The sequence below is a fragment of the Juglans regia genome, chromosome 15, assembly GCF_001411555.2.
Source record: "Juglans regia cultivar Chandler chromosome 15, Walnut 2.0, whole genome shotgun sequence".
Classification (NCBI taxonomy): domain Eukaryota; kingdom Viridiplantae; phylum Streptophyta; class Magnoliopsida; order Fagales; family Juglandaceae; genus Juglans; species Juglans regia.
Genome location: NC_049915.1, coordinates 4285416 through 4357504, shown reverse-complemented (window position 1 = coordinate 4357504; position 72089 = coordinate 4285416). Strand labels below are relative to the sequence as shown.

Below are 72089 nucleotides of genomic sequence, written 5' to 3'. Positions count from 1 at the left end.
TGCACGTAAATGAAGTTGCAAAAATATTTTTTACTTGTATGTATGCGAGTATGGAAGAGTCTTAGGGAAGGTTTGGATAGTGAGTTGAGTTGCAATGAGAGTTAAAAATTGAATAAATATTATCAGAATATAATTTTTGTTTTAAGATTTGAAAAAATTGAACTGTTTATCATATTTTGTTTGAATGTTAAGGAAAAATTATAATAATAAGATGAGATGAGTTTTGATTCTTTGAATCCAAACATGGCTTAGTAGAACTTGCTACAAAAGGATAATGATAGGCTTACTACCCTCTTATTACTATTTTACTACTCTAGAGTGTATTTAAAATTTTTATTTCTTTTATTATTATTTTTTAAATATTTTTTTAACATCCTTAATCATTAAGAAAAAAATAAAAAAATAAAAAAATTTACTATTAATCACTTCCTTAACCATTAAATTAAAATAAATTAAAATAAAATAAAAAGAATAATAAATAAATAATAAGAAAATAATAAATCTATCATTATCCGCTACAAAAAGCTACGTCAAGTTGAACCCATTCTTGACCCCGTTTTTCCATAATCTTTCCGAAATGACCTCGCAAATCAAACTTTGAGGCCCAGGCCCAGGGTGACAATACCTCACTGGCCTTTCTGTTTGATAAGTTTTCTTTGAATTGTGGGGCCCTTCAAATAATTGGGCCCATTAATAAAACAGAGGCACAGTTTATTGAGTTTCATTTTACTGTTTTCGGCTTTCAACTTTTATTTTCTCTTAAATAACTTTGAGAGAATCCATAGACGATGCCAAAAGCTGACAAACATGTCTGAAAAGCTCCCTCTCAAACATGGCTTTGATCTGTGGTTAAGCTTCATGTGCATGCCAAGAGGAAAAGAAAGAAAGAAAGCAAATCTATATTTTCCAAATCTTTTTAATTACACACCAAACGCTTCGCTGATGTGAAAGGCCACCACAACAATTTATATATAAAAAAGTGTTGGTATTTTATATCATTTTATGGATGAAAAAGTTTTCTCATCAGTCGCTATTTACAATCCCATATTTTATGAAAAATACTCTCACATTCTATGAAAAATTACACATTCACACCCTATGAAAAAGTTATAGGTGTGAGGTGTGAGAATGAATAGTAGCTGATACAGTATGCCCCACAAGAAATGATGTTGCACGCCAGACTTGTAAATAGCAGAAGTCAAGAAAAAATACACTTTGCATGCTCAAAAGTCAAATGGTTGGCAATTTCAACCTTTTTTTGTTTTTTATAGTAGCTAGTGACTTCCACTCATGATCACAAGCTGAAAACAGGCATTGTTGGGGTTCTAAGATTCGAACTGAACTGTGTGAAAGCAATTGCTTCCTTCCCACAGCAGTGAGTGGGGGTCTATGCAGCGTGCATGGTGCCAAGTTTACCTGTCAATAGGTTTATAATCGACAAAGGCGATCTCTAGCACTGTCCTGCAGCAGAGACTCACTCCCCACTTGCTTGAAAAAGGCAATAGGCCAGAGAAAAGAACGTTTCAAGCTAGCACAACTCAGAAATTGCCAATGTCTAATTTGTGTATTGATTAAGATTGGGGAGTCTGAGCCACCATTTTTACAGTGGAATGCACATGACATCTTTGTGACAAAAATATGGAACACAAGTTTTCCAAGTTAATTTATTTTCCTTTCCTGTGAATTGAACATAAGTCTGTATGCATGATGACATCAATTGTTTTCTAGGAAAATTTACAACATTTCACAAACATAATGGTCATCCTACTATTGTGAATAACATAGTTTTTGCATTTTAATAAATGCAACTCTTTTTTATCTTTTTACAAAAGTAAATTCATAAATTGATATGCTTGATATGGTACGTTAGATTGTAAAGTTATTTTTATTATAAAATCACTTCAATTTATAAATTTTCTTCTGTGAAATCTTTTTGTGATTACTGTAATACTTCTCATTATTTTTTATCTTATAAGTTTAAAAATTTATGAAAAGATGTGAATTTAATTCTATAATATTTTTAAACATCATCCTTATTTTTAGCCTCTCCTTTGACTTCAAAGGTATGGAATCATGAGCCCACGTACAAACAAAATAAAAATTACAGATGGTCCCTTACCACATGATCATGTACAGCCTTACTGGACCAAAATTTTAGGCACAACTAAATTTATGTTTTATTTTTTATTTTTTTTTATTCAGAGGAATTCTATGCACCCCAAGTCGTTTGCACTTAATTTGGAAAAGTGTACCATTAGGCTTGGAATGCACTAAGTCAGGCTAGAAAATACAACTAATGATCTCTAAATGCATATGTCTAATCCAAGTATCGATTGGTGCACTCACAGTTGATAGAACTCAACTAAAAGAAGTTCCGTGAAGTTCACAAAACTCAAAGAAGTGCCACGAAGTTCACAAATTTTTGATTTTATGGGCACAAGCTCATGAAATAGACTATCTTATTTGATGATCCTCGATGTTCAACACACCCAATATTTTTTTTAAAAAAATACTATGATCATAGAGAGATTTTATAAAAATAAATATACAAACTGATATAATTTCATATAATACGTCATATCTATTTTATAATAAAAATAAATTTATAATATAATGTATTATATCAAACTATGTCAGTTATGAATTTATTTTTGTGACTTATAATATATATATTTTCTTATTACTTATCGAAATTATAACCTTTTTATTCAGGACAAAAGGTGAAACAAAATCAAAGAAAATGAAAGAACAGTACTTTAAAATATTTTATTTTTATATTTTGTCCCCATGTATTAGCAAAAGAAAAATTGAATCTCTCTTCATAGATTTGATGTCCTTCATGTGGACTTTGGACAGATAACTTTAAGAGCCCAGCAGCTGCCATCCTTTGAAAAAGCCGAAACAAAAAAAAGGGGGGGAGGAATCTGTAGATTCTGTGAAAGACACAACACGTGATGCGAATCTTTGGGAGGCTACAACACAGAGTAGCTTTGTAATTGAGAGAGAGAGAGAGAATCTTTGAAGATTCCACGACATCTGTGGCTGATTCTGACGTATACCAATCTTTGTGCTGTGGTTTTGTTCAATGTCTTGGCCACTTGTTCGGCTAATTCGTACAGTACTGCCAAAACCTCAACTTGCATTGGTTTTAAATACAGATCGAACATCTTGGAAATGTAGTCTGGAATCTGCATACTCCTCTGCCTGTGCTAGCTGCTACTTTCATTTGTGTCATAAGTACTACTGATCAGGAAAAACAAGTGTTTATTGTTTTATGGTATCTCTTTTTTGGCATAGTTTTTGATGTTTTCTTATTTAATTATCTTCTTAAATGGCATACCCAATGAAGCTAATATAGAAAAGATATGTATAATGGTATCTAACAATATTGAATCTCCTAAGCTTCACCACCTTCCATTAATTGTGTTTGTCATATTCTATACCTGACTATCTATCTATCTATCTATCTTGTCAGGATGAATCTCAAGGGATTGAAGGTCGATGGAAAGGGAAGAACTAGGCTATGTTTGGATGTTGAGGTAATTTTAGATGATCTGAGTCGATTTATGAATAATAATATTTTTGTAGATCACATTGAGATGTGTTTGAATGTAAATAGATCATAATATATGTTTTAATATATGAAATATGTTGAGATTAGTTTAAATTTTTTATAAAAAATTAAAAAAATAGTGGGTCTCATCAATAATAGATTTAATATTTCAAACCACTTATCGATGGATCGAGAATTGTGTCTAATTTGTTGGCAAGGAGTAGTACTTTGTTTTTTCTCCTTTGTTTTGAGACTTGAAATGTCAAATTTATAGTACAATTACTTGTGTTGAATCAATATATACATATATAATCAATGTGCTTTTAGCTTGAATTAATGTCTGATACATCAATTGATATCTAATGAAAATGACATCTTATTTAATATCTAATGAACTCATATTAATATCGAACCACTTCTCACGTGCCACACAATTATTAGTTTGCATTATATATTAAGACTAGAAGTTGCTTAATTACGCATCTAAATACATAGCTACCTCTTTTTTTTTTTTTTTTCAAACCAATCATATATATAAATCAAAAGAGAGAACAACGCTATAGAGTTATAGAATAAATACAGTACATAAAGAAGATCTATGGGGGGTCAAATCCAATATGAGTCCAATAGAGAGAATCATGAGTGACAGGATCCTGGATACTACTTAATGAGTTAGCAACCCTTTGAGCAAGCTCATGTGCCTTATGGTTGGCACTTATGGGAACATGTAGAGATCTCCAGTCCATGAATTGACTGAGTTGGTGCTGACAATCCTCAATGATGTTTTGGATAGACCTATCAATGTCTTCGTGGTTATCACTGATGGCTTTGTGTACAAGTTGGGAGTCGCCTTCTAGGAAAATAAATTGAGCTTTGAGCGCCAAAGTTTCCTTGATTACCAGTAATGCTGCTTGAGCTTCACCATAGAGAGGGGTGGATGCTTGGATGTTTTTTGCCCATGATTTAAAAATTTCTCCATTTGAATTGCTGCATATGCCTGTAATAATGGTGAATTTTTTTCAGATAGCTGCATCATAATTAACCTTCATGAAACCAAGGGGAGGGGCTGACCAAGTTGCTTGATTGAAATTGTTTAGCTTTTGTTGCCAGCCTGTTGTATGTTCCAAAGAAAGGCAGTTGATTAGGTTGGAGATCTCTAAGGTTGAAGGGATTGTTTGTCTAATATTGGCTTTGTTGCGGTACATCCAAGTTTGGTCCATGGCTATGGAGGCAAATATTTGAAAGGGATGGGTTTGGTCAGGGGAGAGGTTTAGAGTGGGATTAAGAGAAATTATCAGATTGGTCCAATTTTGAATGGAATGGGTTGAGAAGGTTTCAATGTCGAGGGGCCAAGGGGATTGACGCCAAATAACACGGGATAAATGGCATTTAAGGAAGATGTGTTCAAGAGTGTCGGGGGTGGAGTGGCAAATTGGACAAGAGATATCTGTTGTGGTTGGAAGGTGAAGGCGAGAGGCAATAATGGTTTTTGTGGGGAGGGAATTCCAGATGATTTTCCAGAGAAGGAGTTTCAGAAACTCCTTTTTTTTTTGGACAAACAGGTCTTAACGTCAATTTTTTTTTTTTTTTTTGACAGTGTTTCAATAGAATGCGAAGAGTTCTTCAAAAAGGGGACGAATATTTAATAAAAAGGTCGAAAGAAACCATCAAACCATATATAGGTGGACAACCTGCAAAGACTTTCATCAGCTGTCCGTCCTATTAAAATCTTGATCATGAATATATATATGAAGAACATTATGATATCACACACACGTCTTAAAAAAAAAAAGCACTAAAATAAGCAACAAATGCTTCTTAATTTTTGAATGAACATGGATATCTGAAATGGCAGCTTTGAGGCTGTAATTTTCTGCAGAATCGAGTCCCCAAATCACTCAAACAATTAAGCTGCAAGCTGCACCAACAAAAAAATGAATCAAAAACAGCAAAAACAGATGGGAATCCCAGGCTCAGTACTGTTATTTTAGGACCCTAAACATGACGAACTTGATGATGATGATGAGTAAGGAGTATTGTGCAGGTCGCATCATGACGATCCACTACAAGAATCGAAAATCAGTTTTTTCCCGGCATTGGAAATTCGCTGCATTAAGTGCTTAAATCGCCCTAGTTGAGTATTTCCAGTGATTTATAAATCGCTGCACGTCGTTGCATTTCTTTCTTCCCTTCTGTTTTAATTCAGTGAATATCAAAAGTCACCATAAATAATAACTTTTTTCAACGTTTTTTTTTTTTTTCACTGCAAATATCAAATAAAATGTTGAAAATATACATTCGTTTGTAGGGGGCAAAGGAGCACGCACGCATGAATGCATGCATGCAGATCAAAAGTACCGAAGGTTTTGGAAGTGGAAGTGATCATACAATGTACACAGAAACCGGTCGTGTCGCTGACGGGGACATTGTATGAGTCATCATCATCCTCAACTAACCTCAATTTTGGGAGTGCTCTTAGTTTTACCCCCACAATAATTCTATGTTTGAATTACCTTTCCTTTCCGCTTTACCTTCTATTTTGTCCGCCGCCTACCCTACTTCCTGCCCATTTCACAAGCAGTTAGCTGCTGCGTAGAGCCCACCTGAGCCATGCAGCCAGGGTTTCTTCTTTTGCTTTTTTGGCCACCATTTCTGCATTTTTGTCTGTTCTCAACTTCTGCACAGCTTTTCGGATTGAGAAATGTTTGGATCCCGAATTCGGGAACTAAAAAATATCTCAAATAGATTTTTTTTAATTAAATAATTAAAAAAATATTTTTTAATGATATTATAAATTTTTTATTTTTTTAAAAACTGTTTATAATGATTAAAAAATTACATGAAAAAAAAAAAAGATGAAAAAAAAATATTGGTCGGAACAATTTTAGAATTCCGAATTCGAAACCCGTAACAGTACTCTTTCGAATTTGCTGGAGCCAATAAGCTTTTGATTTCAGATATATTCTCTCTATCTCTCTCTCACATTATAGTGTTTTTTCTTTATAATCTCACTGGCCTAAAGAGTTCTGACAAAAACATATATATATATATAATATATAGATATATATAAGACAATCTTGATTCTTATCTTCGATATACAATTGCTACATTCTTAGTTGGTTTGATAACTACGAGCCCACGTTCAATGAAAGCTTAATTAGCTAGATCCAGTCATGCAGATAAGTGAAAAACATAAAATAAATGTTAGTTTTGCACTCCTCAGTTTTCGTGATTATATATTTAAACGTTCAATTAAATATTAGATTCTGTCAGTGATCTGGAATAAAGTAATTACTTATCTTGTTCTAGACCAGAATTTGTCAATTCATGGATTTTTCACTTAAAGCAATCTTGTGTTGGATTTATGGAGCTTGATTTATTGTTGTGGCAGCTCGACAATGATTCATTACCATTTTTGAGTAGACTTTTAATGAGATTTGTGCCATGAAGCGTAGGCTTGGCACTGTTTTTTATTTAGGAAGCGCTAGACAGAAAGCTTGCCCCACTTTCACTCAACTTTCAGCTCGATCGAAGCTTAGACAAAATGTTCGCTCAAGTCTCGCTCGACAGTGGGCTCGAGCGAAGTCCAAGCAAAGAGTTTGCTCGACATTCGCTCAACTTGATGCTCGAGCGAAAACCAGATTGAGAGTTCGCTTGATATGAGCTCAACACTTTGATCGAGTGAATATTGCATAAAAGTAAAAATTAAGACTTCTACCGTGTAACCCTATAAATATATTTATTATGAACAGTAATATTTTTTTCAAAGTGTATTTTATGATTTTTCAATATAATAAAATCATCTGCAGTTCCGTAAATGTAGACATATTGCCGAACCACATAAATTTATAACGTGTGATTGATTGTTTGTTTATTTCTTGTTTAATTACTTTTGCTTCTTTGTCATCGTTTTTCACAACATCTTGTCCATTCATTTGATCTCAAACAAAGATGTAATAAATTTTTAACCGGATGTAAGCCAAATAAATTAATGGTTCTAGACCGGAATCTAATGATCTGTATTACCATAGAAAAGTAGTAAACTTGTTATATCTACACCTTTAATATGAAATAGGCTTGTAAAAAAAAGAGACATGGAAGTACTTATTATGGCAAGGAATCGTGGGAGGAGGAGGAGCTGAGTATTGATCTACTCAGCAAGGGAAGTATCTGTTTTTTGGATTTTAATGATGTCTTTTGTTGCATCGCTACGTAGGTCTATCAGCATCAGTACTATTAATACTGATCTCCAGACCAAAAAACAGCAGCACCTGTGTCGACTCATGTATCAGAGTACTACAATCATTCATGCTAGCTGTTGGTTCTTCGAATCTGCATCGTCGTCATCGTCGTCGTCGTCGTTGCTGATATATATATATATATTTATATTCCTAGTTAATTTCCTTTCCGGCCATCCCACGCGACGAATGCAAAAAACAATCGTCACAAAACAGATATATAAAAGAAGCTCATAATCTAGCTGTATAAATGTGATAGGCTGTTGCCCAAGAAACATGATCTGGTTCCATTATTTCTATGATAAGCTTCTATTTGTGAGAGAACAACACGTTTATCTGATTTGAGAATATTTAATGATTTGCTGCTTAAAATAAAATGTTAGGTGCATGCGTATATTTTGCAGCCAAATTTGATTGAATGAATGTGATAGTATTGGCATTAATTAGCTGCCGTTTAAGTTTAGATAGTGAATTGAGATAAAAATTAAAAATTGAATAAAATATTATTAGAATATTATTTTTTAATATTATTATTATTTTGAGATTTAAAAAAGTTGAATTGTTTATTGTATTTTATGTAGAAGTTTGTTAAAGTTGTAATAATGAAATGAAATAGGCTAAGATTGTGTCTCAATCCAAATTGAATCAAGTGGTTTAGTTCTTAGAGTATTGACATTAGCTATCTAAGTATTCATTTGAGTTTTCTAGTAAATTTAAAGTCTCAAGTTATGATTAAAATTGGAATTAAGGGAACACATACAGCTTTTAACCATCTAGATTCCTTCTGTTTGGTTCCCAATGGGTAGGTGCCACTATAGTTACATCTAGATAGAAATTAAAGCTACCTTTAAAAAAATGCAAGTATTCCTTGTTTCCTTTTTTAAAACTATATTTATTTTGTGTAATTAAAATGTTAATGGAAAATATGGCTCCCTAGCTAATATATCTTCCCTTGAAATAGTGCAAGGATGTAGGTATGCTATCCGCCCCAACAGGTTGGCAACAATCGGCTATCCTATCCGTTGCATTCGCATGGGTCGGGGAGGAGGAGAAGTGAGTTTGGTCTCTAGACCCCGACCCTCTCTAACATGGGTTGGTGACCCCACTTGAATGCTGGCCAAGTGGATTGACGTATGGACCATCCGCTCCACCCATGGTATCGAGTGGCAAAAGAAAGAGAGTTGATAAAAGAGAGTGAGAGGAGATGGAGAGAAAGCCAAGATACAGAGGTGAGATTAGTGAGTTTGGTGAGAGTTGATATTATTCTAAAATAAAACAACATTGTTTCATTTAATTTTTTTTTTAAATATATGTATTTATATATATAAATTTGGGCAGGTGGGTGAAACCCAGGCGGGGCAGGACTCCGCCCCACCCGGCACCTGCCCCGCTTTTACCATGGTTCTAGTGCTGGCCGTCCGCCCGCCCGATATGGGTAGACAACCCTGCCCGCCCCATGCATGTCCCAGGCGGGCCAGGTGGTGGTACCCGGCCCCCACCAGGGATGGATGCAAAAAGGAATCTAAATCACAATTAAACTCGATACACATAGAGCCTTGGAGTCCGCCCCAGCTGGCGGCAGCTCCTATTTAAACGCACCAACTTCCCCCAGTATCTTCTCGTAACTCAGTAACGTACTTTCGCAGCGACAGCGGGGGAGAGCGAGCGAGCGAGAGAGCCGGAGAGAAAACAATGGGAGGGTGGGCTATAGCGGTGCATGGTGGCGCTGGTGTGGACCCAAATCTCCCTCAACAGCGTCAAGAGGAGGCCAAACAACTCCTCACTCGCTGCCTCAATCTTGGTATCTCCGCTCTTCGCTCCAATCTCCCTGCCATCGATGTCGTCGAACTCGTTGTACGTCTCTCTCTCTCTCTTTCTCTGTGTGTGTGTGCGTGCGCTTTTCTTATCTGTCCCCTTCAGTTTCCCTTTCCTCTGTTATGTCGCCATGCAGTAACCTTCGGCATTTGAATCCCACAAAAGAAATAGGAAGAAAAAAGTTGGAATCTTGCGAGTACCGTCACTCCAGCCCCTTGTCTGTATTCCGTTTCGTGTATATTTTCTTGGAAATAAATAAACAAGTGCGAAGAAAAAGTCGTACATATCCCATTTCTTTTTATGATTGTTTAATTTGTTTGCATGGCCTCTGTGTCTTGTCTGCATGATGGAATGCCAAATGGGGCTGTGTGTTGGAGTTTATTACCGACAAAAACAACTTTAACATTCTGTGATTTGGTTTGCGCAATACAGGTTAGAGAACTGGAATCCGACCCCCTGTTCAACTCCGGCCGTGGATCTGCCCTGACGGCGAAAGGTACTGTGGAGATGGAAGCGAGCATCATGGACGGGTGTGGGAGGAGATGCGGTGCTGTTTCGGGCGTGACCACCGTCAAGAACCCCGTCTCTTTGGCCCGACTCGTCATGGAGAGATCTCCCCACTCCTACCTAGCTTTCTCCGGCGCCGAAGAATTTGCCAGGCAACAGGTCTAATTTTCACCATAAAAACTAAAAAGGTTCATTTGGCTTTTCGTTTCACGTGTAGAAGGATTGTACACTTGGTTCCGCGTGTTTGTTGTACTTGGTTCTGCTAATGCAGTTTGTCCTGTGGCTATACTGCTTTTTGTGTACCTGTATTTGGCCCTATTTTTAGGTTGATTTTCTGATTTAAGAACTAATCGTTGAAGTGGCCAGTGTTTAATCCTTTCATTCGAAAATAAAAATGCATGCCGTTAATAGTACAAGGGTACTGAATCTTTGCTCTGTTTTCATACATGGTGTGGATTTTAATTTCTGCAGGGTGTGGAGGTCGTGGACAATGAATATTTCATCACGGAAGAAAACGTGGGAATGCTGAAATTGGCAAAGGAAGCAAACACCATCGTGGTACTTATAATCTGTAATCTGTTTGATTATCTACGATCTTCAAAGAGAAAAATGATGAAACCAGGTGATGGGAGCTGGATACCCACTAACTTTCCTTAAAATGTCCGGATCTCAGTTTGACTACAGGATCCCAGCGCTTGGATTGGAGACATGCAGCGCCGTGGTGGAGAGTCCAATCCAGATGAACGGGCTGCCAATCAGCGTGTATGCGCCGGAGACGGTAGGGTGCGTGGTGGTGGACAGCCAGGGAAGGTGTGCGGCTGCAACATCAACCGGCGGGCTGATGAACAAGATGACCGGTCGCATTGGAGACTCTCCGCTGATCGGTGCCGGGACCTACGCATGTAATCTCTGCGGGGTGTCGTGCACGGGAGAGGGCGAGGCAATCATAAGGGGCACTCTGGCGCGGGAGGTGGCGGCAGTGATGGAATACAAGGGGCTGGGGCTTCAGGAGGCTGTGGATTTTGTTGTCAAGGAGCGGCTCGATGAAGGGAAGGCTGGCCTCATAGCAGTGTCGAGCAAAGGGGAAGTTGCATGTGGGTTCAATACAACTGGGATGTTCAGGGGCTGTGCTACTGAGGATGGATTCATGGAGGTTGGCATTTGGGACTGAGTGGGGGGAATTGGCTTCTTTTCTTGCTGGTTTGGTTGTGTTTGCTGCTGCATGCTCTCAGCTTTAATTTGGCTGCGTTTCTAGTGTTGTTTCATGATTTCATTACATTGGGGCTACCTTTCATGTAATCTATACGCCCAAGTATGTAAAAAATCTTGGAAATAAAAAAAAAATGCCGAGGCCAAGTTCCCTGTCTCTCTCTTTTTTGGTTTTCTAACCGAAGTCGGCTTGAGACTGGTGCATGTTGTGAGATTTGAGAACATTGGAATCAAAAGATGAGAAATAATATTTATAGTTGTAAATTTTGCACACTTCTTTAAAAAACGTTGAGATTTACATAAAAAATTATTTTTTTAATGGATTCAAAGGGAGTATGTCATACGGGACTCAGACACTCTAAGACTAAGATTGTATTTAATATTACTCATAAATGAATAATTGCTATATATAACCTCATTTCAATTCCACACGTTTGATTAGGTTAATAACAGGGAAACAAATAGAAACCTTTGCATTTGCGAATTGGTGTATTGTTGTTAAAAGTAGATACAATTATTAATTAATGTATGTTGCAAAGTAGAAGTTGGCTCCTGCTTTGGTCGTGGAGATGGAAGGAAAAGCAGTTTTGCTACGTACAACCGGCTTACGCAAACAGGATGCAACCGGCTGTACGTGGCAAAATTTACGTGGAAGAAAAAATAAGTAAAATAAAAAATAAAAAGTAAAAAGACAAAAACAGAAAAGGACAAAGTTTTTTTTTTTCTTCCTTCAGTAGCAGACTACACTTTGAATATTTTTTATTCTCTTCTTCCTCTTCTTCAGTGGAGTAGCAGACCACGGGCAACAAAGGTTAAGACAAATTTTTCTTCTTCCTTCGGTGTAGCAGACCACGCTCTGAAGCAAACAACATTATCTATTTTTCTTCTTCGATCGATAGCAGACCATTACGGCAACAAAGGTTCACACATATATTTTTTTCTTCCTTTGCAGACCACACTTTTCATTTCTTTTATTTCCCTTCTCCTTTTCCTTCTCCAGATAATTTCACTTTTTCTGAGTTACTGGTTCTCAGATAATTTCATCTTCATACAATTGCTCTAAATTGCGTGTGCTTCCATTTCAGATGGTTTTCGGTTGATTTTAAATTTGGGAGTTCGATTCTGAGTTCTATTTCTTCATGGCTCTGTTTTGATTTGTAATTAATTTTCAGTTGTGGAGCTTGGTTGGGTTTTCTTCTAGTTTGTAGATATGGGTTTTGGTCTATTTTAATTTTGGATTTTGATTTCGAATTTTTTCATCTTTGATTTTAATGGATTTTTATCAATTTGGTTTTTCTCCATGTTGATTCTAAACTTTGGTTATTGTTCTAACCCATTGAAATCCCACTAGTCCGAACCAGATGCTAGGAAGGTCATATCCTCTACTGCTTACAAGCTAGTGAGGAAAAAAACGAGGGCCTCGTTATTGAAACAATATGTAAAAAAAGGATACCAGAAGAGCATGAAACAGATCTCTACCAGCAGGAGAAATGCACCCACAGAGAAGCATCTGCTCGTTGACCATTGTTCTTCCATTTAAGATTTTTTTTTTCTTAAAACAACCGGCCACGTGGGATGCGGTGCCCCCGCAGTTCCCTGGCCGGTTGTAAATAGATTTTTTCATAGTCCAAAACATAATCTTTATGTTTATATTAAGTTACTGTCACTACAAGTCTACAACACAGTCAACTTATTGTGACGAGAAAAACTAACAAATTTTCGTTGCAAAAAATTATTTGCAATATTGATAATCGAATAAGATCCTACCTCCTTTTCTATTGGAATGTGTGTGTATATATATATATATATATATATATATATATATATCATTAAGGGGGATTATGGTCATATGTTATTGTTGGATGATAGGAAAAGATTAGAGCTAATTAATGGTTACTTCTCTTATAGGCCTCGTTTGTTTTCAGAAAACATATCATCTCATCATTATAAATTTTTCAATTTTCAATATAAAATAAAATAAACAATTCAATTTTTTCAAATTTCAAAATAAAAATGATATTAAAAAATATATTCTAATAATATTTTATTCAACTTTTTAACTTTAATTTCAATTAATCTAATCTCATTTACAAAAATAAACGAACCAAAAAAACCATTTACTTTGAGATTATATCAATAATTATGTAAGAGGATTCTATACAGCAGTCACTATTTATTTTCATGTCCCACACTTATAGGTTTTTTTTTTCTTAAAATGTAAGACGTGGAGTAGTGAATAGTAACTGATAAAAATAATTTTTTCCTATATAATCCATCAATTGCCAAAACACAAACTAATGATGACAGTAAATATAAGTAACTTAACAAAGCTGCATGCACGAAACTTGTAGCCCTTCCAAATCCCCCCACCTCATTAATTTGTGTTAATGATTGCATGTCTAATGATCCATCCTCACATGGATCCTTGTCACTTCCATCTCCTCATGTCCTCTATTAGGTGTATTTTTAGTTGGGTAATCGACTAAAAATCATGTACAAGTTGGACTAGTCCATCTTAATAAGTGAACTCAACGCATAAAGTGAAATAGGAATGAACTATATATGAAGTATAATGTCAAGATTCAAATTTAAAACTTCTATTATATAGTATTATCGTATTAAATCATTAAATGTATCCAAGTTTAGGATATGTAAGTTCCGTGAAAGCTAAATGTAAGAATTAATGATTAATGATTTGATTATTCCAAAAGGATTATACCTTCAAATCTCATTCTCCTGCATTGGAAAAAAAGAAAAAAAAAAATCTGATATCTAAGCCAACAAAGGCCCAACCGCATGCCGGAATTTTAGGCAGAAAATTGGGTCACAAGAGGGTCAAATAATGGGCCGATTATGGGCCTTGTTAAAAAATCACAACCATCAACAATAAACAATAGGCCCAAAATTGATCTGGGGAACAAAACAAACCCATTAACATATAAAACATTGGGCCAAGAAAGGGAAAACAAAATATGGGCCACGTGTAGGCCGTGGCCATTGCCCGTCGCCCCTGCCTATCTATTTTAACTAATTTTGCATATAACTCTTCAAATCCTATTCTAGGCATTATTTTTTTTAAGATAGAGAAAATTTAATCATTTGATTACAGTAATTAGTAAATTTTAAAAACTATAATAGTTGTAATTTGAAGTTCTATATCTAATCAATTAACTTGTCGGAGTAAGAATGCAAAACGGCAGTCAACTTAAAACTTTTGATTCATCAATAACTTTGTAGATAGCCATTTGAAAAGTGCTGCAACTACAAAAATAAACTTACAAATTGACATAATTTTATGTGATACGTTAAATCTACTTTACAATAAAAGTAACTTTACAATTTAACATATCATATCATGAAACACCCCGATCTTAAAGGTCTAGGGAGTTAGCTCATATCATCTAAAAATCATGTCTTCCAATATAGATATAATTTTCCAAAGGCTCCAAAACAAGAATATAAATTCATCTATTTTCACCAGCGGCATAATTTCCCTGAGAAGGTCATCAATGTAATTATCCAATAACATAAACCAACGATTCCACAATCTCCCAATAATCTCAACATAATGAACTACCAATTATACAACGTCTCAATAAACCAAATAAACATAATAAAATCCAAACTATGAAGCAAAAAAAAAATCCACTAGTAGCAATAGTACCCTTAGATACTCAACTCTCTATCCTCAGCTAATCCTACCCATGCTTCCTATTCCTGATCACCAGCCGAACTATCAAAATCATCTAAAAATATTGTGAAAATAAGAGGTTGAGTTATCAACAAATCAATAAGCAGAGAACATATACTAATATGTAAATAAAAACCATTTAGAGAGTCCAGAATGTAGAACAAAACATTTTAATTTTAGAATGCAGCGCAAAACATGTTATCAAAATATTAATGAGACTGCTTCAAAAACATTCATATATAAAAATCCTTTGACATAACATAATTATGAGAGATTTAGGGGAAGATAGAGTAATCAAATATTTGATTTTGAGAGAAACCCATTGTTCACTGTACACAATTCATCTGGGGAGCACCAAGATGTATCGAGATTTAAAACAATACTTTTGGTGGAATGGGATGAGCGAGAGATAGTGATATATGTAGCACAATGTCTAACATGTCAACAAGTCAAAGTAGAGGGTCAGAGACCCTCAAGTACACTACAGCCACTCCCTATACCAGTGTAGACTTGGGATGAGATCGAGATGGATTTTGTTTCAGGGTTTCCAAAGGCGCTAGGTGGTCAGGATGCGGCATGGGTGATTGTTGATCGACTCTCAAAATCAGCCCATTTTGTTCCTGTTCAGATGACGTACTCCTTGGATAGACTACCAAAGTTGTATGTTAGAGAGATTGTCAGATTACATGGAATACTATCTAAGATCATCTCTGACAGAGATACCCGGTTCACTTCAGTTTTTGGAGAAAGGTACAGAAGGAGTTGGAAACTCAACTGACTTACAACACGACATTTCATCCTCAGACAGATGGTCAGTCAGAAAGGACAATTCAGATCCTAGAAGATATGCTCAGAGCATGCGTGATGGAATTTAATGGTAGTTGGATTAAGTATCTACCCCTTATCGATTTCGCATATAATAACAGTTACCAGGAAAGTATTCAGGCAGCGCCGTATGAAGTTCTCTATGGACGTAAATATAGGTCGCCCCTCTACTGGGATGAAGTAGGAGAGCGGAGGATACTGGGATAAGAAATTATACAAGACATGTATGAGAAAATATTAATTGTCAGAAAGAAGCTCGCAATAGCACAAGAGCAACAGAAGAAATATGTGTTTTGATAAAAAAGGAAAGTTAGCCCGAGATACATAGGTCATTTCGAGATCTTAGAAAGAATAGGTGTTGCAGCTTACAGACTAGCACTTCCACCTCACTTGTCTGTAGTGCACAACGTGTTTCATATCTCTATGTTACGAAAGTATGCCCCGGATCCCACACATGTGTTGGAGTACGAGCCTATTCAGATTCGAGACAACCTCAGCTATGAAGAAGTTCCAGTGAGAATTTTAGCACAGAAGGCCCAAGTGCTATGAAACAGAACTATTCAAATGGTCAAAGTATTGGAATCACCACAGAGAAGAAAAGCCAATTGGGAACACGAGGAAGACATGAGAGAGAAATACCCCGGCTTATTTTAATCGAGGTACGTTCCATCTCGCAGACGAGATTTTCTTTTAAGGGGGATTTGTAACATACTAATCATAGATTTGGGGTATATAAATAAATCACTTAGTTATTATTATTATTATTATTAAGGTTTTATTTATTGATTATTATTGTAATTTTTTTTAACCCAAAATCTATATTAATTTTTATTGGATGTAAACACTGGACTGAGTCTCTAGTGATTTACCAGACTCTCTCTTCATGTGCAAAACATGAATAAGTCAGTTTTATCTACACCGAATTTCAATTCAAATAAACCACTCTACACTTCACGTCACCCATCTATTTTCAGTGTGATCACCGAGTATTTCTCCTGTAACTTTCTGAAGCACATTGAGTTGGACACAACAGTCTCCATCTATTTACTCCTTCCCCGTTTGTAGTTTCAATCACAAAAAAGCCTCAACAACTACTCTCACAAGACGTTCAGATCCCTCTCCATCTGCTCCTTTGTTTCTTGGTGGGCACTACATAAATTGATTTTTACTTCTTTCAACTTTTCACAAAAAACAGAGGCCTCTCTCACTGCCACTACACTCTATTTTTTATGGGTAAGCTATGCCCGATCTCTCTCTCTGATTGGCTTTCTCTGTCTCTTCTCCACTACTAGTAACAAAAATCTCTCAGGACCCCATCACCTCACACAGAAATTTTGCTGTTGATTTCTTTCCATCACCCCAAATCCACCATCACACGATTTCCGTCTCTTTCCGTGAGTTTTGAAACTCCCATGTGCCGCACGAGTCCATGACTCTCCTATTTCTTTTACTTGCTTTTACTTTCTAATGGGTAATGTCAGGTAGGTTCTTCTATTGCGTTCCGTAAAGTACTTTGATGCTTGTTGTTTTTACCAAATTGCCTCTTAAGACTCTTGACTAGGGCCGGTCCGGTCCGGTCCGGTCCAGTCGGTCCGTCATTTTTTTTTTAAATAATTAATAAAAAAATTTATTTAAAATACTAAATTAAATTAAGAGACTTATTAATGTGGATTATATAACAAACTCAGTAAAAAAATATTTTATATGATCAATGATAATAAATTAGATGAAAATTATATTATTAATTTATATAATTACTATATAATTAACTAATTGATATTATATATTTATTAATTCATAGAATATTAACAAGTGTTAATAGTATATTTAAAATTTTATATTGTTAATAGTGATAGGTTAAATGAAGATATATATAAAATATTGTTAATTTATAGAATATTAACAAGTATTAATAATCTATTTAAAAATTTATATTGTTAATTGTACAATTATTATATATAAAATATATATAAAAAAAATATATTTTTTTTAATTGTTCATTCGGTTTGGTCCGGTCCGGTCCGGTCCGAAAAAACTGTGGACCGTGGACCGGACCGAATGATTTCGGTCCTCTAAAATGTGGACCGGACCGGACCGGTCTAAGTCTCGGTCCGGTCCGGTCCGGACCGAAACGGTCGGTCCGTTCGGTCCGACCGGACAGTTAATCACCCCTACTCTTGACCGATTGACATGTAGCTTCCTTGTAGTGTATAATGATTGTTTATGTTGATATTATTACATATATACCCCTTAGTGTTTAAGACATGGCTGAATTGTTTTTGGACTGATTTTTTTTACGTGGGATTTGATCTTTTTGACGGGCTTTTAAGTCTTATTTGTTGCAAAGATTATCAAGTTATTTTTAAATTTGACTGTGACTCATATTTTAAGTTAGGCTTAATTTGAATTAAATAAGTATGTTAACCCATAAATCTATATTTTACAGAGAATATTAGAAATTATTTATATTATTAAATTTTAAATTTTTAACTAGAATTTAGTAGTAATTACTCAATAGTATAATTATATAATGAGTCTATTTTAGGACACCAGTTGTCATTATTATTTAATACATTTAAATACAATACGATTTCCTACTAAATTAAAATATGTTATTAGTATTTAAATAATTTAAGATATAAGCATTCATTGATTTTATATCAAGCAAAATTTTTATTCATTATTTTCTATAGTATGAATTTAAATTAAGTGGGATATTAGGACATGTTTTCCTAGATAGTTTTAGTGACGTATTAATAATTCATATCGGTGACAAGCTACGAAGTGAGACTCAGGAAGTAACGATGTAAGGTAAGTAATTTGATTACTAATTAGGATCATCACAGTTCAGTTTATATAGATTTTTATTAGCTCCAGTTCTTTGACAACGATTTTTATGTACCACTCATGTCATATGCAAACATGTCATCTAACATAGCATACGATCATGTCATTCCGTATCATGTTCAGATTCAAAAATTATAATTATATATGTATTATGTCATGCATCTCATGTGCATAAGACATGTAAGCTATCTTAAATTCAAGTGCAAGGTAAGATCAAATCAGTTAATCAGATGACCATTTAGATGCATGGTACCAATGTAGTTTAGATCAGGATAGATGTGCAAGCCACGAACTCAAGCATGGTCTAACATTGTATGCCAGAATACTATCAGCGGCTCCCCTTACGGTCGCGGGACATGGGGCCGGTGCACAACTTCGCACACAGGGTTAAGTGTGTTGGCCAATTAGATTAATCAGCTAAGTCAGATCAGTCAGTTAATTCAGATAAATCAGTCATGCATAGCATAAACATCAGTATGAACAATCATGAATTTAAGCTCTCAGTATGAAAACTTTAACTAAAACCTTATGTTTATTATGTTTGCGTTGTTATGGATTTCTTGTAGAGTTTTCAACTCATTTTAGTTTATTTCATATCTTTTAACCACTCAGGTGAGAATGATGAACACGAGCTGGCGCCCAGGATTAGAAAGAGCAGTTGATTTAGTTTCAGACTTTCTATAATAAAATTACTTTTATGACATAAATTTATTCAGTTTATTCATTTAAGTTTTTGGAAGACATTTTATCAGACAAATCTTTTCTGAAATAAATGCTAATTTCATGTTATTAAATATGATATCTCTTGTCGGGTTTATTTTATGAAAAAACAAGTGACACTCTTAGCCTACAGGAAGGGGGTGTTACAGTTTTCAAAGTAGATGCACTTAAAAACAGAGATGTTGGTACCAACCATATAACACGGGCCACAGTTTTACACCCATGGTAAGGTCAGAGCTGAGCATAAATAGAACTAGATACAAAATCAGAATGTCATGCCAAAGGTTTTCAGATGTCACATTTAATCAAAATAGAGTACAAAACAGATTCATATATTTTTCACATATTCAAAAACTGACTCAGAGCATCTTCATATAACTATGCACAACTTATTTGATTTCATAATCGCTTTTTTTGCTCAACAGAAAACCAGATGCCAAAAGTTGTTCATGTCTACACCAGTCATGACAGAAATATTTTTTTTCATACATATTTCATGAGTGATGCAGAACACATAACTGAAATTGTTTTCAAGTTTCTTTTCATAAGAAAACATGTCTATTTTTCATAAATCAACCTCCATCCATTTATTTTTATAGAGAGTCTAGCATAGGAATTTCGCTTACCTGACTTTTGTGTTTTATCTACATTTTGAGTCTGTGCTCTAACTAAATCCAAATAACCTAAATAAGAAATTTATTTGCTCACACGTTAAAATCAATACGAGGACGAAAACCTAACTAATAGAAATTCCATATTCATACTCTAGAATAGAACAAGCCTATAAGCAGTTAAATTTATAAACAGACCAACACCTGCCATATCTAACAATTAACCAGCCCCCATTTACTCCCTACATATTGGCCAATTAAACATTTCACAAACTAACATATCAAGCACTCAAAACTAGATTATAATTCTACAACAATCACTCCCTACATGTCATAAACAACCCAACCAGCCAATACTTCAATCTCGAGTATCCACACAACTCACAATATGTCATACACAATGAGCCCCCAACAATAGCCATAAAGCAAACTTGGACAGCTATGTAACTCAACCCAAACAACCATCATATCTAACTCCATGTCAAACATAACTGCCACAACTTCCAACACGTCCAATCTTACACCAAGAGAATTACCACAAACCAAGAGACCCTAAAAAACAACGACTCAACCATAAATAACCCATTCAACATACATTTACATAATTAATTAGTTCTAACATGCATACAACAACATTGTATATTTCTAACAAACACTATTGCACAAGTCAGAAACCTACACAATGGTTACAGGGCTAACACGCACGAATATCTTTCTCAGATCCGGAGTGGAGATCTGTTGGATTTTTTTAGGATGAATTAACTCGATGTTCTATGACAAAGAACACGTCAAACTGAGCTCTTATGGTGAGAATATTTACACGGCAGAGGGCACAGTATAAACCAGATTATGTGGAGAAATAATTATCATTGCCGGTGGCGTGAAATAATGACAGAGGCATCGACGTGCTCAGGGTGTAACGGCTTGGCAGCGGTAATGGGTGGTAGGGAGGGTTGTCAACACTCTTTGCACAACAATTAATTTTACACACGCGAGGCACAGGGTTGGACTCTGTACGAAACAATTAGGCCTCGTTTGATTACACAGATGAGATGAGACGAGACGAGATAAAAGTTGAAAATTGAATAAAATATTGTTAGAATATGATTTTTTAATATGATTTTTGTTTTGGGATTTGAAAAAGTTAAATTGTTTATTATATTTTGTGTGGGAGTTTGAGAAAGTTTTAATAATTATATGAGATGATATGAGTCTCATCTCATCTTGGTAACCAAACTCGGCCTTAAGAAAATCATAGAACTAAGACCCATAGTTTTTGAGTCATCAATCATTATACGACACTCAGAAAAATGACAGGGCTAAGACCATTGAAACATAGTTAATAGAAAGAGTATATGAGGCAGGTAATTGTAACAGAGAGAAGTAGAGGCAGAGAGCGCTTACCTGCGTGGTGAGGGGGGTGATTGTCGACAGCTCAACCAACGTTGATGCACAATGGGTAAGTCATGGCGCTGCTCAGCATGAGAGAGAGAATTCGTGAGGGTGCGGGTATAGACTTATAGATAGGAAAATAGAGTCAATCACAATGAGAGAGAGAGAGAGAGAGAGAGAGAGAGAGAGAGAGAGCGCCTTACCAACGTGAGGCAACCTGTGACGGTGCTGACAGTGGCAGCACTGCATGAAGAGGAGAAAGGGAACTACAAATGGGTGAAATTTTCTTTGAGAAATCGAAGGTGTGGGGAATTTGGGGAACACCATGAGAGGGGATTAGGGAGGAGGGAGGAAGAGAGACTTACAGCGGTGGAGTATGGCAACTAGCTGGACAGAGATGAGACAAATGAGAGTACCTATGGGAAGATGAGCACAACTAGAGAAAGAGAGAGCAGTTATGGGGATTAGGGTTTGAGTGGAGCGTTTGAATGGAATCGGGGTGGAAGTTAATTTGCAGAAACATGGGGGAAAGAAAATCGGAGGGAGTTAATGGGAGGGAAGGAAATGTTGGGGAAGAGGAGAGTTGAAAAGGGAAGAATCTAACTAGGGTTTGAGTGGAGCGTTTGAATGGAATCGGGGTAGAAGTTAATTTGCAGAAACATGGGGGAAAGAAAATCAGAGGGAGTTAACGGGAGGGAAGGAAATGTCGGGGAAGAGGAGAGTTGAAAAGAGAAGAATCCAACTTACCGAACGACGTCGTTTGGTGGGTGTGGGCTGCCTTTTCATGGGTTTGGGCCAGATATTAGACATCAAGTCATATTAGTATGTGAGTTTTTTTTTTTTTGTAAAATTCTGTAGTTGCTAAAGCAATTCTTTTGCCCATAATCTTATAATTATGAGTGTTTCATCACTGTTTTTCATAAGAGATGTGCCACAACCATAAAGAAATTTCACAAAAATAAATCCACAAGCTGACATAGCTTCATAGGATACATTTGATTTACTTTACAATAAAAGAAACTTTACCATTTATGTACCGTATCAAGTCATATAAGTTTGTGGGCTAACTTTTATGGGATCTATTTGTGTCTAAAGCATTTCCATTCTCAAAACTGCATAACCAAAGCCTTTATTCTCCTTTAGCTACTTTTGTTTCGTAAGATCGCATGCATGATAATAAAAAACAAAGGATCACAAAGATACAAAAAAGTATAACAATAAAAAATAAAGGCAGGAAAAAACATGGGAGTGCTTTTATTTTTGTTTAATTTTTATCGTCTTGAGTATGGGTGTAAAAACAAAAATAAAAAAATTGGTTGAATCTGACCGGAGTGAACCTGTGGGTTTGGTCTGGTTCGTAATCAGTCTGTTGCGGTACTGGTTCTTTAGAATCGAAACAGATCCTAAACCGGTTCGGTACTATGAGAACTGGGTTTGAACCGGACTAGACTGGTATATATATTTTAATTTTTTTTATATTATATTATATGTTAAATTACTAATTAATATAATATGAAATCTTAATCTTATTATTCTAGTATATTAATCTTATTATATAAAATTGATATAATATTTGGTATAAGTTAGACACTGCTTATATTATAATAGAATAATTAGAACTAATTACACTATTTTAATCTTATTATTTAAATCTAAATAAGTTAGATATAACTTATACAATACTAGTATAATTAAATACTAATGAATTAGTAATTGTTAATAACAAGTACTAAATTTTAACAATTAAGTTTAGTATTGAAAAATTTATAATACTAAATTTATATAGTGCCACACATGTAAAACATTAAATTGAAAGAATTGGACTGGACCAGATTGAAATCAAGAAAAGCGAAAATTTCAATTTCAATGATAAATTTCTCTGTATCGGTTATTAAATTTTCATGATTGGTGTATACTGATTCGATTCCAGAATTTATCTAAAATTAGACTGGTTATACCCCTAGTCTTAAGAGTCATTTGAAGTATTTTTATAAGTTGATTTCTTAATCGATAAATTATTTAAAATATGATGCATCAATTTTTTTTATTTTTATCCAAAATGATGCATCAGTTGATTATGTGACAGGAAATTTATGAATATATTTGTTTTAGCTGGAAAATAACTAAAATGGATAGCTGCAACCAAAAAGTGGTACGTACCGACGTGAAAGTCAAATATGGGCGGCAAATCAATCCCTTGACGATATTCCATTGCAAGTGGCTGTTGGCTGGAATCACTCGTACGAACAGAGACACATGGTATATTTGGCCTTCCTAGTCCCTTCCTTTCTTATTAAATCCAATTTGCTCTATTCTTCATTCTAGTTGGGGGTTGGAATAGTCGAAGGAGCGACTCGATCGGCGGCCGACTCTTTTCCCGCTCGTTCTAATAATTGACGAACAATGTTGTCACGTCAGCATAAATGAAATTACAAAATCTTACTTACGGTTTAAATTTAAAAATGAGTTGAGATGAGTTGTAAATAGTAATGAAACAATTTATGAATAGTAGTGAAATTTATGAGTTAAAATTGTTGAATAGTAAGAAATAATAGTGAGATAAGTTGAGATAAATTGATATGAACTGTGAATACAAACGAGACCTAAATTCGTTAGATTAACTTGTAATATTCTTGGAGGCGCACGTGTTCATAACATCGTGCCTATAAATCAAATGATTTCTATTAAATATTAGATTTAAGATATCATACAAAATCATATCAATTTAAAATTTTATTTTTATAATTATTATTTATTTTTATAGTTGTAACATTTCTCAATTGATTTGTGTAACAACACACTTTATCACGTTGTTCTTGTTTTTTTTTTTCGGCGTATATATATTTACTACAATTTAATGTTTGATTGAGGACTAATAGGATGGTTGGACGTACAAAAGCGGTAATATTGTTGATGTTCATCAAGCAAGCAGCCTAGCTAAGCCAATTTGGATTACTCATTCTTCCACACACAAAACCAAGCCATTCATGCGCATATATATATATATATATATATATACATTTTGATCAATATATAATAAGTACGTTTACTTACTTTCCCATGCATGTTTGTTTGTTTTCTCTAATTTGGTGGGCCAACCTATCATTTTGATGCCAATCGATTGACCATTGTCTTAACCATTGGGGAGAAAATAAAAAAGCTAGCAAGTGATTCCAGCACTTGTGAAAACGACCCACATGAACTGATTGCTTTCAGAGACGTGTTAGGAATTAACTCCAGCTTGCAAAATCGAACATATATATATCACTTTAATTGTAAAAAAAAATATATTTATATATATATAAATAAATTTGTAAATTGATGTAATATGTTATGTATTGCAAAATTATTTTTATAAAATTAATCTAACAGATTATATGAAATTATATGTATATATATATATATATATATAGATAAATGGATGTAATCGTAATTGACTTTTGCTTGTTTGAGTGGGCAGCACTATTTCGATAGAAGAATGTTGGAATTAAATCTTGATTTCAAAGCAACCATAATTTTAAATTTATGATCTTGAAGGAACTACAATACTAAATCATAATAGTGTTCCATAAAAAAATAAATCATAATAGTGCCCCGTGCATGATTTAGTCAGTGCGATCTTGAAAAGTTTATGATATGTTTGACAACTGGGATGAGATATAAAATTCTCATCATATCTGATCTCATTTTATTTTATCATTACAACTTTTTTAAATTACCACACAAAATATAATAAACAATTCAATTTTTACAAATTTTAATTTAACTTTTTCAAATATCAAAACAATAATAATATTAAGAAATAACATTTTAAACTTTCATCCAAAATTAAAAATTTTCATCTCACTATCCAAAAACTTACTTTGATTTTAGTGCAAAACTATTTGGAGGACTTCAAATAACACTAGTTTTAAAATATGAATAATTATATTTGCATGTTTTTATACTACACACTATTTACATGATATAATTTAATTTAAAGATAAATTTTAAAATTAAAATCTTACAAATCAATATTATGCCATGTAGATGGTATGTGATATAAAATTTTTATCATGATAACCGACCATTACAGAATAATATAAGTAGTAAAAATACTTACATGAAATAATTTAGTTTAATAATTTTAAAATTCGAATCTTACATATCAGACACTATTTAAATAACGTGAATAATATACTCTTCGTATCAACTTTAAAATAAAATAACTCATGACAACATGAAATACTTTGTAAGGTAGTTGTAATGCACTTGCTGATTATTGTATATGCATGTCCGGACAAAGAAGTTTCATTCATACCAAACTGTTTTTCGTTTTTTTTTTTAGAAGCAAACCAAAGTACTGTTTTAATTATTGAGTGGAGACAAAATGCGATTATAAATTCAACAAGTTGGAGTTTAAAAAGATCACAGGCCGACCCATAACGCTTTTATGCTTAACCAACTTCCAACTCTGACTATCTGAATGGTCAATTCCTCGATGGACCCTTCGACGTTGTACGTCTTTTTCTGTGAATTAAATACGCAGCATGACAACCACCTTAATTATTCTTAATTCTAATCATTCTTACCTTCTTATTTTTATCATTATTTTTATTAGTATAGGTACTAGCATATACTACTGATCTTATATATATAGCCAGCCCTATTATTTTGACATGTCACCTTACATGCATAAATTATAACATTACCTTTTTTTTTTTAAAAGATGAAACATAATTTTTAGATTGATATATAGTTGGAGAGTAATGTTAGATATAATTTTAAATTGTATAAACATTGTATTCACTATGAAAAAATAGAACGGATCCCTGTATTTACTAACTTTTTTTAAAAAAAATTTATCGTGAAACTTGCATAATTTAAAACTACAAGTATCATTTTTCATAATTAGAACCACCCGAATATAATCAAACGAGAATGTGACTTATTATAATTTTAAATTTATTATTATGAAATTACCATTTGTATTAAAAGATTATGTAGGTGAGAAGATGTCAATTTTATTAATTTTATTTTATATTTTAACAGTTATGATTATAATTGGATTAATCAAAGACCTTGAAGTTGTTATAATTAAACTACCATAGAGTGAGAGCTGCGAGAGAGGGTAAGACAGAGAGAGGGTGTGAGCTACGAGAGAGTAGAGTCAGAGAGAGAGAGAGAGAGAGAGAGAGAGGAGAAGCGTCTGACTTTTGGAGAGGAGAAAACCAGAAACGACGCCATTTTTAGTTGAGAAACGGTTATCGGGTGTTATCCGATCAGAAGCAAAATGGGTACGGATAATTCCGGTTATGTTTTTTAACATATGAACGGATCGGCTCAAAAAACTCGGCCGGACCGTATAAGCGGGTTTTTTTTTGTACAGCCCTAATTAAGAGTAATTAAGGTAGTTATCGTACGTGCTGCGTATTTACAATACATTTATTCATCATTTTCTCATACTATAAGTCCAAAATGTAATTACAAGCTAATTAATTATTATATAAAAAACAAAACATTTGTATTAATTTATATAAAGGCTCTTGAATATATCCCCAGAACAAAAAGAAAAAAATAGAAATTAACAATTGTAATAAGGCAATCGACGGTGACAAACGTGATGCATGTCAAAATCAAATTACGTAAAGCAAAGGTGGTCGAAGTTAAATTAATAAAGTTGGAGTAGAAGCATGATAAAGATAGGCTACATAAAATAGATTTAGAAAAACGTCCACTAGCTATTATTTTATGAAAAATTTTCCTTATCATTTTTTATACCACATATCAGCACATGATTTTTCATTTTTATTATTTTATTTAAATATATAAATATTGATAATTATATGTTAATATGTGGTGTAAAGATATTGATAATTAGCAATTCTCTTGTTTTATATAGAAAATCTTACACTACACACTTATTAAAAAATATTAAAAAATAAAAACTTACATTACTGAGTGTGCAGTGTAAAGCTGCTGATTATATTTATTATGAAATGTATCGTCATTTTCATATAATTGTAATTAATGTTGCTTGACAGAGCTATCCTCTCACAATTTGAAAAAAAAAAAAACACCAAAATATAACAAAACCAAAGCATCAAATTGTATAGTAATTTCTATAGGTCTTTTTGGATTTTTTTTCCACCGTCAACCATCTTATAATATTGATAGTCGCCCTTGAAATCTGGTAAAATAGAATTACTTTTGGCTAATCATTTGTCATTATAAAAATAATGATAAATAAAAATGTTCTCCTACATTATGAATTCGGTAATTATTGAAGTTTTACGTAGTTGAATCATATATACCATTTATTGTTGTAAAGTCTTTTGATTTTATTGTATTGATGGTAACTTTAACCACCAAAAGAAAGTGATCTTATATGATCGAATTTAACGTGATTTAAATTTCTTTAACTGAAAATCTCGTAAAAATTTATTTCTTTAATAATATGTAAACTCTGGTCTTTATCATTACAATTTTAAAAAATATATATAGAAAAATTCTATTCATCGTACCCACACACCACATATTAATTTTTTTTATTAAATGCGTGATATATGGATGATGAGTTGATGAATACAATTAGTTTAAGAAGAACAAAACCAAATTTCTTTTGAAAAAAAAAAAGTTTAGTGTATGGTGTACTGGAACGATGAGTAACAAAGCTCACATATATAGTGCTATTTGAATATCTTTACATTACACATATGTAAGATTATATATATAGTAACAAATTTTATATATAAGATTTAAATTTTAATTAAATTATATCATGTGAATGGTATGTAGTGTTAAAACTTTATTTAAAATTATTCTTATAGAAATATAAATTAAAAAACATTTATTCAAAAACATTTATATTGATTGATAAATATAAATAAATAATAAATTAAAAAAAATTAAAATGAATTACAAAAAATACTACTTATCATTTCTATACAATTTATTATTTTTTTCATTATATTAAAATATACATATTTTCATATTAATATACATGTGTTTAAAATAAAAAATCCCATATTAAGATGATATTTATAATTTTTCTAAGCGTGCCTAATTTTGTCAAGTTTGGCGCGGAAATACCGATAGTATGTGTCCGAATTGATATCAACTGTTATAATATAATATAAAATAATAAATGCGTCATACCTCGGCAAGTCACATCGTACGGTAAAGAAGCATTTGTTGCGGAAAGTCATGGTCTGGGACCCACTTGCGGCAGCGCGAATCCCAATAGTTTGATTCTTTCTCGAAACTCGTGAAGTGGATTATAGCTGGCACCAACTGACGTGTTCGATGATTTTTTTTCCTCCCGTCGGTTGGGTCCGTTAATAGCCACGTCAGTCACTAACTTACAGGATTAAATTACGGGGTCGCTCACTGTAACGTACCCTTCCCCCACGTGGTTCAGTATCGCTAATTAGCTCTCCATGGTTATAAAAAAAACTCCACGTGGCATCTTCGGCCCTAAGCAAGTAATGTAATCAATTATATTAATAAATTGTGAAAAAAATATATAAAATTTTTAAAATTTTTGTAATTAACAGTCTTATAATATATATTTTTATTTTGAAAAAAAGTAAGTAAAAAGAAATACTTTTAGATTCGAATTCGAGATCTAAAATGTATCTTAATATTTTTTAATTATATTATGAATTTTTTATTTTTTTAAATGTTTCTAATAATTAAAAAAATATATAAAAAACAAAAAAATAAAATACACTATTCAATAAAATTATCCAGATCACTATTCGATGACTGTAGCATGACTCGTAAATAAAAAATTAAAGATTCACATCAATAGATATATGATATAGGTTTGTTGAATAAAAGAACTATAAAAAAATAGAAATATGTCAGATATAATTTTAGTAGGAATAAGGTTTGCATATTTTATTTAAGAAAAATCAATTATTAAAAATATAAACTTTTTATAAAAATTTATGATTTGTTTATTTTTTTCAAGAAGTGTGTTACACATCGAGACTATAAATATTATTTACTAAAAATAAAAAAATAGCTTGTGATAAGCTGCAACTCATAATTGCAGAACCACAAGGAAGCGTCCCAAAACCTTAGGACCATTCTATATTTTTGCGACAGTCTATCCTCTGCGATTCTGTCAGGGATGGACCGAAACGGCATGGTTGTCGATGTCGTCCAAGAATAATGAAGTTGCTGGTCACCACAATTAGAGATGTAATCATCTGGTCCGATCTGATTTTAGATAAAATGTAGAACCGAATCGATATATACCAATTTTATATTTTTTAAAATCGATTACGTACCGATTACCCTACTAAATTGGTACTTCCGGTTTTACCGATTTCCAGTCCAGTTCGATTTTTCGATTTTTATAAAATGTAAGTTTCACAATTTATTATTATAAATTTGTTTATAAAAAAAAAAACTAATTTAAAAATTATTGTTTTATACTTTTATTATAAGTTATATATTAGTAGTAACATTTTATGTAATAATTTATAAATTATAATAAAAAATTATTTCATATATAAATATATATAATTATATATAAAACTTTCACATAAAAAATTATAATTATACATAATATATAAGACTTATATATATTAATATATATATAATATTTTGTATAAAACTTATATATACAATAATATAAATATTTTTTTATATATTTTTTTTATCAACGGGTCCGGTCCAGTCCGAAAAATCTTAAAATCGGAAACCGGATCGAAACCGGCCGATTTTCACATTCTAAGAACTGGTCCCGGACCGGACCGGTTCAAAACCGGTAAAACTGGTCCAGTCCGAACCGATTTTTCGGTTTTTTGATTTCAACTTACACCCATAACCACAACGGTCTTATTTTTACTCACCAACTCAAAAATAAAAGTGGTATGTAGTTTTGGAAGGTCATTTGTCTATTAGAAGTGTTATGGTTATAAAATATTTTATAAAATTAAATTTATAAATTAATATAATTTTATATGATATATTAAATCAATTTAATAATAAAAATAATTTTATAATTTAAGGTATAATATAAAATGACGTAGATTTACTTTTATACGAGACTTCAATTACTATAGACAGTTTGAATTAGTTTAGATCTATCATTTCAGTTTTAGTTAATTTAAATTTTAAAAATATATTAAGTCGCTTTAAGTTGAAGTGTAATTAATTAGATCATATCGATAAATTCTAATTTACTAATTTTGAGTCGAAATTGTTAATTATATTAAAAAATTTTAGTTCTAAATTTTAGAATCATCCCGTGTGTGTCAAAACTCTCGAATAATTATTGATCTTTTTGGTTAATTATGGTGAGACTGAGAGCAAGTATTTAATATATTATAATAAAAAATAATGGAGATAATTATTTATTTTAAGAGGACTAAATATTATATAAAAATATTTATAAAATAATATAATTTAATATGATAAAATAAATTATACGAATATTGATAAGCTTACTACCTTCCTGTCTTTTTTACGACTCATTTTATTTATTTTTAATTTTTTTCAATTTTTTTTTATTTAATGGTTGAGTAAGTTATTAGAACTAGTTTAGATTTAGAGATGATAAGAGATGATTTAAAAAAAAAAAAATAAAAAAATATTATTTTTTAATAATATTATTATTTTAAAATTTAAAAAATTGAATTGAGATTTGAAAAAATTAAATTTTTTATTATATTTTGTATGAAAATCTAAAAAAATCGTAATGATAATATGAGATGAGATGAAATATTTTCTGAATCTAAATGAGATCTTAGTGAAGTTGTATATATTTTTTATTTTTTTAATCATCAGGATGTTAAAAAATTACTTCAAAAAATAATAAATTCAAATATACTATAAAATAATAGAGGAATGTTAAACATATCATTATCCAAATTATACGCTAAACATTTGGAAGATTTGGAGACGTCGGTTATGGCGGTTTGGGAAGGTCGAGTGCGTGTGTGACACGTGGAGTAAGGAGTGAGTAGAATTGTTGGGAGTTAATTTGTACAAATTTTAAATAGGTAAATTTTATATAAATTTTTATAAAAAAATAAATTTCATCTTAAAAAAATATAAATAAAATTATTCTTTATTAAAGAATTCATTATTTTATAAATTTTTTTTATAAAATTTATTTATTTAAAACTTATATTTAATATTACTCGTTTACCAGACCGGAGGGCAGTAATTCAATGCTCGTTTCGTTTGAGAGGATGAGATGTGAATCGAAAGAAGAATGAAATATTATTTTTATTTTAATGTTTAAAAGAATTAAATGATTTATTATATTATTTATAAAATTTTAAAATAATAATAATAAAAAAATGAAATGAAATACGATAATGGTTATTCTCTCGCTTCCGTCCGTGTTACTTTGCTTCCTATTCAGGACAAAAAACGGAAAATCCAAATTCCTCGATATTGCTATCCACCCTATCTCGGTCAAACCAAATCCGCTCCCAACTGTATCTCTTATTTCTTTTTAATTTCATCACACTTAATTTTTTTTCCTTTTATTTTCTATGAAAAAGTCATTTTTATGTTTTTATTAATTTGAAGTTATTTGATGCAAATGCAATCTCAATAATTAATAATGAAGAAAAAATTTAGTCAAAAACTTTTGATAGAAATAAATTCAGAAATTGATATAATTTAATTATAAAATTATTTTTATTATACTATATTAAATTATAAAATTATTTTTATTATAAGACATTACTAACGTATTATATGAATTTACATTTATTTATATTTATATTTTTGTAAAGAATTATTCTTTTTTTAAATTGATGTGTAGAATATTTTATCAGTAAATATCTATCTTATTTAAATAATAAAATATAATTTATAAAATTTAAAATTTATTTTTTTAATCAAATTATCTCACGTACGTAGAGGATATGTTATAAAAATTTTAGAATAATAATACTCTTAAAATACAACGGCAATGCTCCCATCTTGTTATTGTTTATTAGTTATTAACAAATAAATAGATGGGGAGGGTTTTTGGTACGTGTGATCCTCTTGTTAATTATTATTTATTTATTAAATAATTGACGAAAATGGTTTTGGTTTGAATTTGATGACGTGCGTAGTTGGAACAGTACGTAGACGACGCCAGTCGTCGAGAGGGACTGATAAAGACGTGTAAGCTGGGAAGAGTTACAGGACGACGCGTGTCAGTTTGACAGCTGTAAGCTAGTAACTGCCTTGCCTGGAAGAATCCCCCCCCCAACTCTCAACGGCCATGACCGGTCATTTCCACCGCCTCAACCGGTCATCCTTATCCTCTCTTATATATCTACCGCTCCACTCTCGATTCTCCATTCTTCTATTTGTGTACAAAGGTGAGGCTCGACCTCCATACCCCCTATCTCGATCTGTTCGCTTTTGAAATCGATTTCCATGGCGTCCTCGAGGGATCGGATTAAAGGTCCGTGGAGTCCTGAAGAGGACGAAGCGTTACAGAGACTTGTACAGAGCTACGGACCGAGAAACTGGACTCTGATCAGCAAGTCGATCCCCGGCCGATCCGGTAAGTCCTGCCGGCTACGTTGGTGTAATCAGCTTTCGCCAGAGGTGGAGCACCGGCCATTCAGTCCGGAGGAAGACGGTGCCATTATCAGTGCCCACGCCAGGTTCGGCAACAAATGGGCAACCATCGCTCGCCTCCTCAATGGTCGCACCGATAACGCCATCAAGAACCACTGGAACTCTACCCTCAAGCGCAAGTGCTCGTCCACGACCGACGATTTAAGCGACGACGTGCATGCGCATCAGCCGAATAAGAGATCGGCCAGTGTCGGCGCTGGCGCCGCCGTCTCTGGTCTTTGCCTGAACTCAAGTAGCCCGTCCGGTTCCGATTTGAGTGATTCGAGTGTTCCCGGCATGTCGCCATCGCACGCATACAGACCCTTGGCGAGAACCGTCTCTCTAGCGCCTCCAACCCAGCATCTTGACACCTTGTCTTCGAATACGGATCCGCCTACCTTACTGAGTCTCTCTCTTCCCGGATCAGATTCGTGTGAGGTCTCGAACTATCGTGTGGGATGCAATCGGGCTGGGAGTCCTACTCAGGCTATAAATCCATTGGTGCCTCCACCACCACCGCCACCACCACCACCAGTAGCATCCGTGCAGCAAATTCCGGTGGCAGCTCAGAACGGGTACGGGAAGAATTTCTTCAGCGCCGAGTTCTTGGCGGTGATGCAGGATATGATCAGAAAGGAAGTGAGGAGTTACATATCTGGGATTGAACAGAGCGGGCCGTGTAATTTGCAGACGGACGCCATTAGGAACGCCGTGGTGAAGCGGATTAGGGTTAGCAAGATCGAGTAGCCAAAACGGACTTGGTCTTTAAGTTATTGGAAAACCCAGTCCCAACCATCAGTGAACTTGGTTTAAGCTAAGGAGCTGGTAGTGGGAAGAATGAATTAACTCTGGCCTTTGGTTTTTTTTTTTTTTTTTTTCTTTCTAGTTTTTCCAATAGAATAGAAAATAATTTCGGTAGTGTACAGTGGGAGAAAATGGGGTTTGAAAAAAGAGGATGGAGGGAGAAGATTTGAGAAACATGTTACTAAAAACCGAGAAAACAAGAGAATTTGATCTTCTAGTGAACTATTTTTGAGCTATTTAATGGAATGACAAGAAGGAAAGGTATGGAAAAAGAAGTAATATTTTCAATTATCTTGAGGACTTGAATAAGTCGCAGATGATGATATTACTGATTAGATACAGAGAGCAAAGCTTTTTGTTTGGTTACATGGAATTGAAAAGAAAATTCGAATACCCAAGTTTTGTCCCAAACGGCTCCATTTACTCTCTTACAAATAATTTTTATGAGATTTATCTATTAAAGCTTGGAAATGTGATCTGAGGTGGTGGAGTTACTTTGAAACTTAAGTGGGTACCGTCAATTAACTGATAGGAGAAATGATTTTCCGATGTTTCTACGGAAGAAGTTTGTAAGCTGAAGTATATTTTTGTCATGGTTGACATCTATTATGGGAAAAGTAAAAAATAATATTAAAAAGAACAGATAAATGTTTAAAATATTTTACAAAAATAGAAAAGTTTGGTTTTTTTAATTGAAACATCCAATCCACTTGCTCCACGGGGCACGGATCCAGCTCTCCAGCATGGTAGTTATCTTCCTTATCAGTCCCTTGGCAATGGCAATTCTCAAGTCTAAAATTTGGAGCTAAAGTCAAAATTGTTAAAGATATATTTATATTAGACTATTTATTTTAAAATTAAAATAATAATATAATATTATATATTTTAATAATAATTTTTTAATATATATTATAAATTATACATTCAATATATTAATTAATAATTTAATTTTTATTTAAAATTTTTATTTTTCAATTATTTTTTATATCAACTTAATTATCTAACATAATATATATACCCTATGCTGTCAACTGTGTAGAGTCTCACTTTCTCCCTTTCTTCCTCCCTCTCTCTCTCTCCGCTTCTTTTTCTCAGCAAATGGCTTGACAACTCATTTCTCTCTTCCTTCTTTTTCTCCTGGAGCTCGTCCATTCGTTGGGTGACCATTGATGCCATCCCTTTAATTATTACATTTCGTTGGCTACCAAAACACGAAACTAGTTCAAACTCTCCGTGTTGTGTTTTGAAAAGGAAAACAAACACTGCATCTGCTCTCGCCCTTTGCTGAAAGATTCAAGCAAGCACACAAGAACAACAATTCCCAAAGGTGAAGTTCTTATTGTACATTAGCATTTCTTCAACAATTTCGAAAACGCCCTCCCTAAAAATCTGCATTATTGCGAGTAGTTCAGCCACACGATCTTTGGAGTTCTCTTATTTTTTGCTAGCAATGAAGCACTTCATGCAACCAAGGAACCCGATCTTGAGGAAGAAGCATTTCACGGACCCACTGTCCACAAACTGCAACCAGTGACAACCTCAAGCCTCCACCTGACAATCGGAGGTCAGCCACGAGCACGGCCTCACTTCAACCACCCACCATCAAAGCACTTCATTCATTACCCCCAACTGGTTATATACAAGATGAAGTGGTATTTAAAGCTTGATGAACAAAAACAAAGTGTTCATGGTTTTGAACAGATCTTTTAATTATGCTTATTATGTGGTGGTGGTGGATTCACTTGTTACGGTTTTAGGATATATGCCTATTATGTTATAGTATTAAGTAAATTTTATATACTATACTTTCATCCGATTATATAGAAGTGTAATACTTTTATCATAATTGGATCATTTTTTATTTTTTTAAAGAAAAAATTCAAAGATTGATAAAATATGTCATCCCATTATAGTAGAACAAAATTACGATCAAAGTGATAATTTATTGAATTTTCCAATCATTTTTTTCTTTATTCTTTTTCTCGTTCCCAGTAGAAAATTGTAGATATTTGACGATTGGGTCTTTACTTATTAGTGGATGCATATCATACTGAGTTTGGCTAAGATTTTTATTTGAATTGAGATAAGACTCTTAGACCCATGCGATGAGTCGGATAGAGAACTCTAGGATCTAAAGTGTCAATTATAAACACATGAATCGAATTTCATAATTCATTGTTTTGAATATTTAATATTTTCTCAGAAATTCACTCGAATATCGTAAAATTTATTTAATAGATTTTACTATACATCAACTACTATTAATTTTCACACTCCATAGCTGACAATTTTTTTTTTTATATAAAATGAAGTATTTTTTATAAAATATAGAATGTATGATAATAAATAGTAACTGATAAGAAGAATTATTCTTATTTAATATATCTATCTTTCTCTCACTCTAAATCATAGAATTCGGTCAAACAATTCAAATCCTTCTCAGCCATCTTACTAGCCATAATTGCATTAAATTAGACATCATAGGGTGTGAATTATGGCCAGCTCACAAAACTCTGAATGCAGAAGAAACCAAATTTTTCTTATGGTTTTTATGAATCCTTCACAGCTTACACTACTGGTAGTCCGTATTAGACTTAGCTTAGCCACCTAGGGTTTTTTTTTTTTTTTTCGGGATTAAAAAGGTGGTGGTTAAGAAAAATTAAAACAAAAAGGATAAAAGCTAAAGAAATAAAATGAAAAAAACAAAAAAACTTGAAGATAGAAAAGATAATTTGATTTTATAAAGTATATAACCATATTTTTGATAGAAATTAAATCTTGTAATCAAATAACAAGGAAAATAGTCTAATGGCATTTTGAGTAGGCATAATAAAAAAAAATCTTTTCATCATTCATGTATAAGATCAAATGGTAAAACTATAATTATCTGAAGGAAAAAATAGTCTAATGGACTGAGATTTGTTTTCACAATTCCTCTCAACTCATCTATGTAATCATTACAAGAAAATTGCACCATCACTACAAGAAAATAGGCTTTTTCCAACGATTTTTAGATTGCTGGGGAAAAATTCGCCGCAAATAGTCACTATATGCGGCGATTTCAAAGTCACCGCTTAATTATAGCATTAATTTGAAAAAATGTTGGGAAGAATTCAATGTTAAGCTTTTTGCAGCGGCTTTTTAATCTTTTGTAGCGACTTTTTGCGCTGTAAAAACTATTGTAAACATTTATTTCCGTCGAATAGAAAAAATCGCCACAATAACTCATTTTGCGACGAAATTTGTAGTCGTAATAGGTATTCTGCGACTGACAGCGATATGTGAAGTGCTGGATATAGCCTGGTACATTTTTAGACTATTTGCGACGAATTTTTGTTGCTGCAAATGAGCAGTACCAACAAATTTGTATTCGCTGCAAAATGGTATTTGCATATTTGTGGCGACTTTTTGAGTTATTGTGGCGATATGAGGTCGCCGCAATAACTCGATAAAATTTTAATTGACCTGCACCTTTTCCCCTAGTCATTTCCCTCCCGTCTCCCACCACCTCCCCCCCCCCTCCCTCCCTCCCCAATCCCTCTTATCCCTCGCATATCCCGATTCCCCTTTCTTCCCCAAATTTGTCTTCTCCATTTTCGTTCTTACTGCAAACCGAATTCAAAGGCACCCTTTTCTCCTGGCGTCTTCTCCTTTGCTTATTTGCTCAGTTTGTTTCTCTCTCTCTCTCTCTTCGAAAACGCCCCCCTTTCTCCCTCTCTTTTCAAGACTGTCTCTGTTCAGAGCCATGTTTGCTCTATGTTTGCTTGGAAGAAGCTCCCAAAAGAAAGAGCAAAGGAGAATCATCTCTAGTGATGCCCTTGTTTCCCAGATTTTAGTTGCCTCTGTTTCCCAGATCTGCTCGCAAACCCTTTTTTATTTTTTAATTTATTTTCATTCTTGTGTCCTTCTACTTCGCCAAAATCTAGCAAATTAAATTGTATGTCTGCTCCTACAGAAGATGTTGCCGAACAGTCAAGAGAAAGTTGGGATGCTAAAGTTATGGATTCAAGTGGGACAAAAACATTTAGCACTAGGATGCCTGGCAACATCCAGAGAAGGGTATGGCCGTTAGATTGACCTTATATCTATAAATGTTTTAAAATCTTAGTGTGATGGATAATGTCTGGTAGTACTTGTTTGTTTTTCCTAAAGGATGGGCTATGATAAGTTCCATTATCTTGGCCATAAAAAAAGTTGAAAGTAATATGGAATCTGTGAACTTGTTCACATCCATTTAGTTTAGAAGTCATAGTTTATCTAATTGCTACTAATTACATAGAAGTGATGGATTAGCTGACATCTCCAGTTTAACTTTCCACATCCAGAATCAATTGGGCATGTTATTAGGAAGTGTTTATTCATTGCAAGCATTACTATAACAGCTCAATCTTGTCCTAATATAGTTTTGATCTCAAATCCATATTTTGGAACTTGAAAGTAATAGGTTTTCTAACATGATTTGCTCTTTCCACAAATTTCTCTTGAACAATATGCCACTTCTAGTATCAATTGTTATGTAGAATCTAGCAGCTTACTGCTGTCCATTGTAATCCACAGTTGGTGTACACAATCATTAGTGTAGAAAGTCACACCATGCAAGTAGTCTATTTACACATACCAGTTCAATGCCTATGTCTTACCTAGGGCTCTCATCAAGTTCTTTCAAGGTTTTTTTTGTAGCATGATCCAATTATTAAGATTAGAGATTAGGTTTTCTAGGTTTGAGAGGCAAGACTTCTCAAAAGCAGGGGGAATATGACTCTGATAGAGAGTACCTTCTTGAGTTTTGTGACCTGTTTTACTATAAAATGAAAGTGCTCGGACGTATGTTAGGACATTTTTTTGACGTATTCTGGAATTTTCTGGCTGCCTTGAAGAAGGGGTATTTTATAGCATGAAACTTGATGATTCTCAAAATTAGTGGGTTCATTGGGATGATGTTTGTTTCCACTATTCAGGTTCGCTGCTTGTGAGTGAAGCAGCTTAGGATCTTAAAGGGGAATTATTGGGGGGTTGAGATGGCTTAGTTTTCAACTTTATATCATATGTCATGGTGAAGTGGTATGAATTTCTTTCTAATGATTTCATCTCCATTATGTCTGTCTTTTCAATTTTTGTGTACTTGCATTCAGCATCTGTATGGAATATATATGGCATTTAGAGAATATGACTGACCAAAATAGTTTAGCATTCTTTATTCTATGAAAAAGTGCAAATTTTTAACGTTATAAGCTCATAAATTAAGGGAAGCATTTATATAGAGTAACAAGATGTTGACTAGAAGCCATTCACAATAGTTATGATGGAAGAAGGATATCTTGAATATCCATACTGGTGTTGTTACAAGTTTTATGACAACCTTTAACCCCCCCACCCCTACCTTCTCTCCCCAGAGATCCAAAAGTTCTGAAGTTTGTGTTCACCATGATAAGGGTCATAACAGAAGCACTTGTAAAGGTGAAAATCATAGCATTAATAAGTAGGCCTATCTTAACAATAAACGTATTGTTGACCTGAAATATGCCCTTGTGGTAACATGGGTTAGAGCTGCAACATGGGTTTCTAGGAAGGAACCACATGGATCTTTGAAGTGAGTGACATGGCTTGATGTAAAACAGACAATAGGATAGAAAAGTTTGGTTAGAGCTGCAAATATGATAGGTTGATAAAATGTTTTTACCAAAAGGGTGTCATTAGATGACTACAAGCACAAGGATAGCTTGTACTTTACCTTTTCTATACATAGCTTGAGAATGGGTCAATATCCATTAGAGTTCTTGTCCAAACTCTAAGATCCTAATCTCTTGACAAATGATATATTTTCTTACATGCATAAGAATGTGTCGTCAATGTATGCACCCGATTATTAATCTTAAGAATATCTCTAATATGTAAAGATGGAATATATATTTTCTTATTTGCATGCTTTTTAAGTTAGATACTGCCTCTATAATATGTTCTACAGGAGGAGGTAGGAAATGTGGAAGATGATAAAAAAAAAAAAAAAAACTGATTTAAAAAAAACTGTTTTATACTTTTATTAATATATTAGACTATATAATAGTATTAATATTAGACTATTGATATAGTTATAAGTTATATATTAGTATTAGTTATAAACTTTTAGTGATTTAATATTAACATTTTATATAATAATTTATAAATTATAATAAGAAATTATTTCATATATGAATATATATATTATATATAAAAATTTCACATAAAAATTTATAATTATACATTATATATAAAACTTATATATATTAATACTTAATATATATATATATATAAAATATTTTGTATAAAACTTATATACAAAAATATTATCTTTTTTTAATCAATTGGTCATGTCTGGTTCGATCTGATCCAAAAAACCTCGGAATCGGAACCGGTTGGTTTTTAGATTTTAAAAACCGGTTCTGGACTAGACCGATTCAAAACCGGTAAAACCAGTCCGGTCCAGACCGGTTTTCCGGTTTGAGTTTACACCCCTATTAGTCGGATCCTTCCTTTTTGTTAGAGGTCTCCCTTTTCCACATACAATATGGGGGCATAATATTTTCTTACATTTGTTCGTGAAAATTTTAGTAGTCACAATTGGTTGACGTGAGTCTTGACTTGAATGTTAAGCCTTCACATTTATACTCAAATTTATCTAAATGGCATGAAAATATATTATAATGCTCATCACTTTAGGATATACACATCGCTAATTCAAACATCTTTTCACCAAAACCTCGTAAATCCGTCCATCTTTATTTCCTCGCAAGTTATCGTTGCTACTTTTGACCAGCGTGTATCTCCTTTTTAAGTCCTTTGACCAATATCTATTTTTGCTGCAGCAAATTAATGTTCTTCATATGAAATATATATAACAAACAGAAGTCTACAGAGAATGCCCATCATCTCAGACGACGCACACATGCATTTCACCTCACACTCATCTTCATTGTAGTAAACTGATAACTGCACATTTTTCACGTGGTCATCAATGTATATCTAATCCAAGACTTCAAAACTGGAAATTGCACATTTAGTGCTAACAAGTGTGAAATTACATAAAATCAACCCTAACAACTCTCATTGGACCTCATTGAACTTGTATTTGTATACATAGCTTGGGATTGCTTTTCAATGCTAAACGGAGATATGCATGGGACCGAGCAATTGAATGAATTGAAATCAGTTGTCGTCTCGACCTCCACTTGTTTGCTAAGTGCATTGTTAAATTGATACACAAAGTCCTTCAATGTTGTACAAAAAGTACAAACCTATAGAAAAAAGCATTCGCGCTTGCAGACTACTACTGCTCATTCCAGCCCAACATATATTTTTCAAGCAAACTAGTACCCAAAAATCACTCTCACATGTACAACCCTTGAATTCATGTAGTAGATATAGGATTGTATGTATCAAGTAGTTCTCTGCATTTATCCTCAAATTTCCACAAGTCTGTAAATCATATAGACAACTCTGAATATAAGTCTTCAACCCAGCATTGAATTGGGATGGGATCCCAATTTTTTTGTTAGTTTCTGCATGATGTGCCAAAGATAGTATCCTTGGTGAATATCTGGAAAATACAGAGGCAATTGCACTTTTCATTGCCCGATTTGTTATTACCATGTGAGGAGCTCGACCACTCATGCACTTCAACCATATTTAAAACAACCAAAAAAATGTACTTGTATCCTGGCTTGAAATCAAATGCATGCCCTAGCAGTATAAATTATTCATGATGGTTCATACCGAAAAAGGGAGCAAAAGGCACACTATATCTACTTGTTAGATACATTGTATCGAATGTTATAATATCTCCAAAGTACTCAAAGGATGCTCGACTGCATGACCCCCAAAACACTTTTCGGACCCTAAGCTCATCATCTAGATCCATAACAGATACAACACCATCATTCATCTATGGTGGTAAAAACCCATAACCTAGTCACCAAATGAGAATTTTCCTTTGCCTTACAATTGTTGTCATTGTTGGGCATGGCCTCGAGAAATTACTATGACTAGGTTTATACTTGTTGCGTCTCGCTTCCTCCTTTGTTTCATTAAACTAAACTCCGCTTGCTTTGTATATTATTTGTAATAAGCCAAAAGCTCTTTCTCGTTGGTAAAATTTATATCAGATCTAGGTTCTTGAACTTATTCCTCATTATCACCACTACCATCATTAGTCCCCTTGGCCTCTTCTTGTACGTCTGATGTTGTTTCTTTATCCTTTGTGTGTGAGGCACCCCCAACATTCTCACTTTCTGTATATTAGGCAAGGTGGAAAAATCACTTAAGCGTTGTGTGGTTCTTCAACACATTTACATAACAGATCTCTTGTGCATAGTATGGTCTCTTTAATACTTTTCAATGTTGGAGGATTACTCGACGAAGAATAGTGTATAGTTGGTCTAAGAGTCGGCAATAATGAAGCTGCAATTATATATATATATATATATATATATATTTGTATATGTCTCAAATGATTAGTACACAAATGCAGACATAAAAAATAATAATAATAAAGTCAATGGCTTTTACCTGGCTTCCCCAAGGGTAGGGATATGAATTTGGGTATCTATTTGGGGAAATCATAAATGACGGGTAGAATAGAGATAAATGTCCATAATATTCCTGTAATCGACAAATAAACGATAGAAAAATTAAATGAAAAATAATATAAAGATGGAATTGTTAAAGATAAACATGTAACGACAAAAAAAGTAATGTGGTTTAAGAGAAACAACTATCATACCTGCGGTGAGGACATTGATGTACAAGGCTTTAGTAGCCTTCCATCTTCCTCTTTACCCATCAGACCTGTCTTCCCTCCAACAACTATCAATTTGTAATAGTTTACAATCATAATGGAGCAAACACTAGTTGAGATGTAAAGTTGGCAGTAAAGTTAAAAGATATATAGAGAATAATTGTTTTTATTTTCACGTGTTGCCCGTTTGAACTTAGTCAAAGAAAAACAATATCAACAACTACAATGAAAAGAAAAAAAATGTCTTAATGAACTAAATTTATATACACACAGAACAACAAAAGGCATCCTGCTCTGTCTGTGTGTGTGTGTGTGTTGAGGGAAAGAATATCCGGCCAAATGGTTCTTCTTATGCGGTCCAGGCCAGCTAGAATGGAGACAAAGGGGAGATCTCAGCCGGAATAGAGAGATATGGTCTATTTGTCTCGGGCAGAATGGGGAAATGATTTGGTATGGGGAGGCTGAGGCAACAAGGGGATATGATTTGATCTGGGGAGGTTAGGACGACAGATTTAGCCTCGGCGAAAAGCAGAGCTTGAGTTCTTGTGCTCTGCTACTCTGGTATGTCCCAGGTTGGAGCAGGGACATTTTGTTGTTCATTTTAAAAAAAGTGGAGTCATAGTAGAACAACTCTTTACAAAAGGAGAAAAGGAGGGGTTTTAGTTATAATTGAGGGCATTTGTTTTTCTTAATAGAAATATCCAAGCCACTTGCTCCATGGATCTAGGCTCTTCAGTATGGCAGTTATCTTCCTATATATCAGAGTATATACAAGATGAAGTGGGATTTGTGGTATGATGAACAAAATGAATTGTATTCCCTATCTGTCAATTTTTGTATTATCATATTCAGATCAATAGATTTTATATTTAAAATTCTAGTGAAAATTTGTTGAAAGACCTAGTTTTGAACATGTCTTTAAATTAATTTAGCCGAATCTATTGATATGTCATTCTTTATAGCGACAAAAAGGACATACTAAATGGAGGATGATGTCGTAGGTTCTAATTTTATGTGCCAATATCTCTTTAAACTAGATAATGAGGGAGGGACGGTGGACCTCAGTGGCGATTAATTTATTTTTCGAACGATAGAAGTCTATCGTAGGCATTTAGAGCGAAGAAAAAAAAATAAAACCATTGATTGCTGTTGCTTGAGAGTGTTGGAGTTCAAAGAGCTGATTTATTTTATTAAAAATGAGTATGGGACGTCATTATTTTGATTAATAAACTCTAACCAAGAATATCATTTATATCAATCTTTTTTTCTAGGTCTAGCTAATTTTCTGTTTCTTTTCTTCTGGGTATTGGGTAGCAGAAAATCGATCGAGTCTTTATTTATGTATATGACGTACATACCTGCCGGTGAATTTAGGAGTGACAATTCGTGTTTGTGGGTTATGTTCATATCGTGTCAAATCATAAACATTTAACTAAATGGATCAATGTAGTTAAGTTAAATGAGTCAGATTTTTAAATACTAATAGTACCTATTTAAATAACGGGTCATATCCTATCATATGTTTTGACTCGTTTAATAATTAATTATAAATGAGTCAAGATCGATATGATGCGATTCATTTCAATCCGTTTCATGTAATTGGATTGAACTAACCTTTATAAATAAAAGTTAAAAGCTTATATTTATTAGTAGCAACAATGTCTCAAAAAAAAAAATATTACCTAATAAAAAAAATATCAATATTTTTCATGTTTTAACTAAAAATAAAACCAATATTACAAATTAACAATAACAAATATAAGTATAGGTTCAACATAACAACATAAAGCATATTTAGAGATACCAATATTACAATCCAACAATGACTAAATTATAATTTTGAATCAAAATTTAAACAGATTATTTCGGATTAAGTGGGTTGAGCCTTTTATTATTCATGTCTTAATGGTTCAACCCGTTTTGATCTCAACCCGTTCATATCAAACCTAAACTTGCTAATTTCATATTTTGTTCATGTTAAGTTTAGAGTCGTGTCACCCTAACTATCATTTTCTTGGGCCAAAAGCATCTCAACGGCTTCTCTCATGCTGGGTCTAGCATCTTTTTCTTCCTCTGCACATTGCAGAGCAACCCCAATCAGAGTTTCCATCTTTTGTACGTCATATTTGCCTTTCAACCTTGGGTCTATGATATCTTCAAGCCAGGACTCAGTTAAAGCCGCCCCATTCTTCTTTTCCCTCACCCACGAAACAAGCCTTTTGTGCTGTGGCTGCTCTCCACTGTCTATGTCATGCACACCCTTTGCTGCATCTTTTCCGGTCACCATCTCCAACACAACAATCCCGTAGCTATAAACATCTACTTTAGAGGTGATGGGCAGATTGAATACCCACTCCGGAGCCATGTATCCTCGGGTTCCTCTCATCCTCGAGAAATTCGGATTGTTGGCTTCTCCTCTGCTTTGTGTTGTACCAAAACCATCCAGAAACACACTCAAACACAAGATAGAGACAATATGTAAGTGGTTCGGCAACTTGCCTACATCCACTGTAACGGAAACAATATATTTCGAAATTTCTTCAAAATATACAAACTCTAACAAAACTATCTCTACACTGCATTCTTTGGATTTCCACACACATTTCGTTTACAACTGATCTCCTTTTATAGGAGAAAGCTCAGGGGACAAACTAATCTACAGCCACCACTATTGACAATTTGAGACACTTGTTGGGAGATATTTCTGATATTTTGGAGACACCATAAATGCTTGAGGACAAGCTTAATTTATGGTGCAGCTTTACAAGACAATTTCACATTCATATTCACACATTGGGTTGATATTTAACAATCACCCCCTCCACCCATGTGTGTCATATTTAAAGCTGCTGCAAACTGATGCTTCCTTCAAATGATTTCACCCCCTCGTTAAAATACTCATTATATCTGCCATGAGAGATTTCCGCTATCAAATGCGCCCTAAGGCACCAATGCACCTGAAGGTGCTCAGCAGTGTGAGATATTGATTAATTCCAAACAGTGTTGGAATTTGATCCCTGTGACGACTTTCGTCAACATATCTGCTGGATTGTCTTCAGTGCCAATCTTCTGAAGTAGAATGTCCCCTTCATCTAATATCTCACGTATGAAGTGAAAGCGGACATCTATATGCTTTGTTCGAGAATGATACACTTGGTTCTTGGCCAGATGAATTGCACTCTGACTGTCACAGTAAACGGTAACCTCTTGCTGTTTAAAGCCCAAATCTGTTACCAGTCCTTGTAACCAAATGGCTTCTTTCACGGCTTCTGTTACAGCCATGTATTCAGCCTCTGTTGAGGATAGTGCAATTGTAGACTGCAAGATAGATCGCCAACTAACTGGTCCTCCAGCCATAGTGAACACATATCCAGTTGTCGATCGTCGTTTGTCAAGATCACCAGCATAGTCTGAGTCAACATATCCAGTTACTAGACTATCTTCATTCTTCTCAAACTTTAAACCAAGATCTACGGTCCCTAGAATGTACCGTAGAATCCATTTAGCCGCATGCCAATGTGTCTTTCCAGGATTATGCATATATCGGCTAACTAAACTGACGGCCTGAGAGATATCAGGTCGTGTACACACCATGGCATACATTAAGCTTCCTACAACACTTGCATACGGGACATTCTTCATATAGTCCCGCTCTTCATCACTTTTAGGAGACTGCAATGCACTAAGTTTGAAATATGGGGCCATTGGAGTACTTACAGGTTTCGTCTTCAAGTTCATGTTGAAACGTTGTAGTACTCTCTCAAGATACTGCTTCTGAGTGAGGTGAACTGTGCTTTTCACCCTATCTCTATTAATCTCCATCCCCAATATTCTTCGTGCTTCTCCTAGATCTTTCATTTCAAATTCTTGACTCAATTGAGTTTTCAATCGATCTATCTCCACATTGCTTTTACATGCAATCAACATGTCATCTACATATAAAAGCAAATATATGAAAGATCCATTTGCAAGTTGTTTGAAATACACACAGTGATCGTATTGGCAACGAGTGTATTTCAAGTCAATCATGAAGTGGTCGAAGCGTTTGTACCACTGCCGAGGTGACTGCTTCAACCCATAGAGAGATTTCTTCAGTTTGCAAACCCATTTTTCTTTACCAGCTTCTTTAAAACCTTCTGGTTGGGACATATAAATCTCCTCCTCCAGATCACCATGTAAGAAAGCTGTCTTTACGTCAAGCTGGGCTAACTCAAGATCATGTTGTGCAACCAAAGCTAGCAATATCCGAATGGATGAGTGTTTTACAACAGGAGAGAATACTTCACTATAGTCAATTCCCTCTATCTGAGCGTAGCCCTTGGCTACCAATCTAGCTTTGAATCGCACACCACTTTTAGCAGCTTGATCATCTTTCTGATTAAAAACCCACTTGCAACCAATTGACTTCTTTCCATTTGGAAGCGGCACAAGCTCCCATGTCTGGTTCTTATGAAGAGACTGCATCTCCTCGCTCATTGCACTTTTCCATTCAGCCTGTTCACTAGACTGTATGGATTCTTTGTAAGTGGTTGGGATTTGATCTCCTTCAGCTGGCAGTGCATACGTCACAAAGTCTGCAAAACGTGCTGGTAAACGTGTCTCTCTTCTCGGCCTGTTTGTTGCAATCGATTCAGGTTGGCTTGGAGATATAGTGACTGGGCTATCAACTTCAAGTTGTCCATGCTCTCCATTAGCGACTCCTGATTCTTTTGGCGTAATAAACTTCACCTTCTGTGACTCACAAGATACTTCGCTATCATGGCTGCCTTCATGGGAGTCTTTATGCTCATGTGACTTGAGCATCTCAGACTCGTTGAATGTAACATCTCTACTGATTATTACCTTCTTTGACTCTATGCACCAGAGTCTATACCCTTTTACACCAATACTAAAGCCTAAGAATTTTGCTTTCTTAGCTCTAGGATCAAGCTTACTTTCTTTAGCATGATAGTAAGCTGGGCATCCAAAAATATGTAAAGAGTCATAATCAGTAGCATGTGTACCTTTCCACATTTCAATGGGTGTCTTCCCGCCATTGGCAGCTGTGGGTAATCGGTTGATGAGGTGGCATGCATACGTCACAGCTTCAGCCCAAAATTGTTTACTGAATCCAGCATCCAGTAACATGCACCGTACTTTCTCTAGTAAAGTACGATTCATTCGTTCTGCCACACCGTTTTGTTGCGGTGTTCCTCGTACAGTGAAGTGTCTTACAATTCCCTCTTTTCGGCATACTTCCATGAAGGGGTCTAGAGTGTATTCACCTCCATTATCAGATCTAAGCCTTTTGATCTTCCTCCCGGTTTGAGTCTCGATCATTTTCTTCCAATCAAGGAAGATCTTCAACACTTCATCTTTATGCTTCATCGTGTACACCCATACACGACGAGAATAATCATCAACAAATGTTACAAACCAATGTTTACCTCCCAAAGATGCATTTTTGGTAGGTCCCCAAACATCGGAGTGCACATAGTCAAGTATCCCCTGTGTACTATGAACTGCGGTTCCGAACTTGATCCGCGTCTGCTTCCCTAATACACAGTTTTCACAGAAAGACAATTTTCCAGTCTTGGCACCTTTGAGTAAACCTTGCTTTACAAGTGTTTGCAAAGCTTTTTCTCCGGCGTGTCCCATACGTATGTGCCAAAGTCTGGTGGTGTCATCATCAGTCTCATCTAGCTTCTCACAGACTGTGGAAGCTCTTCCACTAACAGTACTTCCTTGCAAGAAATACAGATTTCCTCGCTTTAAGCCCTTCATAGTCACCTGAATTCCCATTACCACCTTGAGAATTCCATCTTCTATGGTGATTCTGAATCCCTTTGAATCCAGAGTTCCAAGTGAGATAAGATTCTTCCGCAAGTCTGGAACGTATCGAACTTCTGTTAATGTCCTGACAGTTCCATCATGCAGCTTCAGGCGGATGCTACCTATTCCCTGAGTCTTACAAGCATTATTGTTGCCCATAAGTACTGCTCCATCACTCTTTGTGAAGTCAGTAAACCAGTCCCGATTGGGACACATGTGATAGGTACACCCAGAATCCATTATCCATTCATCAGAATGACAAATGAATGATAGACCTGTCAAGGCAAGATCTGCATCTTCATCTCTGTTGGCGACATTGGCTGTGGAGGGTTGGATCTTCTGTTGCCCCTTTAGCTTGGGACAATCCTTCTTCCAATGCCCCTTTTTGTGACAGAAGGCACATTCATCTTTGGCGAGTCCTTTTCCGACTGATGAATCACGTGATGTGGCCCGTGTTCTCGATTGAGAATCCTTCTTCTTTCCTGGATACTTCGACTTTGGTCTCCCTCTTGCTATAAAGGCTTCATTTGATGTATTTAGCTGTACCTCCTTATCTTTTCTACGGTACTCATTATTTATCAAAACACTAGATACATCGTTAAAACTAATCTTTTCCTTCCCATACAAAAGTGTTGTAATCAAATGCTCATATGTATCAGGCAAGGAATTTAATAAAAGTAAAGCCTTGTCTTCATCTTGGATTTCTACATCCAAGTTTTGCAAATCAGCAAGTATATGATTGAAACTATTGAAATGATCTGACATAGACATACCTTCTCGAAATTGGAACCTGAAGAGCTTCTTCTTCAAGTATAAGCGACTCTCAATACTTTTTGTCAAGTATTTTTCTTCCAATTTCCGCCAAAGTTCACTTGCTTTTGTCTCTCTCATGACAAAATACTTTTGATCTTTGGCAAGGCACAAACGGATTGTACCACAAGCTTGTCGGTTAAGCTTGTCCCAATCCCTTTCCGTCATGTCCTCCGATTTATCCTCTAGCGTAATATCCAACTCTTGTTGGATCAAAACGTCCATGACTTCACATTGCCACATACCAAAGTTATTAGTTCCATCGAACTTCTCAACTTCAAATTTGGCATTTGACACCATGGATCTACGTCCAGAGCTACTAGCATTTCCAGAGTTCCTATCACCTGTAATTTCTCCTTCTGATTCCATCTGAAAAATTACTTACTTCTGTAAAATGAATTTCAAAATTTCAACCGTACGGATGAGTCCGGAATGATCCAAATAGTTGGAAACCACTATTGGATCGTTGAAATCGGACTCCGAATGGCCAAAAAACAAGCTAAAAACAGATCTGAAATTTTGAACGGTCCAGATCGAACCGGAACAGCAGGTGGAGCGCGTGGAGCGCGTGGCGAGAGTGGGGGCGCGTGTGGAGCGTGTAACTCACGCGTCGTCTTCCTCTGGAGCGCGTGGGGGCGCGTGAGAGCGTGTAACTCACGCGTCTTCAACCTCTGGTGCGAGTGGAGGCGCGTGGGCGCGTGTGATTCACTCGTCTTCAACCTCTGGCGCGAGTGGGGGCGCGTGGGCGCGTGTGAAGCACTCGTCTTCAACCTCTGGACGAGCGTTGGCGCGTGAATCGCACCTTCCGACCTTCTAGGAGCGCGTGTAAGCTTCTCCGGCCTCCGTTTTTTATTCCGTTTGCGGCAGCGTGTTCGTCTTCTCAAGACGAACCTCCTGGTGTGATCAAAAGTTGATTTGGATCAACTTAAATTTTCTGGATAGCACAAAACCGAAGCTCTGATACCAATTGTTGTACCAAAACCATCCAGAAACACACTCAAACACAAGATAGAGACAATATGTAAGTGGTTCGGCAACTTGCCTACATCCACTGTAACGGAAACAATATATTTCGAAATTTCTTCAAAATATACAAACTCTAACAAAACTATCTCTACACTGCATTCTTTGGATTTCCACACTCTCATTTCGTTTACAACTGATCTCCTTTTATAGGAGAAAGCTCAGGGGACAAACTAATCTACAGCCACCACTATTGACAATTTGAGACACTTGTTGGGAGATATTTCTGATATTTTGGAGACACCATAAATGCTTGAGGACAAGCTTAATTTATGGTGCAGCTTTACAAGACAATTTCACATTCATATTCACACATTGGGTTGATATTTAACACTTTGTAGTTTGGACAGGCCAAAATCTGCAACCTTTGGTTGATAATTAGAGTCTAGGAATATGTTTTCAGGTTTTACATCGCAGTGTAAAACCCACTCCAGGCACTCTTCATGCAAATAAGATAGGCCTTTTGCAGTGCCCAAAGCAATTTCAAACCTTTTCTTCCAGTCAAGTGAATTGGAAGAGAGGTTATCTGCCAATGAACCATTCTCCATGTACTCGGACACCAAAAGTCGCTGCTTTCCCTCAGCACAGTAACCCCACATTTCTATCAAGTTCATGTGGTTAATCCTACCAATGATGTTCACTTCTGCTAGAAATACTTCTTCTCCTTGGTTGGCTTCGTAGAGTTGCTTGATTGCTGCAACTCGATTGTCCGCCAACACCCCTTTGTACACAATCCCTCCTGCGCCTCTTCCAATCTCCTCAGTAAAACCCTTTGTGGCCTTCTTTAGCTCCGAATATGTAAATTTTCTGAATCCAGTGATGGCAAGAAGATAGCCTTGCTTGTCTGCACGAGAACTTTTGGGAGTTCTAATCAAGATACACCACACCAAAAAGATACCCACAATTTCTAGTCCTCCTAATCCACATACAAACCAGAGCATGAATTTCACGGTCCCGTTTACCCGGTTTTTTAAGTATACTCTTTCCAGTAGCAGGGGACCTTCACTGGAACAATTTAAACCGATGTTTTCTGCAAGATTGGCGTTCGAGAGGAGATTTGGGAGATTTGTTTTGGGCACTCTCAGATAGAAGCTTCCTTCAAAAGAAGGCCAACGATGTCCATTCATCAATAGAGTCTTGGGGAAACAACTTGAATGCGTAGCTTCCAGGGAAAAGGAGTATTGGAATCCTTTGCACTCGGGCAATTCCAAGCATAACTGCTTGCATTCAGCAAGTGTATAATTGTGGTAGCTATCATAATCGAAACCATAGAACTCAAGATGGGATAGCTGCATAAGATCAAACTTGTTTTTCCCAAAAGAGAGATCAAATTCGGGTTCACAACCTTGAGACCAATCCGTATGATTTATCATCTTATATCCTCGAAGGCATGAGCACTTTCTGCCATTATCAGGAACATAGCTGCATATACTGTTAGCCCCACAAACACCATGAATAATACAAGGTACCTGCCAGGCCTGCCATGAAACAACCCACATCTCGCCCTCCTCGTCCCAACTGTACAATCGAAGATTACCATCGGAATCAAGTGTCAATCTTCTATGGAGGAATTTCCCATAGTCAGTTGACGAAACTGTAAATTTATCGGAAGAACTAAAGTTCCCGTAGGAATCAAGCACTGCGATTCTGCTACTATTGTACACGAACCTTTTGGCTTGCTCGCGCGTAAGCCATGGCGCGGGCCAGTAAGGACTGGAAATGTTAGCCCGATCATAAAGAAGGCAGAGGACGTTATCATTAACGAAAAGAAGCTTGTAGAAGCCAGAAGAATAGTTGCTCTGGCTTCTAGAGGAGACAAGCATTGTATTTCTAGTTAGTAATTGCTGGGGAAGCAAGGTATCTGTTGGAAAGTCGAAGCTTTCCCATAAACTTTCACCACCCAAAGTTCGTAGAACAAGATTACCAGTATCGTAAAGATGTAATTCTAAAGACGATATTGAAACAGTGTTTGTCTCCCAGATGGTGAACTTACCGGCGTCGGTTAAGATGAGATTCCCATTTCTGAGCAGGGAGAGCTTCGATTTCATTCCGTTAACCGGTTGGTCTCGGTTGGCCATCCAGACAACGGTGCGGTCCTGACTCCTTGAGGTTCGGGAGGCGAACCATATGGCAAAGCAATAAGCATTGTCACCGACGGGGTAAAAGCCCGCGGAGAACACTCCTTTCGGCGAAGTCAAAACATCTTCCGGGTTCTCGCTGGAGAGAGACAAACCTTTGCTCAAAGTGCGATTTGTGGATGTCGCCGGAGCAAACAATGCCGAGAAGAGGACGAACAAGATCAGAGTGCCCATGAAGTACTTCATGGAATGATAGCTCCAAAGGAGAGGCGGCGTAGGAAAGATACGCAGCGCATGCAGGAGCGAGAATGGCCTTTAACCTTTACTTCTTGCTCCTTGTGTTTTAAGTCGTATTTGGCTGGCTAAGCAAGTCAATGCGGTGGACAAGTCGACGGAAGCATTGAAAGGGACGCAAATCCAGACGTTACGAGCACCGGAAAAACTGACCGGATCGATAGGTGATGTAGAAGATGTAAATACATGTATCTATAATAAGTGATTTGTTGACACATCAAACTTACAAATAGCATAATATTTTTAAAACTAATTACTAGGAAAAAAAAGTAGAATACAAGGTAAAGCTTGTAGTTGTAGTTGCTGTATGACAAAACTTCAATCAAATCGGTCCCCACAACTCCCACCTTGTTAGAAAGGAAGTGTAGTCAAGAGAATAAGAACCACTAGCAGTACTGGCTATAACTAATGATGGTTCAGTTGATGGAAACAATAATGCAATCTTAAGTTGTAAAAATATTAGAATTATGTAAAAATATTATTTTTTTAATCTGAAACCTCATATTTTTTTAATAAGAGTGTGCAGAACTTGCACACGTTAAGATTAGGCTGTATCTAACATTATTCAAACTATTAAACAGACTCTCAACCATTCTGTTTGCCCATTTCAATGATTTTAATGCAATGATATATGCTCAAAACTACTGCATTAAATGAGATACACTCCAGACTTCGAACTGAAGACTTCTGGTACATGCCCGCCCGCTCCTTTCAAACAGCGTCTGAGGTCTCCTGATAGCTTCATTCATATTTGTGTATTAGATAGCTCATCCTGATCTGCCAGATGAACAATTCCTGCGGTTGCCTCTACATCCACACATTTTAGAGGGCTGATAACGACCTTAGCACAAACATTTGCCTCAGCAGCAGTAGCCTTACCCAATACAAAAAATCAAAGTAAAGAAATCCTGACATATATCTCCCTTAATACTAACTGTGGATTTACACTATTTCAAACTCAATATGCAAGCTGCCATATGGATAAAACTGCAATAGATAATTTATCCAAGAACTCAAGAAATAGTAAACTATTGAGCCAATACATATTTTCCCTAGAACAGGTCAAAATAGCACATCCTGTTTTTCACTTCCTGATTATTAGTATACAATAAAGTACACCAAAATTAGGTACATGCCATATATATGTCGGTATGATCTTGTAACACCCCGTATTTTAGTGTATTTTTAATTTAAAAATTTATTCTCTTATTTTAAAATTGGTTGGATTTTTTAGTGGGTTTATTTTTATAATTTTTAATTTTGTGAAAATTATTTTGAAGTGCTTTCTTATAATTGATTATTGTAATACATTTAAATTATTTTTTTTCATATTTAATTAACTTATTGTTGGGTTTAATTATTTATTTTCATTTTAATCACTACGTTTGAATTATTTTATTTTACTTGTTGTTTTGAAATCGTTTGTGTTGGATCATTTTTGTGACCCAAGATGTGGGGATTGAACCTCATTTCTTTTCCTATTTTTTTTTCCTCTTCTCTTCTTTCTTCCTGGTTCTCCCGCGCGCCCCCCTCCCTCTCTCTCCATCCGTTCCTTCATCCACCCAGCCCTGCCGCCCGACCCACCGTCCTCCCCAGCCACCGGCGACCACCCCCTATAATCTCAGCCCCAACTGCGCCGCCTTTAGCTCCCACGCGCATTACCAAGCTGCAGCACTCCTTGCGCCGTTGCCCCGCCGTCGCGCCACCTCCGACCACCATCTTCTCACCACATCATCCTCGACCTCCTAGCAACTCAATGGACTCAACCCCACCTCCGATCTGTCACCAGTGAAGCCCCACTATCAACATTTCTGTTTTGGATATTTTAGCCTTCGACCGCCCTCTACGCCGCCACCCACGGCCAACCACCACCACCACTAGCTTCACCGACATCCCTAAGCCCTACCCTATCAATCTCGGGTCTTCGTTTACACCCGTTCAAAAGTGAGTTTTTGAGACCCACGGCCACAGTACATTTGGCACTGTTTTCTTACTGCGTTGCCGCTTCTAGCACCTCCATGATCTTTCAAAAATTATATTATAGTATTGTAAGTATTTTTTCCAAAGAACTTTTGAGATTTAAATGTATTTCTGCGCTAATTCATATTTACTGTGAATTTGTTGGTTATGTCGGGCTGAGTTCGATGAGTAAGGGGGGTCGGTTGGATTTGATAATGGAGTTGTTTGTGTGAGATTGGTTTATGCTATGAAATTTGTTGGCTGTTTCGGGTTTAAATATTGGTGTTTTGAGTTTGACGTTGGTCATGGTGAATATTGGTGAGTTTTAGGAAGTGATGATATATTTTGGGATTATGTGGGTTGTAAGTTTTGAGATATTAAAATAGGTTATTTTAGAAGTTTAGGCTTAGATATCGAAATCCGTGATTGATTGAAAACTTACAGAAATTATGTTATTATTTTTATAAGTGACGATTTATATTCGACTCGATATTTTTGAGGAAAATTCTGAAAAGCTAAGTTGTCCAGGTAAACGGGGTTCCTATGCTAGGCTTTACACGAATTATTGAGACTGAGGTTGATTTTCTGAAAACTTTGCATATTTTTGTGATGAAATGAGAACTTGGGAAAAACAAAACCAACCTCGATCGTTTTTTTGCATACTCATGGAATCTGTGTGGAAAAGGAAAAATATGTTCTGACGTGCATTGTGTAGACATGAGCTAAATTCTATCATGTGGTTTCTGAAATCTGAAAAAGGGAGTAATATTGAGAATATGAAAAACTGTGCATTTATTTAGAAAGATGTTATGGCTTTCAATGACAGTGTGTGTAAACTGTCTGATTCTGTTTTGGTACTCTGTATTATTTTGATATAACATCTGAAAACCTTTGGCATGGTGTACTGGTATTTATATCTGACTCTGTCTCTGCTCTGCTCTGTTATGCTCTGCTCTGTTTGGGTTGGTACCAACTTCTCTGTCTCTGAGTGCACCCATTTTGAAAATAAAGTGGTTTTATTGTGGTCTTTCTTGTGTGCACACTCGGGGCTCTTAGAAGAATAAAGAAAAGATTTCACCTCTGTCTCTGCCTGGTTTGGCCACCGGGGTTAGCATAACCCTACCACGGGGGTGAAATATGGTCTCTGCTCCGTTTGATGCTCTGTTTTGATCTGATGATGATACTCAGTTTATGTTATGCCAAAGTATTATGGGTTTTACGTGTCTTAAAACCATAGCTCTGTTACTTTTGAAAATATGTTCTACTCTGCATGATAACTCTGGAAAATGTTTTGTTCTGCATGCTATACTTTGTAAATGCTCATGTTTGCACGCTAGCATATGTCCTCTGCTTATTGAGTTGTTGATAACTCACCCCCTATCTTCATAATATTTTTCAGATGATGTGGAGAGTCCAACTGGGGACCTGGATTAGATTGGTGAGCATGATTAAGCTGAGGAGAGGATGTTAGAAGAAGGAATTCTGATGTCTTTTAGCTTTAATGTATTTTAGATTTAATTATATCTTGAGCTTGGATTTAGTAAGACTTATGAAATTATTAGTTTGGTTTGTTATGACTACTGGGAGATTGTGGACTCCTTAGTTTAGTTTGTTGCAGTAATGATTTCGTGGAATTTTCAATGTGGTTATTTAGAGTACATGAGATTGAGTTTTGCTAATAAAGTTTTAGAGTTTTATTTTAGTCGTGTTGGGAAACATGTTCTTAAGTGACATGTAGTGATTCTCCAGGCAAACCGGGTTTGGGGCGTTACAGATCCATATGAGACAAAGGATTTTAACTAGTGTAAAGACCAAATCAGAACATATCATACTCAAAATATATTAACAAGAAATATAAATTATCAGGCCTCAGTTCTAGCTCTAGCCCATTTCCAACTTCATCGTTTGGTTTTCTATCTCAAAAGTGAACAACAAATCAATAGTTCACACTATTCAAAAAATAATTGCTAACATAAATCTCCCTAAAATCCTATGCTCATTTACAAGAGATCAATTCAGACCATATGGTAAATTTCCAAGTAACAAAAAGCTATTACAAGGTGACTAACACCATTTGAGCAACTTTCAGACCACGTGTTTAGCCAATGTAGTATCCTATGAGCAACTTTCCCATTTGTCCAACCATCACTCCAGTAATACTTTATCACATAAAGCCTACTGTACCACAATGAATATGCATGACAGCTCCAATATATAAGCTTTGGAACTAATCCTAACCCAAACAGTACATTAATCATCTTTATATTCCATAAAAGCACCATCAGTAAGCATACCAAGTTATGGTGCACAATCCTCATTTTAAATTGAAAGAAATAATTACTCAAGTTCATGACATTTTAATTCAAGCATCGTTTCAAATGCCTCTTGGTTCTACTCGAAAAGATATAAAGATGTAAAATTTTCATATTAAGAACAAAATTATAAAAATGCAACCAGCCAAGAATGGACTGATATCTTCTCTTTACATCGGTGACTTTTACTAATCTCAAGTAATTATTCTTGGTATACAATAGTCAACAAAAAAATGCTGATATTATAAACAGGCTATCTTTTTTTATCGCAAGTTCCATATAACAACATCATGAGCTATGAACTTAAGTAATAAACACTTGTTATCTGAAAGTAACATATACCATCACTGGATCTTTAGCTTCTTTCCAGTGATATTTGGTGTATTCTGTTGGTGGTTGCCATTTCAATTTCAACTGTAACGAAACAGTTGCATTCCATCACAGAACAGGAGTATGCTGGAACCCTTGTGAATGCAGCTCCCTTAATGCTCAAAATGTATCCCTGCAAAAACAAATTAAAAGTCTACTCTAAAGACTCAGGTAATGAATATGAAGAGCCCTACAAGCCAGACTTATCATTGTCCTACTCGAAGATACTCACTGACTCTTGTGAAAACCATTACCTGATGCATACCATCACCAAACCTTTGTAGCTACTTCCATGAAGATAATGCATTATATATTCCCAACAAAAAAATATACTGATATAACCACCTGCCACCCTTTCTATCAAAATACCCCGAACCTGCCCACACTACCCATTAGACCATTGGCATTTAACACACTGCCATGTCCATAGGGGGAACACAAAATACAAAAATTCCAAACACTCTAAAAAACTTGCCACCAACAGGAGATGCCTAAGCATCTCCTTGAGTCTCTCATTGAAACTCCCTACTTGACTCCAACTATGACGATATCATGTTCAGTTGTTTGTCATGCTCAGAAAACTGTTTTCGCAGAGCAGCCATATCACCAAAAAGTGATTCTAGTTGAGTCTTGTAAATGCCTGCACAATTATTGTTCCTTTCATTCTCCTCGGCCATACATATAAATGCCTTGTTCTTTTGTAGCGAAGGGGAAGGCTCATGAATGACTGAATGGCCCAGCCCTTGTGCATAGCCTGATCTAAACCCTAGAATCTCTTTGAAAACAGAGGCAACAACTTCATCAATATCCTTTTCTAAGTCTTTCTCATTCAACCTCTCTACCATAAGATTCTAAAATTTCACAAAGAAAAATATCATTTGAAAACCTGTCAGTCATGATTAATGATGGATTAAATAATTGAAAATCATCTTTGGATTAGCTAACTCACATAATTTTGTTCAGATGCTGCATTGATGAATTTCCCCTTCTCCCTTGATTAATTTGTTTCTTTGTAAAATGCAATCATATTCAGTGCCTCCTCACTCTTCAATTTAAATTTTTGTTTGGTTTGGCTCAAACTCAACTTTAATCAAAACACATAACCTATATTGCACACTAGATGTCTTACCTTCTCTTCCAAAAGCATAACAAAGGATTTCCTCCCACCTGTATGTTTCACCTTCTATTTTCCTATTGTTGGTCATGTTTCACCGAGACTACTCCTTAAATAATTCGAAATAAATCATGTCATGCACTTCCACTTATTGTACCACTGTGGATTGTAATACCAACACTTCTTCTAAAGCATTTGGAAAGATATCCACGACATGTATTGTTATCACTTGCCAATTTAAGGGTACACAAATACAGACTGTGCCGGTTTGTCTTTAAATAGAATATCATTGGATCAATGCCATAATATATATTTATATATATATATATATATATACACAGACATATATGTGTGTGTGTATTCTCCCACTTGAGGGAAAGTGGTAAAATAAGTTTATTTTAGATAAAGCTTACAGTATTGGAGTTATAAGATTTGGTTAGAGGTTCTCATGTATAGCTTGTTGATAGGGTCCTCTTGAGAATTTTCAATGTCACAATGCCATAACAATCCTCCTATAAAACCAACAGGTCTAGGCTAGGTTGGAAGTGCAAAAGACTATTATCAATCATTTCAAATGAAAACATATATAATCTTTTTTTGATGAAAAATTGAAAACATCTTATCTATTAGATGTTGTCTAGCGTTAATGGCTAGCATAATAATCTCTTGAAGTAGAACAAATGCCACATTTCAAAGGGAAGCCATCAAATTAGTATTCTCAACTTATTATTGAACTAGTCATTTTCAAGCGATTTCAGGTTGTATGATTTCAGGCGCTATCCCAGGCATATCTTCGTGGCTTAATGCCATGTTTAGGGAGGAGTTGATGCATGGTGTTTCGAGCTTCAAACGTCATTTTGCTACTAATTATCTTTTTGGCGTTTTGTTGTTCAGGGTGAAGAGTAACAAGCTCCAGTGGTCCGATCGGTTCAACCTTCCAGAGTTCCTACTCATCTCGAACTTTGTTGTTGACCTCTGGAGAGCTCGCAGTAAAGCATTGGTATCCTCCGTTTGATGCATTGCTCTGTGCACATATGAATGGCCTCCTTCCATTGCGACCTTCTCACTCTCCCGTACTTGGCTCTCTGTCTGGTTTGCTTCCATGTCTTCGGTAGCTTTGGCAAGTTCCTGAGGTTTCTAGAATGGGTTATCTTAGGCGCACGAGGTACACGCAAGATCTATAACGATCCCACATACGACGCCACTGTTAAAATCGTGTTTCTCACACTTTTGGGCCAATCTCCGATAACTCAAGTCTTCGATAACGTGCTTGCAAAAGATGGAGAGAAGTGCACCTTGGTGAGAGCGGCCTTGGGGCTGAGTAACCTCTAATGCCAAAGTTAGTTAATATTTTAAAAGTTTGTAAATAAGTAAAAGATCTAGGAATCAGAGAGCTTTTGGTACTTGGAGTCGACTATTTATTGTAACGCCCCGGTCCCGTACTGGTCGGAGAGTTGCTTCCTAACACTTAAATTCACATTTCAACAATATAAAAACTAGACTCCAAATTCCCAATATCATATAGAAAATTCGATTCAAACCACTATACTTAAATCATCTCATCCAAAGCCTCAAAATCTTGACCCTCAGCTAAACCATCAAAATATCTGAAAAATATTGTAAAGATAAGGGGTGAGTTATCAACAACTCAGTAAGCAGAGAGCATATACTAGTATGTAAACATAAACATTTATAAAGTTCGATATGCTGAACAAAACATTTACTTTCAGAATGCAGAAACAACATATTTATTTTCAGAACGCATAAACAAAACTTGGTACAAAATATCAAAACGAAATTTTCAGAAAAATAAACTTGTTCCCAAAAAGAAAATCCTTTGGCATATCCAAGCTGAAAACATTATATTCATATTATTTCATAGCATCACATTGGGACAAATACCATGTTTAATTCCCGTGGTAGGGTTATAAACCACCATTATACCCGTGGCTGGGCCGTATACCATATTTCACCCCCGTGGTAAGGTTATAAACCACCATTATACTCATGGTTGGGCTGTATTTCATGTTTCACTCCTATGGTAGGGTTATAAACCACCATTATACCCGTGGTTGGGCCGTATACCATGTTTCAACCCCGTGGTAGGGTTATAAACCACCATTATATCTGTGGCTGAACCTTAATAGAAACAGAACGGAACATCATCGAAACCATATCACATTCAAATACAGAATCAGAACTTCATACCAAGGTTTTCAGATAACACATCATATCAAAACAAAATACTGAATAGCTTCAGATCATTTCACATGTTTGAAATAAACAGAATCCAAAATATCTTCATTTGTTCATAGCAAAAAGTTTTAGATTTTCATATTCGCTCTTTTTGCATAGTTCAGAAACAGAATGCACAAAATTAGTTCATGTCTACACTATTCATGATAGAAAATATTTTCCCTTATATAGAATTTATGCATATGCAGAACAAACATTTGAGGTCATTTTATATTTCTTTTCAAACAAATATGTATATGTTCAAAGTCAACCTTATTTCATTTCTTTTATGCAAAACTAGAATACGAACCCTGCTTACTTGGACTTCTTAGCTTTCCAAGAAATTCTCCACAACAGTATTGGACAATTGTCAATTGTCACCTATAAAAATTCATGTAACTTAAATAAATCTTCAATGAACAGATAATCTCATATTACTAAAGTACCCATTTTAATTCCTTGAAAACCGAAAATTTCTTTTAATTCTAAAATACCATCATTTCCCAAAAGCATCAATATTCACTAGATTTCTCCAACTAAAATATTAAATTACAACTTATTTACTATTGAAAACAACCTATAAAATTTAATACTATATAATATAATTATATCAAGATATTTTAAATTAAACAACAAATTTATTTAATAAAATAAACTAGATCATACAAGTATGTATAAATAAATTACATAGGTACGGTTTACTTCTGAAAATAAGTTTTTTTTAAAAAATCATTACTTAATAACAATTTAAAATAACTTGAGTAATTTCTGTAAACAAAACATAAAAGTTTCAAGACTATTACGAAATAAAACAGAACCTATTTAAAAATTATTAAACCTAATCTCATTAACAAAACCCCACTCCGAAAAGAAATCAGTACGTAAACAGCCATGATCTAAGATAAACCCAGCCCAAATGATTTTTACAAAGCAACGTACGTTTCTGGAGAAAGAATCAAAACCAGAAAACAGCTTGACATCGGGAGGAAAATATTTTTACTGAGAGAGAGCGAGACGCACGACAGAGCAGGGGTTGGGCGGAGGTCGAATGTGTCGGTGCGGCGACAGGTCGTGATGCTATGTGGGTTTGATGGGGTCAGCGGTGAAGAGTGGTTTTCATGGCGTTATGGCGTGAGGTAGCGTGCAGTGTATGTGTAATGGTTGCTAGAGGGCTTCACGGTGGTTTAAACGTGTTCTAGTGTGGTGCAACCACAGTGCATCACAATGGATGGGCTGAAGGTGGCTTTGGGCGGTAGTGTAAACATGATGGAACTCGAAAGGAGGGTGGCAGTGATGTGGTGGTAAAACTGCGGCTCACGGCGGGGGAAATGCAGTGCTCTGTTTCAGTGTATAAAAACAGAGTGCTTCACGTCCAAGCTTATCGGTGCTGGTCATGGAGGTGCAGGGCAGAGCAGTGGAGGTTTAAAGTGTGGCTCGGTGGCTTTCGACGTGCGTGGGAGAGTACCTCGGCATGCTGGTCAGTGTCGCTAGATGCTGTGCATGCAGCTTGGCAGTGGAAGTTGTCCCACAGTGGTGCAAGGCAGCGACAAAGGCTGGTAGCTTGAGGGGGGACTTTCGTGACTTACGGCAATAGGGAAAAACCAGAGAGGTAATATGAGAGAGGAAGCATTTACAAGGTGCAGTGTGTTGAGATTCTCAACTTGAGAAACCAAAATGCCTGGCATTGAGCGCACGGGAAAGGAAAAAAAAAACAAAAGATGAAGGTAGTTGCGTGCATGGGGGTAGCGGTTACCATGAAGTTATCGTGCTTGACGCGGAGAACTTCTTGTATGTGGGGAGAAACAGACGAGTGAGAAGAGAAACGGTGGGATAAAAAAAAATAATAATTAAAAAATATATATACACAAATATATTGATTGTGAGCTCAGTGCTACACTCGGTGTTACATTTATACTGTGGTCTAGGAGAGGCTGCAAATAGTCTTTTTTTTCCATAAAGTCTACACCTTCTTTTTCTGTTTTTGCTGTCAGACCTTCTTCAATACGGTGTGGCTCTACGTCGGCTCGATAAATGTGGCGTGTAACTTAGCAACAGTATCATTAATGTGAAGTGGTTCCTTGACTCCACATTTAGCTCAAATGAGCCGTTGATGGTTTGATGCCGATGGATCGAGAGCGTACTGCATTTCTCACCGTATTCTGTGGAGGTCTATGGGTTCTACTTTTTATCTTCACGTGTTGCGCTCTCTCTCGTTAAAGAATACCTTGCCAAATGGTTTTTTTAGGCGGTTGGCATGGGGAGGTTGGGGCGACAAGGGGATATGATTTGATCTAGGGTGGTAAGGTAACATATTTAGCCTTGGTGGAAAGCAGAGCTCGAGTTCTTCTACTCTCTTACTCTGGTATGTCTCAGGTGGGACCACGGACATTTTGTTGTTCATTTTAAAAAAAGTAGACTCATAGTAGAACAACTCTTTACAAAAGGAGAAAAGTAGGGATTTTAGCTATAATTTAGGCTAATTGTTCTTCTTAATAGAAATATCCAAGCTTCTTGTTCTATGGATCTAGGCTCTTCAGTATGGTAGTTATCTTCCTATATATGATCTTCCTTCGGTTCCTTGTGAAAGGGTATATACAAGATGAAGTGGGATTTGAAGCTTGATGAGCAAAATAAATTGTATTCACCATCTGTCAATTTTTGTATTATCAGATTCAGATTAATAGATATTATATTTACAATTCTGGTGAAAATCTGTAGAAAGACTTGGGTTTTGAACATGTCTTTGAATTAATTTAGCCAAATCTATTGATATGTCATTATTTATACTGATAAAAAGGACATGCTAAATGGAGGATGATGTCGTCGGTTCTAATTTTTATGTGCCAATATCTCTTTAAAATATCTAAATGAGGATGGTGGATTCACTCTTCACGGTTTGTTGGATATATGCTTATTATTTTATAGTATTAAAACAATTTTGATACAGTACCACACTTTATTTCATCCTATTAGGTAAAGTGCGACACTTTTATCACAATTGAATTATCTTTTATCTTATAATAGTTAGATAAAAATAGAACGAGAGTGTAATTTATATATAGAATTTTCATTTCTAATTTATATATATCGAACGGGAAGATTCAAACCATTTTGAGCCATCTCACTAGCCATAATAACATTGAAGTCAGTATCATAGGGTGTGAATTTTGGGCAGTTCACAAAACTTGAATGCAAAAGAAAGCAGGTTTTGCTTATGGCTTTTATGAATCCTTCACAGCTCACACCACTAGTAGTCCGTATTAAGGCCTGTTTGAGGTTGTGATAGAAGTTTTAAAAAGTGTTTAAAAGCTCTTTAATAGAAAAATTAGATTGTTTGTGTATTACATATTAAAACACTTTTAATCTAAAATAAGCTAAAAATGTATGTTTGATAATTTTTCTCAAACGTACTTTTTCAGATAATGCAAAACGTAATTTGAATTTAAAAAAAAAAAAACTGACAATTGACGAAAATACCATACAATTTCAAGATAACTATAACTTTCAAATATTCAAGAATATGATCATAATCTTTAAAAATTTAAATAATCGTCATTTCTACCTTAGAGAGCACACTTTTAATTTATTTTTAAACAATCGTAACGTGTTTGAAAGTGCTTTAAACATATAGTTACTTAATAGTAAATAAAGTTTTAATAGTAGAACTTATTATTTAAATTATAAGTTATATCTCTCACCACAATTCCAAATATGCATTTAGACTTATCTACGTCCTAGGTCTAAAATGAAATTTCCCAAGACTAAAAAATCAACTAAATTTAGAGAAAAAAATACAAATAAAAAAAATCTCAAAGAAAAACATCAACTTGGGGAAAAAAAAAATGGTGGCAACCATGCTAGCCATCACTTTATTTCTCTAACCTACAGAGCAAACTGAGGCGTACACCCCTTCTTCCTACGCATTTATTACAAATGTCAGCTCAAGCCTCATTCCTTGGCCTAAGTCGAAAAGAATAGACTAATGACAAATACGAACATAAGGCTAACATAACAACATAAGTATATTGAGAAATATCAATATTACAATCCAACAATGACAAAATTATAATTTTAAAATAAAATTTAAATTAATTATTTGAGAGTTGATTTCAAATTAAGCAGATTGATCCGTTTATTAATAATGTCTTAATGGTTCAATCAATTTTGATCTGAATCCGTTCGTATCAAATCCAAATTCGCTAATTCCGTACCTTATTCGAATTGGGTTCAGAGTCGGGTTACATATTTCCACCCTAACGATCATTTTCTTGGTCCAAAAGCATCTCAACGACTTCTCTCAGGCTGGGCCTTGCATCTTTTTCTTCCTCTGCACATTGCAGAGCAACCCCAATCAGAGTTTCCATCTTTCGTACGTCATATTTGCCTCTCAACCTTGGGTCTATGATCTCTTCAAGCCAGGACTCAGTTAAAGCCGCCCTATTCTTCTTTTCCCTCACCCACGAAACAAGCCTTTTGTGCTGTGGTTGCTCTCCACTGTCTGTGTCATGGACACCCTTTGCTGCATCTTTTCCGGTCACCATCTCCAACACAACAATCCCGTAGCTATAAACATCTACTTTAGAGGTGATGGGCAGATTGAATACCCACTCCGGAGCCATGTATCCGCGGGTTCCTCTCATCCTCGAGAAACTTGGATTGTTGGCTTCTCCTCTGCTTTGTAGCTTGGACAGGCCAAAATCTGCAACCTTTGGTTGATAATTAGAGTCTAGGAATATGTTTTCAGGTTTTACATCGCAGTGTAAAACCCACTCCAAGCACTCTTCATGCAAATAAGATAGGCCTTTTGCAGTGCCCAAAGCAATTTCAAACCTTTTCTTCCAGTCAAGTGAATTGGAAGAGAGGTTGTCCGCCAATGAACCATTCTCCATGTACTCGGACACCAAAAGCCGCTGCTTTCCCTCAGCACAGTAACCCCACATTTCTATCAAGTTCATGTGGTTAAGCCTACCAATGATGTTCACTTCTGCTAGAAATACTTCTTCTCCTTGGTTGGCTTCGTAGAGTCGCTTGATTGCTGCAACACGATTGTCCGCCAACACCCCTTTGTACACAATCCCTCCTGCACCTCTTCCAATCTCCTCAGTAAAACCCTTTGTGGCCTTCTTTAGCTCCGAATAAGTAAATTTTCTGAATCCAGTGATGGCAAGAAGATAGTCTTGTTTGTCTGCACGAGAACTTTTGGGAGTTCTAATCAAGATACACCACACCAAAAAGATACCCACAATTTCTAGTCCTCCTAATCCACATACAAACCAGAGCATGAATTTCACGGTCCCGTTTTCCCGATTTTTTAAGTATACTCTTTCCAGTAGCAGGGGACCTTCATTGGAACAATTTAAACTGATGCTTTCTGCAAAATTGGCGTTCGAGAGGAGATTTGGGAGATTTGTTTTGGGAACTCTCAGATAGATGGTTCCATCAGAAGAAGGCAAACGATGTCCATTCATCAATAGAGTCTTGGGGTAACAACTTGAATGTGTATCTTCCGTGGAAAAGGTGTATTGGAATGCTTTGCACTCGGGCAATTCCAAGCATAACTGCTTGCATTCAGCAAGTGTATAATTGTGGTAGCTACCATAATCAAAACCATAGAAATCAAGATGGGATATCTGCAAAAAATCAAACTTGTTTTTCCGAAAAGAGAGATCAAATTCGGGTTCACACCCTTGAGACCAATCGGTTTGATTTATCATCTTATACCCTCGGAGGCACGAGCACTTTCTGCCAATATCAGGAACATAGCTGCATATACTGTTAGCCCCACAAAGACCATGAATAATACAAGGTGTGTGCCAGGCCTGCCATGAAACAACCCACATCTCACCCTCCTCGTCCCAACTGTACAATCGAAGATTACCATCGTAATCAAGTGTCAATCTTCTATGTAGCAATTGCCCATAGTCAGTTGACGAAACTGTAAATTTATCAGAAGAACTAAAGTTCCCGAAGGAATCAAGCACTGCGATTCTGCTACTATTGTACACGAACCTATTGGCTTGCCCGCGCGTAAGCCATGGTGCAGGCCAGTAAGGACTGGAAATGTTAGCCCGATCATAAAGAAGGCAGAGGACGTTATCATTATCGAAAAGAAGCTTGTAGAAGCCAGAAGAATAGTTGCTCTGGCTTCTCGAGGAGACAAGCATTGTATTTCTAGTTAGTAATTGTTGGGGAAGCATGGTATCTGTTGGAAAGTCGAAGCTTTCCCACAAACTTTCACCACCCAAAGTTCGTAGAACAAGATTACCAGTATCATAAAGATGTAATTCTAAAGACGATATTGAAACAGTGTTTGTCTCCCAGACGGTGAACTTACCGGCGTCGGTTAAGATAAGATTACCATTTCTGAGCAGGGAGAGCTTCGATTTCCTTCCGTTAACCGGTTGGTCTCGGTTGGCCATCCAGACAACGGTGCGGTCCTGACTCCTTGAGGTTCGGGAGGCGTACCATATGGCAAAGCAATAAGCATTGTCACCGACGGGGTAAAAGCCCGCGGAGAACACTCCTTTCGGAGAAGTCAAAACATCTTCCGGGTTCTCGCTGGAGAGAGACAAACCTTTGCTCAAAGTGCGATTTGTGGATGTAGCCGGAGCAAACAATGCCGAGAAGAGGATGAACAAGATAAGAGTGCCCATGAACTTCATGGAATGAAAGCTCAAAAGGAGAGGCGGCGTAGGAAAGATACGCAGAGACGCATGCAGTATCGAGAATGGCCTTTACCCTTTATAACTTCTTGCTCTATGTGTTTTAACTTTGAAGTCGTATTTGGGTGGCTAAGCGATATTTGGGTGGCTAAGCAAGTCAATGCTTACCCACCCGGCGGGGCTGTAAGAGCACCGGAAAAATTGACCGGATGGATATGTGATTTAGAAGATATAAATACATGTATCTATAATAAGTGATGTGTTGACACGTCAAACTTATAAATAGCATAATATTTTTAAAAATAATTACTAGAAAAAAAAAAAAAAAAGTAGAATACAAGATAAAGCTTGGAGTTGTTGTATGACAAAACTTCAATGAAATCGGCCCCCACAACACCCTCCTTGTTAGAATGGCAGTGTAGTCAAGAGGATATGAACCATGGCACTGGCGATAACTAATAATTAATGATGACTCAGTTGGTGCTACCTGCAATCTTAAGCTCTTTTAAAAAAGTAATATTATTTTTTTTAATGAAAGTGCGCAACACCTGCATGTACGTTAAAACTAAAACTGTATTCAACCATTAAAGAAACTCTCAACCACACTGTTGATGGTTGTGTTGGGAGGCTTGTTAGCAGCCAAAGGACAAGCGTCTTACATGAAAAGTGCAGAACTCTACAGGAGAAAACAAGGAAGAAGCTGAGAGACTGACTTGAAGAGTTTGCCGTTTCAACGATTTTAATGCAATGATATATGCTCAAAATTAGAGCATTAAAAGAGAAAGACTCCAGACTTCGAACTACGTTGCCACAAAAACCGCACCTATAGTTCGAAAACTACAATGCCACAAATTACATTTCGCACAAAAACAGCCCCACTTCGAAAATTACATTGCAACAAGAAAAATCACTACAAGAATGAGATTGGTGGGAAAAATCATCTTTTTTGTGAGAAAAACACTGTTGCCAGTTCCCACAAAGAAACTTTGTGGAAGGCTCGTGTGATATAAGTCGCCGTAAAAAGTAGTATATCGCACGAAATGTCTAACTCGTGGGAAATACATGGATTTCTAAGTCGACAGAATTTGGTGGGTATTAGTATTATCCACCAATAACATTGGTGAGAAAACTGTTAATACTCGCTGTGGATTTACAATATTTCAAACTCAATCATGTATATGGTAAAATCCTCCAGCAAGCCATATTAAATTATCAGGCCTCGGTTCTAGCTCTAGCCCATTTTCCAACTTCATTGTTTGGTTTTCTATCTCAAAAGTGAACAACAAATCAATAGTTCACACTATTCAAAACACATTTGCTGACATAAATCTCCAAAAAATCCTATGCTCATTTACAAGAGATCAATTCAGACTATATGGTAAATTCCCAAGTAACAAAAAACTATTACAAGGTGACTAACACCATTTGAATAGAATCAGACCACATGTTTAGCCAATGCAGTATCCTATGAGCAACTTTCCCATATGTCCAACCATCACTCCAGTAATACTTTATCACATAAAGCCTACTGTACCACAATGAATATGCATGACAGCTCCAATATATATATAAGCTTTGGAACCAATCCTAACCCAAACAGTACATTAATCATCTTTATATTCCATAAAAGCACCATCAGTAAGCATACCAACTTATGGTGCACAATCCTCATTTTAAATTGAAAGAAATAAGTTCATGAAATTTTAATTCAAGCATCATTTCAAACGCCTCTTGGTTCTACTCGAAAAGATATAAAGATGTAAAATTTTCATATTAAGAACAAAATTATAAAAATGCAACCAGCCAAGTGTTTTTAACAAAAAGGGACTGATATCTTCTCTTTACATCAGCGACTTTTATTAATCCCAGATAATTATTCTTGGTATACAGCAGTCAACAAAAAAATGCTGATATTATAAACAGGCTATCTTTTTTTATCACAAGTTCCATATAACAACATCATGAGCTATGAACTTAAGTAATAAACACTAGTTATCTGAAAGTAACATATACCATCATTGGATCTTTAGCTTCTATCCAATAATATTTGGTGTATTCTGTTGGCGGTTGCCATTTCAATTTCAACTGTAACGAGACAGTTGCCTTCCATCACAGAACTGGAGTATGCTGGAACCCTTGTGAATGCAGCTCCCTTAATGCTCAAAATATATCCCTGCAAAAACAAATTATAAGTCGACTCTGAAGACTTAGGTAATGAATATGAAGAGCCCTACAAGCCAAACTTATCATTGTCCTACTCGAAGATACTCACTGACTCTTGTGAAAACCATTACCTGATGCATACCATCACCAAACCTTTGTAGCTACTTCCATGAAGATAGTGCGTTATATATTCCCAACAAAAAATATACTGATATAACCACCTGCCACCCTTTCTATCAAAATACCCCCAACCTGCCCACACTACCCATCAGACCATTGGCATTTAACACACTGCCATGTCCATAGGGGGAACACAAAATACAAAAATTCCCAACACTCTAAAAAACTTGCCACCAACAAGAGATGCCTAAGCATCTCCTTGAGTCTCTCATTGAAACTCCCTACTTGACTCCAACTATGACGATATCATGTTCAGTTGTTTGTCATGCTCAAAAAACTGTTTTCGTAGAGCAGGCATATCACCCAAAAGTGACTCTAGTTGAGTCTTGTAAATGTCTGCACAATTCTTGTTCCTATCATTCTCCTCGGCCATACATATAAATGTCTTGTTCTTTTGTAGCGAAGGGGAGGGCTCAAGAATGACTGAATGGCCCAACCCTTGTGCATAGCCTGATCTGAACCCTAGAACCACTTTGAAAACAGAGGCAGCAGCTTCATCAATATCCTCTTCTGAGTCTTTCTCATTCAACCTCTCTACCATAAGATTCTGAAATTTCACAAAGAAAAATATCATTTGAAAACCTGTCAGTCATGATTAATGATGGATTAAATAATTGAAAATCATCTTTAGATCAACTAACTCACATAATTTTGTTCAGATGCTGCATTGATGAATTTCCCCTTCTCCCTTGATTAATTTGTTTCTTCGTAAAATGCAATCATATTTAGTGCCTCCTCACTCTTCAATTAAAATTTTTGTTTGGTTAGGCTCAAACTCCACTTTAATCAAAACATATAACCTATATTGCACACTACATGTCTTACCTTCTCTTCCAAAAGCCTAACAAAGGATTTCCTCCCACCTGTATGTTTCACCTTCTGTTTTCCTATTGTTAGTCATGTTTCTATGAGACTATTCCTTAAATAATTCGAAATAAATCATGTCATGCACTTCCACTTATTGTACCAATGTGGATTGTAATACCAACACTTCTTCTAAAGCATTTGGAAAGATCTCCACAACATGTATTGTTATCACTTGCCAATTTAAGGGTACACAAATACAGACTGTGCCGATTTGTCTTTAAATAGAATATCATTGGATCAATGCCATAATATATATATATATATATATATATATATGTACACACATATATGTGTGTGTGTATTCTCCAACTTGAGGGAAAGTGGTAAAATAAGTTTATTTTAGATAAAGCTTAGAGTATTGGAGTTATAAGATTTGATTAGAGGTTCTCATGTATAGCTTGTTGATAGGGTCATCTTGAGGATTTTCAATGTCACAATGCCATAACAATCCTCCTATAAAACCAACAGGTCTAGGCTAGGTTGGAAGTGCAAAAGACTCTATTATCAATCATTTCAATTGAAAACATATTATCTTTTTTTGATGAACAATTGAAAACACCTAATCTATTAGATGTTGTCTAGTGTTAATGGCTAGCATCATAATCTCTTGAAGTAGAGCAAATACCACATTTCACAGGGAAGCCATCAAATTAGTATTCTCAACTTATTGTTGAACTAGTCATTTTCAAGAGCGACTTCTCTGGCTGTCTATGCTAAGTATTATACTAAAATAGAAAACATGATTTTAAGAACCTACTCTGATGCATGTGTCATCACATAAAAATATCTTCATTTCATTAAGTTCTTTTTCTACTTATTATTTATCCAAATATTCTTTAAATAAAGGACTAAGACAAACCAAAGTACCACCCCTATTCTTAGACACACCTACAAATTATGACTTGTAACCATTACTTGCCTCTCAAAACGAAATTTTTGTTATAAGCTGGTCCCTGAGTAAGATTAGAGCATTAAATTGGATGATATTACCCTCCATAAATTTTGAGGACACCACAACGTTCTTTTTCAACAGTCTTCTCTTTGGAAAGCTTCCGGAAATAAGAAAAAAAAAAACATTTGTGACGGATTATTTGTGACGAGAATGACTATTTACGACGAAAATACTTATTTTAGCAGGAAAGTCATTTTCGTAGAAAATAGCTGGCCCCAAATAAATAGTTTTATTATAGTGTCCATAGACTTCATGAATATTTGGAGTAAATAATAAGTAAAAAGGGGTAAGATCATGGTGGCTCGCCAATTTCTTTTCTTATTTTTTTCATTTTTCTTAGTAGAAGCAGATTATGTTATTTCTATCCTAAATAAGGGTAAGATCATCATTTTACCCTTCAATCTAACTTGGGGGCAACTCATGAATAAAAGGTTCGATACTGATATTATAAGTTGTCAGGAGTCATAGTTTAGAGGTGTATTTACGAATTAAGTGGTAGTTTTGATTGCTTTTTTTAATTTTCCTTAAATAAAATCAAAAGGACTCATAAGAGTAGAGAAATAGAGCAAAATACTTACAGTCTTAAAGTTATTAAAAGAATTTAAATGCGACAAGAAATAGAGCCCATAGCTATAGATCACCAACTTAATTTCCTTCAATATCAACTCGAAACAGAATCTCTCATCAGTTGCATACGGCCAATATTTCGTAAA

At 35.4% G+C, this 72089-nt stretch overlaps 4 protein-coding genes and 1 long non-coding RNA gene across 5 annotated transcripts; 3 read left to right on the top strand and 2 right to left on the bottom strand.

Moving 5' to 3' along the window:
• The first annotated feature begins 9341 nt into the window (after positions 1–9341).
• Positions 9342–11544, top strand: LOC108990335 (probable isoaspartyl peptidase/L-asparaginase 2). Its single transcript, XM_018964275.2, has 4 exons — positions 9342–9645; positions 10039–10272; positions 10585–10671; positions 10787–11544. The coding sequence occupies exons 1-4, from the start codon at positions 9484–9486 to the stop codon at positions 11282–11284; spliced, it is 981 nt and encodes a 326-aa protein (XP_018819820.1). The 5' UTR covers positions 9342–9483; the 3' UTR covers positions 11285–11544.
• A 21157-nt stretch (positions 11545–32701) lies between these two features.
• LOC108990393 (transcription factor MYB44-like) lies at positions 32702–34068 on the top strand. The gene has a single exon (XM_018964342.2). It carries the CDS (start codon positions 32788–32790, stop codon positions 33718–33720), a length of 933 nt encoding a protein of 310 aa, XP_018819887.1. The 5' UTR covers positions 32702–32787; the 3' UTR covers positions 33721–34068.
• Positions 34069–37315: 3247 nt separating this feature from the next.
• On the top strand, positions 37316–39773 carry LOC118344739. The gene is made up of 3 exons (XR_004798486.1): positions 37316–37836; positions 38736–38838; positions 39743–39773. It is a non-coding gene; the product is annotated as an uncharacterized LOC118344739 (long non-coding RNA).
• Positions 39774–44369: 4596 nt separating this feature from the next.
• On the bottom strand, positions 44370–52738 carry LOC108990392 (putative receptor protein kinase ZmPK1). Its single transcript, XM_018964340.2, has 2 exons — positions 50526–52738; positions 44370–44968 (listed from the first exon to the last, which is right to left on the bottom strand). Exons 1-2 carry the CDS (start codon positions 52513–52515, stop codon positions 44547–44549), a joined length of 2412 nt encoding a protein of 803 aa, XP_018819885.1. The 5' UTR covers positions 52516–52738; the 3' UTR covers positions 44370–44546.
• An 11922-nt stretch (positions 52739–64660) lies between these two features.
• Positions 64661–67250, bottom strand: LOC108990410 (putative receptor protein kinase ZmPK1). Its single transcript, XM_018964375.2, has one exon. The coding sequence runs from the start codon at positions 67212–67214 to the stop codon at positions 64806–64808; it is 2409 nt and encodes an 802-aa protein (XP_018819920.1). The 5' UTR covers positions 67215–67250; the 3' UTR covers positions 64661–64805.
• Positions 67251–72089: the final 4839 nt, after the last annotated feature.

Coding starts and splice junctions, on each gene's coding strand:
- LOC108990410 (XM_018964375.2), bottom strand. CDS start 67,214: ATGAAGTTCATGGGCACTCTTATCTTGTTCATCCTCTTCTCGGCATTG.
- LOC108990393 (XM_018964342.2), top strand. CDS start 32,788: ATGGCGTCCTCGAGGGATCGGATTAAAGGTCCGTGGAGTCCTGAAGAG.
- LOC108990335 (XM_018964275.2), top strand. CDS start 9,484: ATGGGAGGGTGGGCTATAGCGGTGCATGGTGGCGCTGGTGTGGACCCA. Junction 10,273..10,584: donor AAGAATTTGCCAGGCAACAG/GTCTAATTTTCA, acceptor TAATTTCTGCAG/GGTGTGGAGGTCGTGGACAA. Junction 10,672..10,786: donor AGGAAGCAAACACCATCGTG/GTACTTATAATC, acceptor TCCGGATCTCAG/TTTGACTACAGGATCCCAGC.
- LOC108990392 (XM_018964340.2), bottom strand. CDS start 52,515: ATGAAGTACTTCATGGGCACTCTGATCTTGTTCGTCCTCTTCTCGGCA. Junction 44,969..50,525: donor TGGCCTGTCCAAACTACAAA/GTGTTAAATATC, acceptor GTACAACACAAA/GCAGAGGAGAAGCCAACAAT.